A 72,089-nucleotide genomic window follows, 5' to 3' on the forward strand; every position below is an offset into this window, starting at 1 on the left:
CCACAAATGAACTTTAAAAATCTTGTAAATTTTACACATCAAATTGCACGTGTAGAGAAATAAGAATGCAAAAATTTAGCTCAAGAGTAGCTCTATGCATGAAGAAAAAAATTCACCAATTAAATATATAAAATTGACATAAGGTTTATTAACCGACTCTCAAAAACTAATGTCATCAACTAGGTAAATAATATATAAAAATCCTAAGAATTTTATGTCTCAAATAATAGTTAGAGAGTGTCATGGATACAAAATTTTAGATTAAAGTCATCTTTGTATGAACATATAAAATATATGAATCAAGCTGAAACAAAAATAGAGGAAAGCTTGTCATGACCAATTTACAACAACTAGCATATTTGACAGTGTAAATGAGCTCCAAAAATCATGAAAATTTGAGACAATAGACCAAACAGGAAGAGGAATATCTATACAAAATTTCATGTAAATATCACGTAAGTGCAGATAGAGAACAATCAACTAAGTTGTTAGGAAGACAAAGACAGCAATAAGATTAAAGTGAAGAATCTGAAGACATCATTTGATATCAACGCACATCTACACATTTTCAAACTTCCCTTGTTCACGTAAGACCTTAAGGTGATATATGAAGAGGTATACATACTTACTTGACTCTTCAGCAAACAAAAGGACGGAACAAGTGATATTCCAAAGTGCAATATTTCATTTCAAGGCTTAAAAGATGCAACTATTAACCCACTATCACTTCTTGACAAAACCGAGAGGATAAAATCAAATATTAGTGAAACTTCTCCTTATGGAACCAAAACAAGAGGCAATCAAGCACATTACCAATAAACCATAAGTCAAAACCCCATCCATCCATTCTACAGCCCACAACAATTTCTTAAATGTTTAAGAGAAAACCATGATGGGAATATGCCCAAAACCAAATTAAATTGATAAGGACAGAAAATAGAACTTTAATCCATTTTTTTTAGAAAATAAAAAGTCAAGAACATCTTCTAACATGGGAAAAATCATTTACAGCAATTTCGCCAAAGTTACTTTGAACATCTAGTCCAACACTTGGGCACAATTCACAATAATTTCTTCACTATTTTTAACCAAAACCATGATGGGAATAACAAGAAATTATGCTAAGCTCAATTAGGACAGCAAACATAAATTTTATTCAAAGTTTCCCCCCTTCTTTTTAACAACCATAATCACACATTCTTTTTAGTTTAAAGCCTAAACCATGACATGATTAATCAACCCTCAAGAACATTCAATATATATTAAAATTTTGATGAATGTGATTAATTATAGCAACTCTAATTTTGGAGAACAACCATCAATGATCAAACTTGTAACGAGAATAAGCCAAGACCAAACACAATCACTCAATTTCATTACTATTTTTTAGCTAAAGTAGTGATAGGAAAACATGAAAAATCGTATTGCCAATGAGCAACAATTTTCTCATAGGCAATTTGTCATAGGTGTGTTGAAAAATCTATTAAAAAAAATGCTATTCTTGAATCTTCAATGTCCAACTATCAAATATGAACCCCCCACAACCATTCAGATTAGTGTACACCCTCATCTAAAGAAATTTACATGTTGTGCTAATCATATAGAAATAAGTCTCAGTAGCAATATTTCAAGATTTAATTCCCAATCGTTCTTGATGTATTTAGATGAAGTGAGATGACATTATTATCTAAATGTTACCTAATTCAAAACATTGATTCGAACGTCCTCGTCATGCCTCTTCTTTAACCTGTTCCTCTACACCAAGCTTGAACTCCTCTGGACACTTTCTCTCTTAGAGTGCTCAATTGTTCTCTTATGGCCTTAGTTGTTCTCTTTAACTCTAGCTTTCTCCATCTCCAAATTTGAGTCCCTTTTAGATGCTTCTATCTCAAAATGTTGTCTCTACATTAAACTCTCTGTCTGTCCCTCATCTTATCTCTAAATTATATAACTCTGCCTCCAATTCGGATTACTTTGAATCTCTCTCTCTTCCCCCAAGCTCATATCACCCCCTTACTTTATATCAAAGATGACTACCATACTTGGATTACACACATCTGCAAAATCTGACCAAATTTGGCCTTCTCTTTGATCACATGGCATCAGACTTCATCCACCCATTGCATACTTCACATAAAAATTACCTCAGTTTAGATTAGAAAAAATCAAAAGCAAATCATTTGCTCCTCCACATCACTCATTGCATGCATTGTGTCAAAATAAACCTTAATTTAGATTGTGGTAGAAAAAGAATTGAAATTTAAAGAAATTCATGGGTAACCTTTCTAGTAATAGAAGGGTTAAGATAACCGAATAATTTACTTTATTTGATGAATTAGCTTAACTGTTTGCGAATATTGTTATTACTGCATATATGTGTTAGAAGTTGTGGCATGTTTGTGAAATGAGTGTATAATGCATGAAAATGATTTTAAAGAAATGAATTTATGAAAGTATATGTCTATATGTGTACATATGGGTTGGATACAAACATGTGGTTTGTATGTGAGAGTTGTGACATGATTATATTAGAGGGTGAAAGCTCACCTATAGGGAGGAGTAGTAAAAGACCATATGGCATATATTCTCTTGTGTACCCGATGGATTACGGTATTGGAGAATTTATCTCTTGAGTACCTAGTGAGGTATGGTGTTAGAGATTCTTTCTTGAGTAGCCATATGAGTATGATGTTGGAGATTTGAGCTCCTGAGTATCTGTGCAATGTGATGTTAGAGTAATGATGCCCCGATTGTATGTTAGGGGGAAACCATAGTCTGTAAGTGAGAAAGAACACTTTTGGCTAGGTGATTCTACCACTGAAGGTGTGCTTGGATCAATAAGTATATGATTGGTCGAATAAAGCTTATGATTTTAATTAGGGTATATAGAGGTTTAGATGATAGATGATTATGGTAGTGGAAATGGTATAATGTGAAAAGGTTTTTAAGAAAAGATATGCATTTATTTGGTTATTATATAGATGTACTTTTATAAATAAGCTTTACTTATTTACAATTACACAAGTTAATTAGTAGTTGTAAATTATTCTATTACTGAGATAATTATCTCACATCTTGGTTACATTTTTATAGGTCTTAATTGTGAGCAAGGTAAAGGAAAATATTCGGGACAAACATAATAGTGGTTATAGCTGTACCCTTAGAGTTTTGTGTTATGAATCTGTATTATGCATATTCAGTGTTATAAGTTGCCATAAAATACATTAGCATGTGATAATATAGTTGCAGGATGAATATGTAGATCTTAGCCTATGTGTGTGGTTATGTGTGCGATAGTGGTAAATATATGGAAAATTGGCTAGTTTTGTGCCTATGTATGAAATTGTGAAATGTAAGTGTCATTAAGTGAAAAAGGGAAATTTGATGGCTAAATGTGAATGTATGTGTGATTGTGATGATATGTCAGGTGTAATTGATCTGTTTCGACTTGTTTCAAGATCTAAAGTGATCTATTGAGGCAAAGTGTGGGGTTTGAACATTTGGGGTGCTTAGATTTTTTAAAAAAGTAACTTTTTGCACCCCAAGTATCTAAATTGAGATTGGACTATTAGATTATATTCAAACTTATCTTATTAGATAGCTTATTAAATAAGCTTTATTTAGGCACTTGAATCACTTTAATCAGACTTCATGTGTGGAAATAGCTCATGTTGAAAGTTCAATTTTGTGAACTATCATGACAGCATAAAATTGTCATGTCTATTGTGGTGCATGGTGACATGCAATAGTGCATGACATAGCATGGGAGCTCATGGCTCTGTACGACATGTCGTGGTGTATGGTTCTTTTTCTAAAGTGGGTTGTTTTACTTTTGGTTATCATACTGAGCGATGCTTATGTAGCTCATATATTATCATTGTGTAATAAATGATATATTTGGATAATTTTTAAAGGTTTTTGAAAATTTTTGGGATCTCAAACACTTAAAAGTATTTATTTTCTATATTTTAAATTTTTATCAATTTTGATAAAAGCAGAGGTTTGTGGGACCTTTGATTATGATTATGCAAGATAAGTTTGATAATTTGATAATACTAGGTGGACATTACAAATTGAACATTCATGGACAATGTGTTGAGATTTTATGAACATTGTATTATGCATGTATGGACGTTGTATTGTGAATGCAAGGATATTGTCGTCAAATACTTGGACACTCAATAATTTCATTTCATTTTCACTACAATATATACATGATTCCAACTACAAAAAACCAATTGCAAATTTAAAAAGCATCTTAAAATAATATATCATCTAACTATAAAAAACTAATTCCATAATTCTATGATTTTTGTTTTCCTTTGGTTGCTCCTGTAAGTGCAAGGGTGCATTTAGCTATGACATTATTAGGATGCTCCATTTGCTAGCCCAAAATGTCACACCTCATGCTTTATTGTTCTTGGGCTTTATATTTAAACATGGTAAATGGAGGATGGTTAATATTCACAAAATTGTTCCAAAATTTAAGCCATGTAATAAGATAAACTTTACAATAATCACGACATAGACCACATAATGAATCAACATTAATTTTCTTAAAACATTAATATGATATACCAACATAACTTGCATGTTGTCTTGCTTGAACATATGGATAAAGTATATTAGTTTTGCACTCTATCTTAGATATTTCTAGCTTCATCTTGAGCAACATTGACATCAAATGCCCATTTGCAAAGGAAATAGGTTAGGCAACATATACAAAAAGATTCACAAATTTACAAGTCAAAGTTCATTATTGATAGGTTAATGTTTTAGAGCCTACAATACCTACACCCATTATTTTGTTGCTCTTGTACCTAAGATTCTTGATGCGTTCTTTTTGCCAACTTCCCATTCCCCTTCTTTCTTTCTTTTCTCATCTCTTCCTCCTTAGTCATGAATTGCTCATGATTAGCAATAGAATTGTCGCACCTGAAAATGCAATACTGATGGTGCGTGGGAGTGGAGGTTCTAACCTCTAGAAAGAAGATCAAAGAAATGGTAGTCGCTACTAAAATTTTGAAAAAAATCTTGGGAAATCGTTTAAAGGAGGTAAGGATGGTCTGCGAAATTAAAAAATAAATTCAAGAATTGATTGAATGTGGGGAAGGTGTTAGACACTCCACAACACCCGTTTGTGAGAACGATTATTTAAAATTTGTTATGCTAAATTAATATAGTTTTAAAATTATTTTAATTATCCCTTTCTTATTCATGTATTTGATATAAAAATGATAATAATTAAGTAAAAAAATATTTATTTATTTATAAAGGAAGATTTGACTCTGAATCAAACTCTGAGGCCTACATACCCTGTGATAGGATTAAAGTCCACGTAGTTCGAGATTATAAGTTTGTTGGAGAAAATATTTTTTTGAAAAGAAATTAATTAAAAATAATTCACCACTTTTGCAAATAAAATAATTTTCTAAAATTTTAATATGTGTGTTTTAAATTGAAAAAAGTGATTTAATTTCAATTATCTATTTTTTAAATTTTTGGAATAAGAAAAAGGTAAAGGGTTTAAATTTTTTTTTTTATAGTCTATGATTGAAAATTTAACTGCTATATCTGCAAAACCTTATTAGCTCATACGATAATACAATTATTCTATATATTTGTGAAGATTCCAAACTCTCACATGATAAAGAGTTTAACAACTTAGTTTATTTACTTAAATTTTTAAATATTAATAATATCATTATTTTTTTAGTACGTTCATACATATATAACTTTTTTTTTGAAAAGACTCTTAATCATCATACCTGTAAAGCCTTATTGACTTTTACGATAATACAATTATCTTAAATATCTATGGAGATTCAAAATCCTTACACAATAAAGAATTAAATAATATATATTTTAAATATATTTTACTACGTAGTTATAAAATTTATATTTTTAAATATAAAAATTTTAATCGTTATACCTGTGAAGTCTTATTGACTTTCACGATTAAATGATTATTTTAGAGGTCTATAGATATTTAAAAATCTCATATGACCAAAAGATTTAATACATTAATTTAATTAATTTAATTTTATTATTAAAAAACATTTATAATTTTATTTATGAAATTTATTTACTTATTTATTATATAAGTTAATAACCACAACATTTGCGAGGACTCATTATCCTTCACAATGAGGCAACTAAGCTGAATATCTATAGAGATTCTTTAAATCTCTCATGATACCATTCAAATATTTTAATTGAATATAATTATATTTGGAAAATAATAAAAAAATTAAAATTGTATATTTAACTACACATTTAAAATCCCCATATGAAAATGATATTATTAAAATAAAAATTATTTTCAACAATTATTCAATTAATCTCAAATTGAAATTAAACGCAAGATAGTATAGGACTTTGAGAAACAAAGAAATAGAAATCATACTTAATTTGATCAATACTCCTTCATGTTTAAAGATAACTTAAATCTAACTTATCACTTAACCCGATAATCTCAACAATTTTTCAAATGTTAGAACCAAAAACCTTGTGGAAAAGTATCATAACTAAATCAATCTCATTTGTATAAGCAAATAAAGATCATGCCCCATTCCCTTATAAGTTTTAAATAGATTAATCACATTAAACAAACCTTTAAAACTGCTTAAAAATCAATATTTTTACCAATACTCATGGCAAAAATGAGATAGATGTGAATTCCCTTGGTACAATCTAGATCACGTCAACTTTTACTCTGGGATTCAAGATACAAGATTGACTATCAGCTATGAGTCAATCTTGCTCAAAAACTATTTTGCTCTCCCCCTAACAAACAATTTTCTGTCGGTTTAATTAGTTCCATTCGCAATACTCACATTCACAACTCTATCTGCAATTTTTACCCAAATCTATCTGCTACTTCAATTTCTATTCTCATAGATAAAAAGAAAAATAACAATTACTAATTATGCTAAATTATTGCACACATCTTCTTAACCATCCTCCATTCCCATAATTTTTGGATATGCCTTGGCAGACTCACTAATTATTATGCATGGTCCAACATATTTAGAGGAGCATTAGCGATCTGTTTCTCTGGTTCGTAGTGTCTTTATGTCATAATGAGCATATGATTGTTGTGTGGAAGGATTTAACTGGGAAGATACAAAATTTTGATATAGGATGTGGACTATTCCTGAACATAAAGGACTTGCTCAACTAACACCCATGGAAGCTCAAAAGTTAAACATAATTTCAGAGAGTTACAATTCAAGAATTTTCAAACTCAAAATCAGAAACCATAATTTACAGGGTAGTGCGAGAGGTTTAAACTTAAAATTAGAAACCCATAATTTAAAGCATGCAAATTGATCTCAAAATTTTTACTAAAATGGGTATCTCCTTCCCCTTCAAACTCTTGATTCGATCAGCTTGCCTCCTTTGCTTCAACCTAGATTACTCTCAAATCTCATAAGCAAATGATTTTCTTCAGATTCTCGGTCCTCTCTCAGAACCCATAGATGTTTCAGTCTCTTCTCGCTCGGTCCCTCTCTTCCCCAGAATCCTCAATCTCAGACTTTATATAGAGGGTAAACAATCATTTATTGTTACACGTTTCCCTCTTAAATCATCATCTCTGTGTTTTGCTTTTCCTTCCCTTTTGTCGAGTTTCCATCTTTGTCGTGTTCGCATGCGTCTGTCGTCTTCTTGCTTTTCTTCTGGTTCCTCTGCTTTTCTTCTACGTTTGGCTGAAAGTGCTTAGGGGTGGTTGAACTGCTCTGCATTCAGTTGCCTCTCTTCTAGTCTTTGCTTCTACTTTCCTCTTCCTTTCTCCGTGCATGACTGCCGTGTGTGTGCATTTTTTCTGTGCGTTGCTTGTTTTGCTCTGCTTTGGCTCTACATCCTGGGTTTCGCCTTCTGCTTTCGTCTATAGCTTGCTCTACTCTTCTCTTAGCCGAAAAGCTCGATCTAGGGCTGCTCTCTCTCCCTCTCCCTCTCATTTCTCTCTTCTCTTCATCTCCACCGACTGAAAGGCCTTTAGGGCCTGCTCCTGTCTTCGCTGCTCTGCCTCAGCCAAGCTGAACGCAGGGATAAAAAGGGGGCGAAATGCTACAGACTACAGCATTTTACTCCCCTTATTTTCTAATTTTTTTTATTTTTTTAATTAATTTCAAAATTTAGATTGAGAAAAGAAAAAAAAATTTAATTTTGAATTAAACAAGAACACCTCTTCTTCTTTTTAAGTTAACTCTTACAAATTGACTCCCAATATTTTGAATTATTGAGAGATTTTTTTAAAGATTTAAGCAAGGTTTATTTTCTTTTCTAAAGAAGTATAATCCTAAAAAAAAAAGAGGTCAAATTTCATTTTTGCATTTATATATATATATATATATAGTTATTTTAGTGAACTAAAAGAGATAAAGATTAAAGATTAAGTTCTATTAATAAAATTTTTTTATTTTGAAAATATAATCTTAAAAAAGATTTCATTTTTGTATATATATATATATTGGGTTAAATTTATTATTTTTTTATTAAATGTAAAATATGCCTGAACAAAATACAGTTTTCACAAGAATCAAGAACATAAAATTAGAACTAGTGGTTTCCAATGACTGTAGGCCCAAATAGAAAATCATAGTCTCTTAAATTATATCCCAAATGCTTTAGAATAATCTGCTTTGTGTTCTCATCAATAATATTGTAGCGTAATGGATTCTTTATTATCTTAGCCATGAATTCAACATAAAAAATGTGACGCGTGACTTGAGATGACTGCATCTTTTGTTCACCTACAAGCATTCTATTGACCATAGTAATTACCTGCATGGACATGAACTTTCATTGTTATATACGGACATTTTATTATTTATATATAGACTTTTATTGTTAAATATAGGACTTAATTTTTTTACATATACCTAATTACTGATCCACGATGCTAGTCCGAGAGAAGGCAACTCACTCCTCATCAGATTGTAGTTGTACGTTTGGATGAATATCCTGTGACATATGACAAAAAAAAAACCACTTTGCAATAAAGATTTTTTTTTTCAAATTTTTTATGACAAGGTTTTTCCACTTACTCTTCACTATCTTTTGTTGTATTCCAATTTGTGCAGAATGTATATAACCATTGCTTAACTCCGCCTATGTTTATAGTCGGTCCCAAGCCCGGGTAAAGGAGGAGGGTTGTGTTAGGCCATCAATAGTCAATGTAAAACTTTGTTGAATCTATCATGAATATGGACAATAGACGTTATAATGTTAATGCTAGGTCGTTGCTCGTAAGTAACGCGCTGCATGGCTCGAGTACAGTGATAAGTGAGTTAGAGCCATTGCATCGGCGCCCGGATGTAGTGTTAAATGAGCAAGGGCTACCGCGTCATTTTGGACGCGGTTAAAGAGGTTAGTCCATAAGAGCAAAATTAGATTTGGTACTTAGAATGTTGGGACATTGAATTGTAAATCTGTAGAGGTTGTAGGGGTTATGATTCAAAGGAAAATCAATATCCTTTGCCTGCAAGAAACAAAATGGCGTGGAAAAGAAGCTAAGGATATTCAAGGTTTCAAACTTTGGTATATGGAAAAAGTAAGCGCACGCAATGGAGTAGGCATCATTATGGATAAGGAGTAGAAAAAAAATGTTGTAGAAGTTAGCAGAATTAGAGACAGAATTATTTCCTTAAAAATGATAATTGGACGTGAGACTGTTAATATTGTTAGCACTTATGCACCGTAAGTCGGGATAAAAGCCAGTCTTAAGGAATTATTTTAGGAGGATCTAAAGGGGTTGATTCAACACATACCACAGAGTAAAAAGATTTTTATTGGAGGAGACTTTAATGGGCATGTTGGGAGGGAGGCTGCTCAGTATACGAGGGTGCATGGTGGTTTTGGTTTTAGAGAGCTAAACAGTGAAGGACAAACTCTTCTTGATTTCTCATTGACGTATGATTTTAAGATTGCCAACACTTGTTTCAAGAAGAGAGATGAGCATCTCATCACTTACAAAAGTGGAGCCTTAAGGTCACAGATTGATTTTCTTTTGTTAGGAACACAGATAGAAGACTTTGTAAAAATTACAAGGTGATTCCTGGAGATGCTGTAACGACACAACATAGGATCTTAGTCCTTGATGTGTGTATTATGAGTAAAATCCAAAAGCGTCGACAAGTAGTAGCACCAAGGATTAGGTGGTGGCAATTAAAAGGTGAGAAGCAAGATATTTTCAAGCAAAATCTTTTGGACAAAGGAATTTGGGAATCTCAAGGAAGTGCTAACATCATGTGGGAGGATATCGCTAAAAAGATACGGGAGGTTGCAAAAGTAGTTTTGGGAGAATCAAAAGGTTTTGGTTCGAGAGATAAGGAGTCTTGATGGTGAAATAATAGTGTACAAGACAAAATCAAGTATAAGAAGAACTGTTTTAAAGCCATACATTTGTGTAACAATGAGGAAAATTGGAAGAGGTACCATATGGCTAAGAAGAAAACTAAGAGAGTTGTGGGTAAAGCTCGTTCTAAAGCTTTTGAAGAATTTTATAAGAGCCTTGAGACGAAGGAAGGAGAACAAAACATTTATAAGATTTCCAAGAGTAGGGAAAGAAAATTAAGGGATCTAGAACAGGTAAGGTGTATTAAGGATGAAAAGGAAAGAATTTTAGTTACAGAAGATAAAATTAAAAATAGATGGGAGACTTACTTTTTCAAACTTTTCAATGATGGAGAGGGTTCATCTAGTAACTTGGAGGATTTAGTAACTGGTGAAGGAGAACAAAATTTGTCATTCTATCGAATAATACGTGATAAGGAGGTAAAGGAAGCTCTTAAGAAAATGGCAAATGGTAGAGCCAACGGACCTGATTGTATATCTATCGAAGCGTGGAAATGTTTAGGTGAAGAAGGGGTGAGATGGTTAACTAAGTTATTTAATGTGATTTTACGGTCTAAGAAAATGCCTGATGAGTGGAGGAGAAGTACATTAATTTCTATTTATAAAAATAAAGGAGATATTCAGAATTGTACTAACTATCGAGGGATTAAACTCATGAGCCACACAATAAAATTATGGGAGAAAGTAATTGAGCACAAGTTGAGATTGGAGATAAGTATTTTTGAGAATCAGTTTGGTTTTATGCCAGGTAGATCAACTACAGAGGCGATTTATCTACTAAGGAGATTAATGGAAAAGTATCTTTGTAAAGATAAAGATTTACACATGATTTTTATTGATTTGGAAAAAACTTATGACCGTATACCAAGAGAAGTGTTTTGGAAAGTATTGGAAAAAAAGAGAGTATGGATTGCTTATATTAAAGCCATACAAGATATGTATGAGGGGGTAAAAACTAGTATAAGAACGCCTAGTGGTCAAACGAAAGATTTTTCTATAAAGATTGGACTACATCAATGATCATCTCTGAGTCCTTATCTGTTCAACTTGATCCTAAATGTTTTGATGGAACATATTCAAGGGGAAATTTCCAAATGTATGCTCTTCGCGGATGATATAGTTCTTATAGCATAGACAAGAGAAGAGGTTAATTGCAAACTTGCGTTATGGAGGAGGACATTGGAGTCAAAAGATTTTCGTCTGAGTAAGAGTAAGACGGAATATTTATATTGTAAATTTGGTAAGAGACTATTCGACAATAATTTAGAAGTGAAATTGGGAGATCAAATTATACCTCAAGTGAAAAAGTTTAGATATTTGGGAGTCATTATTCAAAATGATGGCAAAATCAATGGAATATTTCACATAGGATTCAAGCTGGGTGGTTTAATTAGAGAAAAGCTAAAGGAGTTATTTACGACCGTAAGGTGCCTAATAAACTTAAAGGAAAGTTTTATCGCACTGTTATCAGACCGGTAATGTTATATAGTAGTGAATGCTGGGCTCTAATGGGACAGCAAGAGCATAAAGTTGGAGTAGCAGAGATGAGAATGTTACGATGAATGTGCGGACATACACGTAAAGATAAAATTCGAAATGAGCACGTACGCAAAAAAGTGAGGGTAGCACCTATTGAGAAAAAAATGATAGAAAATTGGTTAAGATAGTTTGGGCATGTACAAAAAAGACTAAGGGAGGCACCAGTAAGAAGAGTGGAACATATAACTTTGAGTCCGATTAAGAGGGGTAGAGGAAGGCCTAAGAGAACACTCTTGAAGTTATTGAACGCGATCTCTTAATTAATAATATTTCTAAAAGCTTGATAAATGATAGAGCACAATGACATCTTGCAATCCATGTAGCCGACCCCACCTAGTGGGATAAAGACTTGTTGTTGTTGTTGTATATAACCATTGCTTGTTAGTAAGATTCCTCTTCTTCAAGGTAACAAGTAGCATCTATAGAGATTTAATAACAGGCTTCTTCTTCCTCTTAGATCTCCTGATTGAAAGATTTTCCTTCTTTTCTCATCAACTACTTTTTCTTCATATGCATCCATATCTGATTTCTCCTTTTTTGATGTTTAGATGCATCTCTCTCATATTTCTGTTATTCTTTACCCTTTTCAATTGCATCTTTCTCTTTATCCTCCTCTTGTTATTCTTTTTTTTAATATGTTTTTATCCTCCTCCTCTTATTGTTCTTTTGTATCTGTTTTTGCATTATTCTCATCCTTGTCATCTTCCCCATCCTCATCCTCTTTATCATCTTTACTTTCTACATTATCCTCATCCTTGTCATCTTCCCTCTCATCCTCCTTATTGTCCTTATCTTTTACATCATCCTCATCCTTTTCATCTTCCCCATCCTCATCCTCCTTATCATTCTTATCTTCTATATCCGACATCCTTATCGTCTTCCTCTTCTTGTATGATAGCTCACTTTGATTGTAGCTATAGTAGCTTATTAGCTATATAAGACATGGCTCTCTTTTGTGCATATTTCATGTCTTACACAACATACAAGGTGTACTTATTCACAACAAAATTTTCATATTTCATAACAAAAGGTTCACAAATTAATATTGACAAAACACACCCTCTCTATATAAGCCTTCACTCTAACATACACATCCTTCATATCCTATACAACAAAAGGGTTCAATTATTCACAACAATGGGTTCACAACTATTGTTAACTTAAATTCACACACTCCTCATCAAGAAAGGTAGTAATTAGAGGTAGGTGGGTTGAGGCATTAAGGTTGCCATTACTATTGAATGGTCCTTTAGTATATAAAAGGCCATGGTAGTTTTGGTGCTGACCCTTGATCATTTCATTAACGCTTTCTTCAGTCTAGTGCCCCATTTCATCATTAGCCGGGGGTATAACTTTGTTCATAGAAAAATTTTAAAGATAGAAAATCTAAAATATCAATTTAATGTTAGAATAATTATAACAACCAAGGTTTATCACATTTTGAAAAAAAAATGTAGCTTATGAATAAGAAGTAAAGGTTTGGTGAAAAAAAAAAAGAATAAGAAGTAAAGGCCTCCTCCAATATATTTTGGTGCCTTTGACTTCCCCTTCTTCACATTCTCTTTATAGAGTCGTATCTCCCATTTCAATTCCTTTAACACAAAGCTTGCCCAATCAAATTTTGACTATGCATTGTTTGTACAAGCCAACATCTTTAATGCCTTATCGGTAATTCTAGGACTTTCACCAAGACATCATAGAGTTCCTAGTGTGAACAACAAAAAATGAAACTTAAACTTCTCATTTCCAGACCCTGAGGTTATCTTATTCTTCAAATTATTTAATGACATTGTTGTATAATTTTTTTTCAAATTTGCTACCAAGTCCTTATTATCATTCAAATCTACTGCCCATCTAGCATTAGGTAGCCCCATAATTTATTGAACATCTCTTGCTCTCACTAGTACTATTTTTCCCCTTATAATCATTTTCTTTGTTGAAGGATCATAAGATCACTTTATCTCCTGGCATAACTCTTGAGATTTTGGCATCTCTAACATCCAACAATTTAGCAAACCCAGCTGCTTCAACTTTCTCTTTTAAGTGTTGAAAGGAATTTGATAATTTTTTTGTGTGTTCTTACCTCTCTTTGTTTAATGGCCTTCATTCTATATGGCTCCTTTTCCTCTTAACTCTTTTTTTCCCTAGATTTCACCTAATGCTTCATTTGAGTCAGCTACTTTCTTGTATTTTTTTTATTATTCTCTAAGAATTCTCTCCTAAACTCATGCCATCCAGTAAAAGGATATGGCTTTTTTGGTTTGTTCAATGTCATTTTATGTTATGCACCTTCACAAATTAGCAATACCAAAGTTCAGAGTTAACAAGTTCAAGTATTGACAGAGTTAAAAAATTTATAACTTAAATTTTGAATATTCACAAGTTCATGTTCATCTTTTCAAAAGTAAAAGTCCACAATTTCTGACTTCACTTATGCAGAACTAAGGTTTAGTAACAGTAAGTGAACTTCCATTTTTTGCAATTAAAAGTTCATAATTTCTCATGTATAGGTTCATCAATTCACAAGTAAAAGTCCTGAAATAATGTTCAATGATAGCCAAGTACAAGTTTCAAATTTTACAATTAAAAGTTCACAGTTTCACAATGTGGGTTTACGAATATCTATTGGTAGCAAAATTCTTGTTCAAAGTTGACAAGTTGTTGGCCAACTTTACTAATTTACAAGTTAAAGTTCACATATTCATAATTACATGTTCATAGATTCATAAGTAAAGGTCTAGAATTTCTAACTTCATATAATCATAAAAATGTTTAGTGACACTAAGTATAAGTTTTTAATTTATAACAAGAAGTTCATAGTTTCACAACTTTGGCTTCATATATTAACAAGTAAATGTCTATTGGTAACAAAATTCTTGTTTAGAGGTGACAAGTTGTTAGCCAAGATTAGAAATTTACAACTTAAGGTTCACATATTCACAACCATATGTTCATAGATTCACAAGTAAAATTATAAAATTTCTAACTTTTGTAATCAGAAATGATGTTCAGTGACACCAAATTCAAGTTTCAAATTTTACAACTACAAGTCTAGAGTTTCACAACTTTAGATTAAGATATTAATAAGTTAAAGTCCACTTATGTTTAGAGTTAAAGTTAGTGCAAAATAAGTTCACAAATTTACAACTTTAGATTCGAATTTTCACAACCATAGGTTAATCTATTCACAAGTCAAACTCCATCAAATTTGAACAAAACAAGAAGAAAAGCACAAAATCTATAAAATCAAAACAAAATACTAGTGGCTGAAAAGCTGGAGCATTTACAACATTTCAAGCAAGGATGATAATATACCTTTCTAACAACAAGTCATTTAGCAGAAAGAAGAAATAGGTTAGCCTTGTTCACTATCAAGAATGCGCATAGGAGTACTTCAATATTTTGTCACTTGCTGCTTCTTTTCATAAGCCCCTAGTTGATTGCTAGACAATTCACCTTCCAAACATTGAAAATGAGTTTACCAAGATCAAGAATAGATCGACTGACCTTTAGGCTTTGTGGTGAGGATGAGAGAAATGGTCATTGCTTCATGGTTCAAGGTTTGCACACGATTCTATGTTTCCAAATGAAACAAGGGCAAATGTATCTTTTCATTTAGAACAAAATTAGCAAGATGGGCCCTTAGGCTTGCAATGTGTTTTCAGATTCCATTAGGTTTATATGCAAATTTTTATATCCTGGGGGCGCTAAGTGAGATTCTCCCTTTGTCATAAACAATGGAGTAAAAGAAAAATAAATAACTGTATTAATTTTTGAAAAGGGTAATGGATGAAAAGACACAAATTTACCCATGCACTATTTCATCCAATATCCTATACTATGAGATAATGTAAAATAATTCATCAACTATTTAAAAAGGAGTGCCCGGTACCTTATTTATTTTCCACGAAACGTGGGTTTATTTTCAAACTTTTGGGATCAACATTCATTTAATTTTCTCTCCCTCATGGACTCTTCTCACTTCTAGTTTATAACTCCTCATGTATCTCCTTCCCTCTCTTTATATCTCTGTCTCCCTCTCTCATTTTAGCAACATTATTGCACTTGCAAATGTAATGTGGATAGCGCACGAGAGTGAAAGTTTTGGCTTTTGGGGTGAAAATCGATTGAATAAGAGTCGCCACTAAAATTTTGAGGAAAATTTTAGGAAACCACTTAAAAAAGAGATAAGGATGGTTTGTGAAATCAAAAAATAGGTTCAAGAGTCGGTTAAGTGTGGGGAAGGTGTTAGGCACCTCACAACATCCGTTCATGAGAACAATTACTTAAAGTTTATTATGCTAAATTAATATGGCTTTAAAGTTATTTTAATTATTTTTTTTATTCACGTGTTTGATATAAAAATAATAATAATTAAGTGAGAAATATTTATTTATTTAAAAGGAAAAACTTGACTCAAAATCAGACTCTGAGGCCTATGTATCCTGGGATAAGGATCAAAATCTACATAGTATGAGATTATAAATTGTTGGTGAAAATATTTTTTAAAGAGAAATTAATTAGAAATAATTTTCATTTTGCAAATAAAAGAATGTTTTGAAATTTTGATATGTATGTTTTAAATTGTAAAAAGTAATTTAATTTTAATTATTTTATCAATTTTTTAAATTTTTGAGATAAGAATAAAGTAAAGAGTTTATTACATTTTTTATATTTTATTATTGTAAATTTAACTGCTATATTTGCAAAGCCTTATTGATTCATACGATAATACAATTATTTTAAATATTTGTGGAGATTCTAGAATCTCACACGATAAAAGATTGAGAAAATGACAATCAAGTCTCAAAGGATCAATTTTATACCAGTTAAGTCCCAACTAATTCTAAAAGGCCAATCAAGTCCCATGCTGTTTTTCCCCAATCAAATTACGAAAGAAATGATGAAAATACCCCTACGAGTAAATATAACATGTACACTCATCAGCTCCAACATTTTCCTTTCGATTTGTCTCTTTCTCGCCATTAATGAGAGCTACATGTGAGTGGTGGAGCTGTACGTTGAAAAATACCCATTCTTGAAATAGAGTTATGCTTGAAAGAGGTGAGTTGTCTTAATTATTGACTCAAGGAAGCTTAAGGAGTTGTGCTGATGCGTGTAGACAGGTATTTTTTTTTTGGCAAATCCTTGTATCTGAACAAAAAGATTTACTCCATGAAGGTCTGATTTCTTGCAAAATGGCTTTCGTAAGGAAAAAGATGGAACGGTTTTCTGCAACTGAACATGAAAGATTTTTTTTATTTCACGTTTCTAAATATTTGGCATAAAGATTCGACATTTTGCAACTGAAAGTGTAAGAAATTACTATCGAGTGTCCATATTTTAAGATGGAACGTTATCACTGTTTAATTGATGCGAAATCACTTATGTCAAAAGTAACTTATTTTTAAGTGATATATTATTACATTTTATTTTGTTTCTTGTAGGTTGATATTATTGGGTACGATGAAAAATAGTTGTTTAAAGAAAATTTTTTGTTATTTTCATTTTGGTGGAGATATTGTAAAAGATATGCATGGGACAATGCATTATGATGAGGGGAGTTGTAATGAAAGAATGATTAGAGAAGGAATGTCTCTTGAAGGACTTGTTAGATTGATTTCATCATGCTTGAATTGTGATTTAAATGGAATAGAGTTGAAGTACACAGTGAAGTTTGATTGCAATGCTCTTTTAGACCTTAAAGATGATGAAGGGATAAATTAATTAATGAAATTGAATGATAATTTTGCTCATGTGTATATCATTAGGAAGACATAGCAAAGTACAAAGGCAACAAGAGATTCAATTGATGGGTAAGTTTTTTTAATAGTTGCATAATTAATATTATGCTAATATGAATATGGATGGTAGTAGTAAATATGATTTGAATAAAAATGCAGAGTAGGATGTTCAGCTGAGAATTTACATGCTACACAAGATCTTGAAGTTTTACCATGTGCAATACAAAGTATCCCAACACCAATGCCTAAGCTAAATGCAACAAAGTGGAAGGATTTGCTAGTAGGACCTAGGTAGATTTTTGCAAGTGCTGATGATTGTAGACAAGCAAGCTACAAGTATAGTATTGCACTATGCATGTTATCTTCGTAGTTCATAGGAGAAAATATACAATGGCACTATGCATCATGTTGAGACCCATGAGATGTCAAAGCCAAATGCATTGACAGTATCTAAGCTCATAAGCCAAACCTTTTTGCTGCCTCCTAGAACATCTTGATCAGTTGGTAGACCTTGTCATGTGAGGATTGAGTCTCAATATCAGCAGGAGAAGGTTTATCATTGTTCTTATTGTCATGAAGTAAGTCGTACATGGAAGAGGTGTAGAAATCTAAATCCAAATTGATGTTATTATAAATGGGTTACCATATGAACTTGGATTTGGGTGATATACATATATGGGTAGTTTTAGATCAAGTTAGATTTAGTTAACATATATAAGTTTTTATACATATATATTGGTAGTATTGGGGGATTTTTTTGGTACATAACAACCCCTCTTTTATAAATCCAAGTTCATGCTTTTGTGTATGTGGACAACTGATATGTGCAGATGCATTAGATGAATTAATACATGCAACTTATATGTACAGTTCATATCTTCTGTAATCATAAAAGTATGTTGTCTTAAAATTTCGAACAGAGGTTGCAAATTATTTGTAAGGCAGTTGTAAAATTTGGTATGTCAATTAAAATTACTCGAGCCATGTCCTAAAATAATTTGGTAGTTTTGCAAGTTTAAGAATTCAAAAGTTATTCCACCCAAAATTTCGAGAATGAGTTGCAAATTATTCGTAAGGAAGTTGTAATATTTAGTATGTTAGTTGCAAATTACTGGAGTCATATCCTAAAATAATTTCATAGCTTTGCAAGTTCAACAATTTAAAAGGTATTCCACCCAAATTTTTGAGAATCAGTTGCAAATTATTCGTGAGGAAGTTGTAAAATTTAGTATGTTAGTTGCAAATTACTGGAGCCATGTCCTAAAATAATTTGGTAGCTTTGCAAGTTCAAGAATTCAAAGTTATTCCACTCAAAATTTCGAGAAGGATTTGCAAATTATTTGTAATAAAGTTGCAAAATTTGGTATGTTAGTTATAAATTACTGAAATGTTATCCTAAAATAATTTGATAGCTTTATAAGTTCAAGAATTTAAAAGTTATTCCACCTAAAATTTTGAGAAGGAGTTGCAATTTATTTGTAATGAAGTTGCAAAATCTGGATGTCAGTTGCAAATTACTAGAGCCATGTCTTTGGTAGCTTTGTAAGTTTAAGAATTCAATAGTTCTTCCACCCAAAATTTTGAGAAGGAGGTGCAAATTATTTGTAAGAAAGTTATAAAATCTGGTGTCTCAATTGCAAATTACTGGAGCATTATCTTACAATAATAACTTTTAAGAATTCAATAGTTCTTCCACCCAAAATTTTGAAAAGAAGTTGCAAATTATTCATAAAACAATTGCAAAATTTAGTGTCTGAATTACAAATTACTAGAGCATTGTCCTAGAATAATAACTTTTTTAAAAATTCAATGGTTCTTCCATCTAAAATTTTGACAATCAGTGGCAAATTTGTCTCGAGCTAGTTGCAAAACTGGGTACCTAAGTTGCTTGACAACTTGATTGATTGGGTATAATGTATAACTTGAACATTATAAATACGTTTCAATATTACAAGTTGGGAATAAAATTGTGAAAACAAATTACAAAGTTACAAAGTTGCAAACTTGATTAATTGGGTATAATGTATAACTTCAAACTTAAAATCCATTTAAGCATGTCATCACTTGTACAAACTACATAGTCCCCCTTCAGCTAAGACGCTCAGGGAAAAAAATTGAAAAAAAAGCAATTTCTGCATAATTGAAATGGTGAATGTTGATGAGGATCAGACTCTTCAGCTAGGCAAATGCATTACACCCATCAAAGATTAATGACCAAAACGGATTACAGATTAATGACATAAGCAATTGATCACTTAAAGCAGAGAAGAGATGTCAAACAGGACTAGAATAGAGATGACAGACAGCTTTATTAGATAGCTCAGGGAAGAGACGACAGAGAGCTTTACTCGCTTGCAATGAGACAGGGAAGAGATGATGAACAGGGCAGGGAAGGAAGAGACAACGAACAAGGCAGGGAAGGAAGGGACGACGAACAGGGTAGGAAAGAGTAGAGAAGGAGAAACCTCAAATTTTTATTAGCCAAATAAGGGTATTTCAGTCATTTTTCATTATATTAAAATACTACTCAAGGACCTAGGGACTTAACTAGCTTTTCAAAATGTCTTGGGACTTACGTTGAATAAAATTGGTCCTTTGGGACCTAATTGTCATTTTCCCTAAAAGATTTTAACAACTTAATTTACTTATTTGTATTAATAATTATATTGCAGAGTCTTATTAGCTCATACGGTAATATAATTATTCTAAATATTTGTGAAGATCTTAAAATCTCACATAATAAAAAAATTTAACAACTTAATTTATTTTAGTTAAATTTTTAAATAAATATAATATTATTAAGCATATTTTAACGATTCTTGATTGTTATACTCATATAGCTTTCCTGACTTATACGGTAATATGATTATCCCAAATATCTGCAAAGATTCAAAATCCTCACTTAATAAAGGATTAAATAATATATATTTTTAAATATATTTTAAATATATTTTAATGCGTAAATATAGAATTTTTATTTTTAAATATAGGAATTCTAATCGTTATACTTACAAAACCTTATTAATATACACGGTAAAATGATTATTCTAGAGGTCTATGAAGTTTCAAAAATCTCACGCGACCAACAAATTTAATCAATAAATGTGATTATAATTCAAATACATTAATTTAATTGATTAACTTTATTAAAAAAATATTTATTATTTTATTTATAAAATTTATTTATTTATTTCTATATAAATTGAGAATCACAATATTTGCGAAGATTTATTATCTCACACGATGAGGTAATTAATCTAGGTATCTATAGAGATTCTTTAAATCATATTAAATATTTTATTAATTTTTTTAAATTTAAAAAGAAAAAGAATTAATTAAATAATGGGCCATTGGAAATCTATTAATATATACGAGTTTGATTCTTATACTTATAAAATCTTATTAATTTACATGATATTAGATCGTTCAAAATACCTGTAGAGATTCTTAAAATCTCACATGATAAATAAATTTAAATATTATATGTTATTAAGAATTTTACAACCAACAAATAATTATGAAACTCACGTTCAGGAATAATTTCAATGATAGTATAAAACGTGCAAAAGGAAAAGGAGAATCCCAAAACACATAACTTGATATAATGCCACACAAAATAATTTATGTAATCTCTATATATTTTAAAATTCTCTTGTTACTCCATTAATCTTATAAAGGTGTGGTGGCAAATGAAAAGGACTCATTGTCCACTGATACAATTCTTAAAACAAACATAGTGAAGGGAATTGCAAGGATAATTTTTTTTTTAAGTGTAGTATTTTTACTTTAGAGTTTTAATCAATAAACTCATTTTAATAAAACTAAGAGAGTGAAATTAACTATTAAAGCAACATCACCTTAGACTTAGAGAACTGAAATAAAAGCAATCAAGAATATTGCTCTCAATCCTAGATTCCGTTCCCCTTCCACTCTCTTCCTCTCCCTTTTAGACTCTCGGACTCTCCTTCTCTCAAACCCAGCTCTCCATTCTCTCTCCCTTTTTCAAAAATTTTTCAATCTCCTCTCGAAAATCCTCTAGAAATCCCTCTGCTTTCTCCTCGCGCGCTTGTCCCTCTTTTATAGATGAAGAGTGCAATTCATAAATATAAAATCTTACCAGATTCAGCTTCAGAGGCTTGCGTGGGAGATGAAATACTGATTGCGTGCTTCACTCCTCTTTGATTACTGCATCCAGCGACGTTCTTGCGTCTGTGTTTCTCTGGTCTTTCGTCTCTGGAATGGCTGAAAGTGTTCGTGTTTGGCTTGTTCTGTGTGAGTCTGCCCTCTTTGTGTTTTTGTTTCTCTGCCCTTCTGTGTCCGGCCGAAAGCAGTTTAGAGTGTTGTGCCTTCGTCTCGTCTCTCTGCCTCTTCTTTCCTCTGTGTGTGCGTCTGCTCTGCGTTTTCATCTCTCTTGTGTTTCTTCTGCTCTCTGCTAGAACAAAGAAAAGGGATAAAAGGGGTGAGTGCTGCGTTTCCCTCTCCCTATTATTTATTTTTTTTAATGCTTTTGCTTTTTTTTATCAATTAATTTTAAAAATTAAATTAAAAAAATATAATTTAAATTGATCAAAAACATTTCTTTTTTTTAATGAAAAATAATAAGTTTAAAAAAAATAATTAACTTTTAAAAATTAATTCTCAATATTTTAAACTATTGAGATAATTTAAAAGATATTTTAAAAAATTTAAAAAATATTTTTTTTATTTTTAAAATTGATTCTAAAAGGAGATTAAATTTATTTATCTTTTTTTATTAAATTATTATTATATTTTTTTTGAAAATATAATCTTTAAAAAGATTAAATTTTATTTTTATTTTTTTATATTTTTTAATTATTTTAATGAATTAAAAAAGTAAAATTCTAATCAACAAAGATTATTTAAGTTAATATAAAATTAAATTTTATTAATTAAATTTTTTTATATTTTATCTATATTATTAAAATTTTATTTTTTAATTATTATTTTTATTAAATATAAAATATGTCCGGATAAAATATAGTGCTTACAAACAACATGAGCTTGATTTGTATGTGAGTAGCTAGAAGTTTGGAATTAGGGCCCACTCGTTCCTAAAGTTGTCGAGTTCTATGGCCGAGATTTGATTTTGGGATGTATTAAGGCTATTTCTGGACTGAACAATCTGAAATAGTCGCTGGATGAATTTGTAGGGATATGAAGGGTAGTTTTGATTGGCGCTATGAAGAAGGCCAAGCGATCACTTGAAGGAGAGAACCGTTAAAAGCCCCCACAAGGGAGAATTCAATGGTAAAGTCTGTGACTTTTTCAATGTCACTTTTGTAGAGATGGATTGGTGTTAAGTACACTGCTTGTTCAATGTTGTGTTGGTGCATCGTGAGGTTCATCCCTTACTTGATATCTCTCTTTGTGAGAAGGATAGCTCCTCCACATGAAATGGAATCGAGTCTATTCCTACTGCTAAAAACCAAGTGAAAAGTGCTATGTTCCTTCTGCCAGAACCAGAGCATGAAGCCCCTAGTTGTCTCCACCATCTTCTTCCTCATTTCGCTTCTCTCTCTTTTGCTGTGATTGTTTTCTTTAACAATACTAAGGAGGTTGTGGATTTTTCTTGCAGGCGCTGGTTCAATAGGAGTAAACGTCAAAATTTATAAAGGGAGAGTCAGAGAAGGGGGAGAGAGAGAGAGATAGAGATATATATATTTTTTGTGCCTTTTTCTTCTCATGCCTCTCCCTCTTCTTCCTCTCGTTGTTTTATTCTTTACTTTTTCTCCTACTGGTTGGGGTTTTGAGGGAGGAACTGTATCTTTGGAGAGCCCAAAAACAAGCCTTGACCATTACTTCTGCTAAGTTAGGGAATTAAAGTTCGTATCTGAGCAATGTTTTCAAACCATTGGATAGGGGAGAGGACTATACCATTTTGTAAGCTTTGCTCAATATTGACATGGTTGTTTTGTTTCCTGTCTTAACTTTCAAAATTGATGCATCCAATGGCCAAATGAAGGGAGTATTACTATGAAAATCAAGTGTCCAATAAGAGAAATAAACTTACGTCTCTTTAAATTTAATGGGAAGTGCTGAGCACTTTATTTTAAATAGTTGATGAATTATTTTGTATCACTCATAATATAGAGTGCTAGATGCTTCTAAAAAAAAGTTTATGGATAAATTTATTCCTTTATCCTTTTTTATTTTATTTTAGATAGATATAAAATTAAAAGTTTATTATATTTTTAGATAAAATTAATAACTTAATCAAATGTCCTTGATTTAGGTAATGTAGTTAGATGTGCCTTATAACATAGATTAGAAGAAATAGTTTGTATGCATTTTAAGGGGACGAAGCCTCATACAATAATTAAAATAACTGGTTTTAACGAGGGAGAATGATAATAAGATACCACAACTCTAAATTAATAACATGAATGTTTTTGATAAAACTTAAAAAAATGAGTTGTGAATATTAATTTAGACAGTTAATTAAGAACAAAATCTTAATGACTTTTAACTTATTTGAATTAATATGGGGTTAAAGGGCTTTTTTTTCTCAATATTTGTTCAGGAGCATTTAATATCCTAAACTTTCATGTGGTGCAATTTCTCTTTTTAAATTTTGAAAATGGTGCATTGAGTATCTTGCTATTAAAAAAGTTAACTTTAATTGTTAGTTGACAAAAAAATTAAGACCTAAAAATTACAAAAAAGGACCTATAAAATTACAAATAATTATCCTATAAGAAAATTAATATCGATTAAGTCCATAAAAAAATATTTGGTCAAAACTGTATTTTAGTCTTTTATATGAGTAAGAAATGACATTTATATCCTGTTATTATATATAATTTAGATGACTTAATTGATATTAATTCTCTTATAGGGAACTTGTGTATAATTTTATGGGTCATTTTTATAATTTGTGAGATCCTTTCTTGCAATTTTAAAGTCAACTACCGGTCAAAATTAACTTTTTAAATGGTAAGGTGTTCAATGCAACATTTTCAAAAGTTGAAAGGAGAAATTATATCATATAAAAATTTAGAATACCAAGTACTTCTAAGTGAATAGTTAAGGGTAAAAAAATACCCTTTAACCCATTAATATTTGCAACTTACTTTTAAAAAAAATTTGGTCAAAGACTTGTATGTTATTAATTCAATGTTTTGAGATTTAATTGTTATTCTTCCTTTAAATTGTCTATATATTATAATATTAAAGGACAAAAATGCTCATGAACTTTTCCTCCAAGAGCATCCAATTTAAATGAAGGATAGTGCAAAAGTGCCCATAACATTAATTAAGTTGGTGTAAAAGTACTCAAAGTATAAAATACCTTAGATGTGAACTATTTAATTGACATATAACCAAACTGTTGACTAATTTTGTTGACATGGAGTGATCCTTGTTAGCATTTATTTTGCTAAGTCACTTTCTCTTCGTCACTATCTACTGAGACACTTTCTCTCTTCATCACCTTTTTTGCCCTCCTCTTCCTCCTTAAAACCACCAAATTAGCCTTCGGTTGTCATGGGTTTGATCGGTGAGGCCCAAATCACCCCAACCCACATCAATGATGAGGAACACAAACTCTTCGCGATGTAATTGGCTAGTGCCTCCATGCTCCCTATGATTCTAAAATCAGCCTCGAGCACGTGGCTGGGCAGTGTTGCTTTGAAGGTATGGCTAGAACCTTGATATGATTTCTACAACGGAAGAAGATAATGAAAAAGACTTTGAAACCTCAAAGGAGGGCAATGCCATGAGAACAAGCAACGAAAGGTGAAGACACCAAAAGGATAAGAACAAGGCAGTTGTTCCTCACCCCAGTGACACGTGGTGATGAATGTGAAGGAATATTACAGAGTTTAGCTTCTTCAATGATTTGAGGACGGTTGCACTTATTAAATCAACATTGTAAATATTTTTGCACCCTTCTTTATTTAAGAATAATAAGTATTCTTGAAGGAAATTCATGAATATTTTTATGATTTAACCCTATAATATACTGATATTGATTAACATTGTTAAAAAGTAATTTAAAAAAGAAAATTAGAAAATAAAGGAGGGGATTGGATTCCATATTGTCTATGGTACTATTTTTTTTTATTTCATCACTCAGTATCTTAGAAAACTTGAGGATATCATTATCTTTAGCCTTCAATTCAAATCCTCATTGGCCGTATTTGGTATGAAGGAATGAGATAGTGAGATTGAGACTCATTAAATAATTTCACTTTTTTATGTTTGATATAAAATAACGTACATTCTAATTTTGGTATTAATCCCACCTTTCATGGGATTAACAATACCACCTCCCTATGGTATTGCAAAATCAATTTTGGATTGATTTTTTTAGGCAAAAATACTAGAGCCAGTAATTTGGGTCGAGCCCGACGGGCCAGCCCGAACCCGCCCGAAAAATTTAGGGCCAAGCCCGAAAAAAATATTATTATTTTATTGTTTGGGCCTATTCGGGCGGCCCGAATAGGCCCGAGGAAATTCGGGCCAAGCGAATACCCGAATAAAAAAATAAATTTTTTAAAAAATATATAAAATATAATAAATATTAATTAATTTTTCAAGTTTTATATCATTTTATACCAAAATACTATATATATATATATATAAAAGTGTTTTAATGTAGTTACTTTTTTAAAAAAATTAAAAATAGTTATATTTCATATTTTTATTATTTTTAATCAATAAAATATCTTAAAATAATATTTAAAATATATTTTAATATTGATTTTAATATTTTAAGACCCAATTTTTGTTAAAAAAATTTTTGAGTCCTATAAATCATTTGCATATAAAAAATAAATTTATATTTTTTATAAATTAAGATAATTAATTTTAAAATAAAAATAAAAATAAAATTTAGGCATGTACGAATTTCTGACTCTACTGCTACATAAACATAATAAATAGAATAATATTCTTAAATAATTACTTGGTTATTGTCTATGCTAGATTTGATTAAAAATTAAGGGTCAACTAGAGTAAGAATTCCTTTTATGTAAGAGTTAAACAATATAAAAAGTTAAAAAAAATAATTTCAAAAAAAATATTTTACTCATAATTAAATAATTTTTTTATATAATATAATGATGGCAATTTTTTTTATATTCATAAAAATGAAAAGTACAATTTACCTAAAAGTTATTAAAAACTTTGAACTAATTGAGATAATAATTTTAAGTTAGTAGTCTAATTGTGATTGAATTGAGATCAGCTTAATCATAATTAAAATAATATAATTTAATTAAAATATATAAAATATTTATATATGACTATGATAAGAGCAATATTTAAACAACTAAGACATTAATTTACAAGTAAAGAAAACATTCATGAATAAATTATACATAATACAACAAAATAATAACAGAGCTACTTAAATACAAAGTTGATCAGTTATTTTTTATTTTATTCTTTTAAAATTAAGATAATATTTTATGCTTAATAGAATTATTTAAAAATTAAAATTGGTTTAAAAAATAAAGAAAAAATATTTTTAACAAGTTTCGGGTATTCGGGCCAGCCCGAATAAGCCCGAAGCCCGAAGGTGTTAAGGCCGGGCTTGGCTATATGGGCTTTTTAGAAGGGGTATGATGCTTTAAGCCCTATCCGAATAAGCCCGGCCCGAATAAGCCCGACCCGCTCGAATTACCGGCTCTAAAAAATACCCTCCAACCTCACCAGTTATTCATTGGCCATCTCTCTCTTGATATGCTGCTCATCATTCCTGCTGTGCCATCATCTTTGCCATTCCTACTGTGCCCTCATCTTTGTCCAGATCCAGATCTAAATCCAGATCGCGTCTTTAGCCCTTGCTTGTGCACATATCTAAATTGCGTTTCTGTCCCTTCAAATCTAAATCTAGATTGAGTCTTCGACCCTACTCATGTATATATCTAGATCATGTGGTAAAAGGAAAGGCAGAGATAAAGTCATTCTCTATGGAGATAGAGATGGAGGGAGTTCGAGTATGATGTTGTAGACTTACTTGGATTTATTCTTCACATATGGTGTTAGCTTCCCTACAGAGACAGAGACACATGGTGTTTGTTCATGTTTTAGTTAATTAGCTTCTCAACAAAGATAGAGATGGAGCAATACTGGATGAGTTTATTCATGTGTAGTTGATGGGTAGTTGATCGTGTTTGCTGACGTGCTCAAGTTGATGAGTTTGAGTAGAGTGGAAGGAAGAGGATATTTGTGTCTATTTAGCAATTTTTTTTTTTGTTTAATCCCATAACATTTCAAATATCATTTTATTTATTCTCACTCTTAATTACACTTTTAATCCCATTCCCATTTCCTTAAATTGCAATACCTTATGTTGATCACACGGATATTGTGGAAATATTTTTAACATATTTATTTAATATATTTGCTTATGCTATGAATTGAAAATGAAATCACAAGATAAGTTGATTTTACTTTCTCAGACCCTCTAATCACCAGTTTTCGCTGGTCATGGCCCTATTTACTTTGAGAGCTACGTTGTGACAGAACCGTGGAGGTGCTTCAGTGCGGCTTGCGCGTCACAAACATCACTCTGAAATACATATTTGATACATAGGAGTTTTAATCTTTCAGAGCTCATGTCTTTAATTTCTCTGATCGCCGTTCGCCGGCAAGCAAGCTCAGGTTCTGACGAAGACGTTAATTGATTTGCATGAGCTACTCTAATCACATGCCTTGGCGTTTTCCAGAATCTAAACGTGTTCTAATGATTATTGTTTTTCTGGGTTTTGATCTCTCTGCTAACGTCTCCGTAACAGAAATCCAAAGACAGTTGAACTGAAGGCAAGAGGTCGTTGACGAACGAACACTGGCATTGGTGGTGGGGTCCACCAGTGGTTCAGCGATTTCTTTCCTGTGAATTTTGTTTTCTTCTCGCCCCTTCGATCTCATTTTGGACGTTGAGTCACTCGCTCCTTTTGCACATTTCAACAAGACCTGCGTCTTCCAATAAAATCAGATAACACATTTTAACGTCATTGTTTCTCCATTGCTCTCTTCGTTTTCTTCTTCAATCAATTTAACTTCATAATTGAAGGAGGCATGTTTTTCGTGTATATTTTCTCTTCCAGATACCTCTTCCACTCGCATTATCTGCGTTTCTCGTCCATTAAGAGATCAATTGGTTGTGGTCGACGGAGTGGCAAAGGGCAGCATCATGTCTATGTCGGATTCCGAATTCTCGTATTGTGGTCGCGAGTACAAAAATTTCAGACAAGCGACTCGAGAGCGTATGTCGTTTCCACATTTTTTGTCTTCATCTCATTCTAATTCTCATGATAATTTTTATTATTCGTACGTTCGACTCTGGTCAATTTGGAAGCACCACGATTTTGAATATATACAATGTGGCTGAGAATCAGTTATCTTTTCCCCCTTCTCTTTAACAGCAGTTACAAACAAATATGTATCGGGAAAATTTGAAATTCATTGATGAAAGATTCGAGAGTTATCGTGCCAGATATTCCGAACCATGCGATGCAGTCAGGGTGTCATCCAAGTAACCTTCAAAACGAAGAGGATAAAAAACAGATAACTTTAGGGAATATGACTCGCCAACCTAGGTTACAGCAAACACGGTCGAACCTTCCTAGAATAGAAAGTCAAGACTTGCAATTTGAACATGTAAACGTTGGACTTGCAGACCAGAACCCACGTTAATAAGGTTACAGAATTGTACTCATCAATCCCTGCTTAAAATTTTAGCTGGATAGTTCTCATTTGTGACTATTTGAAGCTTGCTGATCCCTTCCTCTTGGGTCTAACTCTCTAGTGCAAATGTTCGTTTGGGCTTTTAGAGTACACTACTCAAGCAAATAATCATTATGATTCCATTCCATGCATTCCAAAGTCTCTTTGTGCGTGTTTTTGTTTCTCTTGGATTTTCTTCTCTCATACTAATCTTTCCTTTACTCAAAAAACAAAAAAGATAAATACATAAAAATATGGAAAAGCATAAGACGAAAAAAAATGGTTCAAATTGTCTTCATATCTTGCTCTTTAGACCATTTAGAGGCATCTATTCCTGTTCTTGACATGTGTATTTCTTTACTATAAGCATCAACCCTCACCTCATTCAAATGATTATTGAATAGTTGAAGTGTTCACCCATGAAAAGATGTTATTATACTTGCTTTGCAAGTATGGCATCCTTTTGTGTTTCGCTACATTTAGAAAATATCAGGCCATGATCGTTTACTTTTTTTTAAAATAATTTTATTTGATTTCTCTTTAACCTTAAATTCTCTGCAGGATTGTTATTTGAAATGCTTAGGTCGTCTAAAACAGGGGATTCAAAATCAACCTGGAAGGTATTTGATGCCATTTGTTACTTTAATGAATTCAGCCCTGATGTTTCTTTATATTTTCTGGATATATGGCCACACACTTAATGTCTGTTTAGATTATGTCTAACTACTTCCAATCTAGGAAACGTTGCACATTATTCCAATTTTCATGGCAATACGTTCATGAACATACATGAGACATATTTGGTGATTTGTTAGCAGTTAATTTCTGTTTGAAGTGCTTATAAATAAAAAAAAAAGGAAAAGAAAAGAAAAGAAGAGAATAAGTGTCTTTTCTAATAATGGGATCTACCACTATCCTCTGCCTGTCATGGATAATTAGTTTTCTTTATGGATATGATTGTTATAGGATTTCTTGATTTGTCTCCAGTTGTTTATAAGATATTAAGGCAGAGAGTCCAAGCTCATTGAGTCTCGCAACTGGCATATTTTTATATTTGTATTCTCGGACAAGGATAATTGATGAAGGCTTGAGGAAACGAATAAAGTTGAAAGAAAACTAATGAGAAAAAACAGCTGGATATGGAAACACAATGGCAGATAGATCAGGAGATTTCTCATTAACCTTTGTGGAAGTTTTTTGAAAGTACACGGTCAGTGCTGTGTAGCTCATCCCACTCCTTGGTGTCATTTGATTGGAGGGAGATGCTAGGAATATATATATAGAATTTGCTTTGGAGAGATTACCTCTTTGGTAATCAAGATTCTTCACATTCGATCATCATGAGATTTATATATATGGTAATAAAAACTTCTTTTATAGAGAACTTGAAGGTCGTACCCTCCATAGCATTGACAATGAGGGATTTAAGAGCTTTATTTCTTTACGGGTCTTTTCTTATGTGCTTTGACTTAGGAGTATATCTTATATTACATAGCATTTGTACCTTGCCTCATATCTGATAAAAAGTTTCTAATACTTGTGGGTTGCACATGCACACTCTTAAACTACCAAAAATTTATTTCAATTATTTTTTGAAAGAGCACATTGACTTGAACCATGTACTAGTTTGTGTTCGGTATGTCTCATAATGCTCATTGTGGTATAGCTTAAGAATATTGCACGACAATGTTTAAAGAAAAGAGAATTAGCCTAGTTTGAATTAGCCCGCATGCAGCTGAGCATAAATATATTGTACATCGGTAACTAACACACTAGTAAGTGTAAAGTTGAAGTTTGTTGATTATTATCTAATATTGATATATTTCCAACGGTTGTTTGTTTGCAGGTATTAATCATGGACAAACTCACTGTAAGGATAACGTCTCACTCGTGCAAGATGTCTGATATCACGGACGAAGGTGTTTCATGTAAGAATCACCAAATTGATTTCTGAGGAGTTATCTTTCTATCCCAGGGAATCAAATTCATGCCATTGATTTTTCCCCCTGATTTTTTTTTTTATTTCTATGTCGTTGTGTTTGACTTTATTCTCTAGTATTCAAACAAAAAGGTGAAGTAATTTATACTTTTCAGACTTCACTTGGACATATACAATTTAAAACATAAAATGTCGGTTAAGTGTTAACCATAGATGATAACACATTTACGTGCACAAATAATTTTGTTTCCACTATATTACAATATATAGTTTTGCTGTTCTTCTGTAGTGGTTGAAGATTTGTACAGGCGAAGGCAGTCATTCCCTACCATGGATGCAATTTACTTCATACAGCCAACCAAAGAGAAGTAATATATATCCTTCCTCTTCTTCTCTTGGTTATATGTTGGTATGTGGCATGTTCCATACACACAAAGACAGGAACTATCAATTATGGTTAACTTAACCAAGTTGTACTGTAATTTCAGTTCTCGTAAGTTTAGGCTCTGATTTTCTGGCAGTCTTTCATGGTTGTTTTTGCATGCTTTATTTATTTCTGCTGGAACAATTAAAATTGTTGTTGCCACCAGACATGGCTTGACGATTGGTAAAATTTATTGTCACTCATGCATGGATGTCTCTATAAACACGAAATTTACAAATCAATCTGAGAATATGTTGTCTTACCGTAAAGTTTAATCATGAAATTACTCATGGGGTTTTCTTATTTTATTTTGAGCATTATGATTTGTTCAAAGTTTTATGATCTCTTACTAAGCTTATTTCCGAATTAATTTCCTTATCATTTTATTTTTATGAACATTTTTCTAAAGAAAAAACCCTCATGTTTCTACTAAATAGGTTATTGTGAATAACACAGTTACCATTTAATGCTTTGTTTTGTTTTTGTTTTTTTGTTTTTGTATATTCTATGCATATGTTATGACCAATTGCCTGTCTTATAATTCTTTAACGCATTGTCCACCTGTCTCTCTTTATATATTTTTAAACTCTTGAATTGTCGAAAATGAAAAAGATGCTGAATTCTTATGGCTTAGTTTCATTTAGTTTTGGAGTAATTCAGTAATCGCCTATAGTTGTCATTTTGATAGAATTGATGCATAAAATATTGATTTTATCTCTTCTTTTTCTGTTCGCAGTGTTATTATATTTTTGTCAGATATGTCTGGAAAGGCACCCTTATACAGGAAGTATGTGACGATATTTTTATCTTCTTCAATCTTCAATTTCATCTTGTCTTAATTTATTGATTCCAAGCTGTGTTTTATGCTGCATTCTTGTAGGGCATTTGTATTCTTCAGTTCACCTGTTTCCAAAGATTTCATTATGAACATTAAGAAAGATACAATGGTGTTGCCTCGCATTGGTGCCCTGAGAGAGGTCAAGATTACTTGTTTAGAAGCTCAATTTTACTTGAGTTGATAATATTTTTTCCAAAACAATTCCATATTTTGCTTATTGTGAAAATTTTCTGATTTGGTCGACACTAATTAAAGCAGATGAACTTGGAGTATTTTGTCATAGACAGCCAGGTATATGAGTGTTCTTTATTTTTCTTTTTCTCTGTCATGCATGTCACGTTTATATAATGTCAATATAAATGTTTTTGCTAGGTATACGAGTGTTCTTTATTTGTCTTTTTCGCTGTCATGCATGTCACGTTTGTATAATATGAATATAAATGTTTTTGCTCCCCATTTTGTTACCATTTCTCTGTTGTCCTCACTTTGAGAGATGTGTGATTTTGTTATGTTAATGCAGGGTTTTAGCACAAACAACGATAGAGCTTTAGAGGATCTGTTTCGGAACGAGGAGAATAATTATAGAGGTGTTGCATGTCTGAACGAGATGGCTACTCGAATTGCTACAGTTTTTGCTTCATTAAGAGTACGTAGTAATTATGCTCTTTGTGAAAACAAAAGCAAAAGTAGCCAATGTTAAAGGTTGAAGCAGATGATAAAGAATATTTCTGAAGCACGTAAATATTTTTCTAGGAATTCCCTTTTGTTCGCTACCGTGCTGCCAAGTCCCTAGATGCAACCACAATGACAACTTTCCGTGATTTAATTCCCACAAAGCTTGCTGCTGGTGTTTGGGACTGCCTTGTGAAATATAAAAAAACTATACCTAACTTTCCTCAGACAGAGACATGCCAATTGCTCATCCTTGACAGATCCATTGATCAGGTTTGTTACCCCCCAAATTGGCGGAAGACTTGCAATATTCTTCCAACATTGTATGATATTGATTATAATGACTACTATAATCTTGACTTGTAGATTGCTCCTGTAATACATGAATGGACTTATGATGCCATTTGCCATGATTTACTGAATTTGGAGGGAAATAAATATGTTCATGAGGTAGTATTTAGCTCATTCTATTTCATTTTTTTCTCAGAATTTTTGTGCATGTTTTCTTTTGGACATAAATATGAATGTACTTTATTTATAAGGTTCCTAGCAAGAATGGTGGTGAACCTGAGAAAAAAGAGGTTCTTTTGGAAGACCATGATCCCATATGGCTTGAGCTTCGCCATGCACATATTGCAGATGTATGTAAAGTTCCTGTTTCTGACTTAACCATCATGAATAGCTTTTGATATTGATGGCTTTATCAGGCTAGTGAACGTTTGCATGAGAAAATGACCAACTTCGTTTCAAAGAATAAAGCTGCACAAATCCAACATGGTTCCAGGTAAGTTATAATTTTCTACGAATAGGTTATCTTTGACATCATTGAGGATAATGATGTTGAGCATTGATAATGGTTTTGGTCAATATCAGAAAGAAAACCCTTTTCAATTTTCATAAATATTTTAGAGCTTTATGACTTAAGAAATGGGGCATTTTGAAAAGATAGATAGCACTTAGTTGTCACTCTTTAGTAACCATGAAATATTTCATCACAGCTCCGCGGATCACCACCATCCACTTTAATATGCACTATGAATGCAGTCACCTGTACTGCTGTATGTAATATCGATTTGCAAAGGCGTGCATGTTTTCTTGTTTAGATGTCATGATTTGATATTTTCTCAATTATTAAAGCCTAGATTTGGAAATGATGCAAACGTTGATTTATTTGTTTAATTAATATCATGAGAAATTAACCTAAATTGCATTTCATTTACAGAGATGCTGGTGATATGTCACTGTATGACTTGCAAAAGATGGTTGAAGCACTTCCGAAATACAGCGAACAAATGGACAAACTCTCTCTCCACGTAGAAGTTAGTGGGTTTATATAATTTTTTTTTTAAATTATGATTGTATGATACGGTTTGCACAAATATACATGCTATATTTACTGGTTACATAAGTTGAACATTCTCTGAGTACAGTAAGACAAAAAGGACATAAAACTTTGATTTCATAATGTAAATTTCAAGCTGCCTTAATTTGAAATGGAGTGGAAATGTCAAATTTAAAGTATTATTTCAGAATATTGGTGTCTCAGTCTATCCAAAATTTAAGTTTCTAATAAAGAAATAACAGATGTTATCTGTCTTTGTCTATGCAAAATTTGAGTTTCCACTTTTTATTGTTCCAGTTATAATACTTGCTGATTCGCGACCGAATAAATAGAGAATTTGTGCTAAAAATTAAGTTCTGCTGGCTAGTTATTTCTCTTATAAGGAACTGATCTTCCACATGGTTTAATAGTATGTCGAAGACTATTAAGAATGACTGTGAAGCAGAGTATAATGGCACCATAGGTTTATAAACTTTTTTTTTTTCTTGGTTGGGTACAGATCGCGGGAAAAATTAACAGAATTATTAGGGAATTGGGACTTCGGGAGCTCGGGCAGCTGGAGCAAGATCTAGTTTTTGGCGATGCAGGAATGAAAGATGTGATTAAATTTTTAACTACAAACGAGGCAAGAAAAGATGTACCTCATACCTGTCATTTAATATACAACTTTTGCATATCATTTATATGAAATGCAAGTACCATCTTTATGCAGGATACGACTTGCGAAAATAAGTTGCGCTTGTTAATGATTCTTGCAGTCATTTATCCTGAGAAATTTGAGGGAGAAAAGGCTCTCAATCTGATGAAGGTGTGACTTCTCTGCTACTGTCTGGTGTCTTCAAACTAATGCTGTGGTTTGCAGCAGTGTAAATGCGTGGGTGAAAAACGAGAAAGTGAAAGTTGAAACTGTAATAGCATGCAACTGCGTGTGTGAAGCAACTAAACGGGTGTTTAGATAATTTTTAAGAAAATCATGGTTTTGGGTTTATAATTAATTTTGATGTGTAATAGGGATGTTTGGATATATTTTTCACAAAACTATAGTTTTGGTTTCTAAAATTGATTACCTCGTGTATCCAAATATGCACTAAGTCGTGCTTGAACGTGGCTGGGACGGAAGCAGCCCAAGGTGGTGTGTGCTCCCAAACATGCACTAAATCCAGCTACATGCCTTTTTCACTCCAATCAAGCACTGTTCATTTATGATGTCAAGGAATGAATTTGCCGTTACTGATGTGATTCTGAACACCCTTGTTTATATTTTATTATTATGCAATGTCAACCCTTTCAAATGCGTTTCATTTTAGGTCGCAAGGTTGACAAGTGAGGATATGACTGCAGCGTATAATTTGAAATTGCTAGGGACACAACCAGAAGCGACAAAAAGTTCAACTGGTTCTTTCTCTCTCAAGTTTGATATCCATAACGCAAAGGTACTTTCTAGTTTATGCATGTGATTTTCCCAATAATATGACGTTATCTCTGAAAATTATCCATTTAAGTTGTCAGAAGAAGAAGAAGCGTGCAGCAAGGATAGACCGACCTGGTGAAACAGAAATATGGCAGCTATCACGGTTTTACCCTATAATAGAGGTAAAAATTAAGTTGATTTACTATCATATAACATCATTATATATAATTCTGTGTTACAAATATGATTTCTGTTTCATCTTGAGTAATAATGTCATCGCTCAGGAGCTTATAGAAAAACTAAGCAAAAATGAGTTGTCAAAGGAAGACTACTCGTGTTTGAATGACCCTAGTCCAATATTCCATAACACACCTTTTGCCGGGTCTGTGAACCAAGATCAACCTGCACACTCTATGAGATCAAGACGCACACCATCTTGGGCTCGATCTCGAAGCTCTGATGATGGATATTCAAGGTTCTATTCCATTGTTTCTTCTTACAACACCAGCTCTCTTGGCTTCTTGCTTGCCACCTTCTGTTAACAGAGTTGTGTAGACTTACATGAGCTTGCTATCGTGGCACACTTCTTACTCGTTTAATTCTTATTTGCGGCCAGCGATTCAATACTTAGACGTTCTTCCAGCGATTTCGGGAAAATGGGGCAACGTATTTTTGTATTTATTGTTGGTGGGGCTGCAAGATCTGAGGTTTGACATGTGATTTTATTTACCAGTTTACAATCTCTACCTTCTTTCAGCTTGTCTGGTCTTCTGAGCCATTGTTGTTTTAATCTCCAGCTTAGGGCTTGCCATAAGCTTACTGGCAAGCTGAAGCGGGAAGTTATTCTGGGCTCAGTATTGATGATCCTGCACAGTTCATTACGGTATAAAAAATTTCAACTATTTTTCCCTCAAGGCGAACTTTATCAAGTTTTGCTGAACAAGGAAATTTACAATGTGTCTTAGTCATCTGTAAATGCAAATTTTCCTTTGTAGAAATTGAAGACGCTACAGGAGCTCTCGGTAGATGATCTTGAGATATGATGTTACAGATTTGGGAATTGGAAGATGAGCTTGTGCTTTCATGTTATTAGGTAGTTCAATCATATCTAATCATGGACCTATGGATTAGCCAAATCACTGAATCACAATCCAGCAATTATAGGCATTTTGATTCAAATCCAGGATAGTTGCATGCTAAGATCTAATTTTGTAATTTGTACAGCTGAAATATTTCTTGAGATCTGAATTTCATTATCTTTAATCTTTTTCATTGAAATTCCATCGTAATCAGTACATCAATATATCTATAAATTACTGAGCCATTCTGTTCATAAAGCCATGAACAGTGTGATTCTGAGATCTAGTTGTTTTTAACATGAGTAGTTATTACTAATTAAAACATTATTTCTTCATGTTGACATTATTCTGATCTGGCTAGGATAATTGATGCTTGTCTCACCAAGCCATTGTTAAGCGAGAGACAAAACCGTCAAAAGTTAACTGACTTCACACACACACACACACACACACACACACAAAGCTAGTGTTGTTCAGTAGTCAATGACCGAAACACTCTGCTTAACACAACAAATCATTTTTAGACATGAAAATAAACTTTAATGTGTGTGTGTGTGTGTGTGTGTGTGTGTGTGTGTGTGGACATATATATATATATATAGTCAATCAAAGATTACAGAGACTGTTAATGAAAACGTTACAGGCTTAATTGAAAAGATAATGATTAAAACTTGAATCCCCACTTTAAGGAGTCATCATAAATCAATTGATCTCATGCCCCCCCCCCTTTTTAAAACTGTTGTGACAACTTTCTCCGTATGCAACAGTGTCCTTCATTCAGTTCCATTTCTTGCCATTCGTGTGGCACCCCCTCCATTGATGAAATTTAGAAATACCCAGAAAGAAGAATCTTCAATTTCTAACTTGGAAGCATTCCAAATTAGCTCATGAATTGGAACTTCAACAAAATAACAGTCAAAAGTTGTTTTGTTTTTTGTCTGTAGTAGTGGTTTCTGTACCTGGACACAGCTTCAATAATAGATATATAGAATGCCAAGGTTTCTAAGTTTTGTTTACAAACACTGTCAGTGGCACAATTAGTGCCTTAACTACTGGAGATGCTCACATATTTAAGTTAAACCACAAATTTTAACACCTACCTAGCCAATAAAACCAGAATGATCTGTCAATAAGAAATTTATAATATATCATAAACTTATTTAATAAATTCCATGGTTGATTTTCTCACACTCTGCATAAAACACTCAAGTTCTGCTCATAACTCTGTCAACTTCTGGCAGGTAATAATATAAAGAAAAGAAGAAAGTGGTTGATGAATAATGTTATATTTGCCCCCACAAAACCACCAAAAGCAAAACGCAGAACACAATCCACTGCATCCCATTACAAAAATGTGAAGCCCCACAATGATTCTGTACAGGATCGGAAGTCCTTTTCTCAGAGCCTTTTTAATCATTATGAGCAATGAATTCCAGATGAAAGGATCTCTCTAGCTAGCTACCATTAATCGGATCTGAATAAGAAAATATATTCTTAAAACTCTTACACATCTTTTTTCTTTGCCAGAATTAGCCTACATTATACATGAAATATGATATACGAGATCACTTGATATCATTGCAAATTCAAGAAATGTGCTTCACTTTATATCAGTAATTTAGTAGGATGATCTTCATTCCTCAGCAACATGTAACTGCCCATTGAAAAGCAAGAAAAATATGAGATTAAAAATGTGGCATACTCACCGATAAGGTTAAGTCTAGTAAAAGGAATTAGTTCTTTAAAATGTAATGAATCAAGATGTCGAATCCTCATCATGAGAAGTGTTCACATTTAATGCTTGATACTGCCTTGAATAAGATTGTCTACGATAGAAGGATGCTTGTGGGTAACCAAAAAAAAAATGTGGGATACTCAAGTTTTTAATTTTAAACTAAGAGATAAATCATTTCATTTATGATTTGTGAATAATATCACTTATTATAAATTTTATTTTATGTTAATATTGATATTAATATATTTGTTATGGTCTCCAAGACAGTTTCGTTCACAACATAAAATCATGTGATCTAATACCTTCCGTTGACTCTTTTTCCCATTTTTGTTGTTTAGCATTGACTAATCTTTGTCATTAGTAGCCTCCAAATTTTAATAATTACACTCAAGTTAAGTGAAGGATCACGAACTTTATTGAACTACGAAGCAACGGAGTTTTTAAAAATTGCTTAACTTTTCAAACTATTAAAAATAATTAAAATTAATAAAGTTAGAAACCGATTTTAAATGGAAAAAAAAATTTAATTTAATTCAAAAAGCTGACAAGATATCTATGACTTAAAAACTCAAAAAATCATGTTTCGTTGATTTATTCATAATAAATTGTTATAAATTTCCAAGTCTTCCTTCTCACTCTATAAAGCAATAGTTGTAAGAGAAGGAGTCCATTCTGACAGTCAACATCAGCATCGACGTGATTAATTCATTCAGAAGAAGAGGATCACATTAATAGTGATAGAATATGTATATTGCAGTAGTAGCTTTCAATTTCATTTCATTTCATAGTAGCTTAAATTGAAATCAAGAATGATTCCACTAATAAACTTTGAAAACTTGCATATCCGAAGCTCATTTGTCCTTTTATGATTTTATTTTATTTTTTTGTCCCTTTCCATCCTCAATCAATTGCATATATATACATCCATATGTAAAGACGGGAAGCGTCAACAAGGAGAGAAGCCTAAAAATGGCGGAAGGAGATAACAAATAGGTGTAAAAAAAATAAAATAAAATTAGCCTCACATCTATTATTAAGGCCAATTTTAACTATAGTGGGACTTCTTATATTAATTTAATTCCATACTTAGATGTCCTAACTGCCTTTTTAGATTTATGAGTCAATTAACTCCCATATTAAAAACACCACAAATACTAAATCCTTGCTGTCACAATCACAACCAACCAAATTTTGGGGGCTAAATAGAGTGGTACACATAAGTCCTAGAAATTAGGCCAATCTTATTTTAAGCTTCAAATGTTTGCACAATTGTTGTTAAAATTTATGGGTGAATGTGTCAAAACAAAGTCCCACATTGCTCAAATGAATTGAGACCTCGATGTGTAACATCTCAAGTTTTAAATCCAATTTCTAATTTCTAATTAAAGACTAAATTAGTGCATTAATTAAGTTAATTATGTTTTCAGCTTGTTAATTCACATTTTGGATTATTAGACAATTTCAAGATCAAGCTAGGGTAAAAGTTGGATCGGATCAGGTCCAACTAAGTGAGTCAAGTGAGTTTTAGCTCATTGTACCACACTCTATAGCATGGCACAATGCACTGCAGCACATAGTGCAAAAATTTGATAGATAAGTAAGTCATGAATTATCTGAAAATCAAAAGTTTGAGAAAAACAAAGTGCTCGAAGAGAAGGAGATTTAGTTGTGCTTGCGTTTGAAGGTTTGAGTATTGGGAACTTATTTGGTCACTTGGATATGTTGAACCAAATGTTTTGATAATAACAAAATCAAGAGAAAGCTATTTGTTATGCATATTGAATATCATAAATCAAGTGACAAAATGTTAAGAAGATAGAGTGAGCATGAAGAAGAAGATCAAAATCATATCATGCAAGCTACACTTAAGAGATGGAAGAATCAAGAGAAGGAAGAAAGTTTTTATAGATTATATTTATTTTTCTCTTAGATAAATTTGTGAAAACTAATTGAGAGCAAAACATGATTTGAAGTAAGATTGCATTATATAAGATGTCATAAGCTCATAAGTCCTTTAAGGTTAAAAAATCATATCTATGCAAGGATAAGAAATGTCCACGCATGTTTGACACATATTTGTATGCACTCATGATTCACATTATTTCGTTCATGTTTGGACTGTAAGTGTCCCACACATTTTTGATCATTTTGTGTGCATATAGGACTTAGAGGATATCATTCAAGCTTGAATCATAATTGGACCTTGTTTGAATTAGAGCATAAGAAGTGAGGACATGGCAATGTATGCTGGTTTAGGCTTGGACATCTTTGTGTCCATGCTTGATTAGTAGGTCAGTGTGGAGAAATGTCTTAGATAATTTTTTATAATCTAATTCATACTTGGATGTTATTTTTATTCATGATTGATTAATTCTATGTGTCAGTTTGAAGTGTTCTTAAGAAGCAATCCACATAGTTGAGTCCATGCATAAATGGATAAAACACTTATTAATCCTCAAGTTTGACTTAACGTGAGCCTTATTACTGAACATGTTATTGAACCTTGATTTAAAAGTTTCCCAAGCGTGATTCACATCATAGTGAGTGGTATCTCTATATTATTCATTAATGCTTGGTACATAAGTTGCCCACACGTGTTTAGGCTTACAGTAAAGCCTTGTGCTTCAACCTTCATCATACATGCTTGAATCTAAAATGGTCTATGCTTGGATCAAGTGAAGTAGTAAGTAAGCTAAAAGTGAAGTTAACTCATCCATGCTTGGATCATGCTTATTCATACATGAATGAGAGTTCCTATAGCATTTAATGTGCTTCATTGGAAAAGTTTTTTTATCTATCTTAGACTACTTCCATATGTGCATAATAGCTATATTTTGCACCCTGTAGGTTCTAATAGTCCTAAACCATGAAAAATCTATAAATAAGACCTCATTTGAGTTAGTAGGTAATGCTTAGATAGATTGAATAAATAGAATTTGCATCAATCTTTCATCTTACATTGTGTTCATGTAAAAAGCTCTCAAGTTAGTTATTAGGTTTACATTGTAATATCTACTCTTTGAGAGAGTTTATGAGTGTACCTAAGAGTTTCCTAATTATCTCTTTGCAAGAGAACTTGTGAGGAAAAGAAAATCTTTGTTATTAAAGAGAGTCAGGGAAAGATTTCCTTGGTATATTGAAAGAGCTCACTATCTTAAAATTAAAAATTAAGAAGACTCACTGGTGCAATTAAAGATCTTGTAATCATCTCACAAGTACTTATGAAAGTTTGTGGATTGTACTAAGGTGGTAAGCACCTATTGAAACTTGTATCATAATGAAAAATCTTAAGTATGAGCTTGGGGATTGAATGTTGGCCGAACCACCTGACTGTGTAGTACCTCTCTTCTTAAATTTAGTTTAATCATACTTTTCATTCTCTCTTGATGCTTACATTAAAGGATTTATACTTCGCAAGAATTTCAAAATCTATCCAAATTTATCAAAGCTATTCTAGTTAGTTTAAAATAGCGTTTGTTCATCTACATTAGATTTATCATTTGCATTCATGGACCATTTTCTTAATCAAGTATTCTTATCAATCTTCAACTAAAGTATTTGAGTTTCATTTTAATTTTTTGTATTGCAATTTCAAGTTACATCTTAAATAGTGATTAATGTTGTGAAAATTTTAAGAAAATAAAAAAATTTTCAAAACCCCAATTCATCCCCATCTTGGATGTTATTGCTTAAACTTACATATTGGTATTAAAGCTCAGTCACTTGTTAAAAAGACTTAATAATCTCAAGTGAAAAAGACAAGAATAGAAAATTATAGATTTCATGATTGATATGGCATTCTATGACCTCCAATTTTAGAAAATATAGGTTTTGACTTTTGAAAGTTTAGAATGAAAATTTTCATTGAAGCCACTAATTTATATGTGTGGGATATGTTTGAAAATGATTTCAAAATCAAACCTAAGAGAGATTTACTTGAGTATGAAAAGAAATTTTATGAGCTAAATATTAGAACTATTTCTTTGCTGTATAGAGTATTGACAAGAGATGATTATGCATAAATTAAAAATTGTATCAATGATAAAGAGATTTGGGATACACTTGAAAGAATGTATCACCAAAAGGAAAATAATAATGCTGAATGCTATGAAAGTACTCCTGAAATCAACACTAGTAAAGAAGTTGATCTCATCAACTCATTTGATCAAGGAGTTACTGAAGAAAATGAAGAATACAATGCTGATATTTCAAATCTCCATAAGCATAAAGAAAGTGCTAGAAGTTCCTCACATGTAGTGACAATTATTGAAAAAGATGAGGAGGAGTCTTTTGAAGCATAATCAGTCTCAAATGTGGAAACAATTGTCAGATCAAGACGTTAAGATGATTATGAGGTTTGCATACCTTCTAGCTTTCATAATCATATTCATTTACATGAAGTTGCCTTTGACTATTTATCAGATTCTAATACTATAGGGTAAGACAACTTACAAGCAAAACATTTTTGTAATAAAGCTAGAAGAGTAGAAAAGAAAGAATTCAAACAGAAATAAAAAATCAATGCATCTAATGTTCCTAAAGCAAACACAAGGAAATATTATAATAATAGGTACTATCATTTAAAAAGTAACAAACTTACATATCATGCATATCATTATATTGTTTGTTATTTTTGTAGAAAATATGGATACATTTCTAAAAATTGCTTTCAAAGAAAGAATTTATATGATAGAAATACCACAAGAAGGATTCCTAAGGCAAATGGGAGGTCTAGAGCTATTATACAGGACCCAAAAAGAAATGGGTACCTATATTTAACTTGAATATGTAGGAAATGGGCACACAAGCAGTGGCATCGGTACAGTAATGGGCTAAAATGACTTTTATGTTCCTATTTTCTTAAATGATGTGATTTTATATGCTTTTGTGCTTTCAATGCCTTTAAAACTTATTAGTTTGAGCTAAAAGTATCAATTTGAAAGGTTTTGGGGATCCCAATTGATTTGGAAGTTTTATAAATTTAGGAAAAAATAATCCTTAATCTTTATAGTTTCATTAGACTTTGCTTTTAATCCTTGTAGTTTTTTTTAGTGTTTTTAATCCCTATAGTTTTAGAAAAATTAGGTGACACTTATTTTTTAGGTCCCTATAGTTTTATTTTTTTTAGTGTTTTTAATCCATATAAAACTAGAGACTAAAAACGCTGAAAAAAAGTATAAAGATAGAGAAAAATTCAATGAAACTATATGGACCAAAAATTATATTTTCCCATAAATTTAATTTAAACCCTTCTTTAAGGTAAACTCAAGGGTTTTACAACTCCTAATTACTATTTATGTAGTGTACATGTAGTTGTGTGCTAGTAATGTCGAGGTGGACATTACACAGGGCATAAATAAAAATGTGTGATCTTGGGCCAATAGATGGGTTTAGAGAAAATGTGGGCTCACATGCACAAAATTAGGCTATCTTAATCGTGTTTGAAGGGTGAGCCCCACTGTTAGAAACTATAATGTTAAGTTGTCATTAACTTGCATTTAATCATTATTATGATGCCTAGCTCTCATATTTGACTGGTATGGTGAAATAGCTTTTAAAGACAACATGTTTGGATTCAACTTTGATTAAATTATGCAATGTTGTTGCCAATAATTAGAAGCTTCAAATGTGTCTTCTAATACTACTTGTAAGGAATGAAAATGTAAACAAGAGCATAGCCTAACATGGAAGGAATAAACAAACAAGCAATTATTGGTGGAATCGGGACTATATCTATTACTACGCTCAACTTTATTCAAAGTAAAATTTTCACATCAACTTAAGTCTACACTTCACATCCTTACCGTCTATTCTCTAAAGATTAATAGATTTCATACATAATATAAAAACTATTTTAGGTTAAAGTTCATTTTTCTTGAATTATACCCTCAAGTGTCTTAAACTTTCAAATATGAAACACCCATTTTCCTCTCATTAAAATCAAGATGATGGTGTTAAGTGATGCAAATAGGCCCTATAGGTTTGCCCAGGTGTCATTTAAGGGGTGTGTGTGTGTGTGTTTTTTTTTTTGCTTATATGGCATTTTTTTTTCTTAAAAAGATATGGAGAGTGATCACCTCATCATGCACTAACCAATACAAACATCCCAACTCAAATAAAAAGGGTCCCATAAATTAATTATTTTCTTGTGTCCTTTTATTTCCTCTTCTTCATCGAACTTCTAGTTCTTTCTTTAGAAGCTTCAATATAGATGTTCATCATCTCATCCCCCTTCTCTCTATGTCTCATGATCTCCTCTCTACCTTTTTACTCCTAACATCCAACGAAAGAGTAGAGGACAAGTGCACGATAGTGGAGAACCTGGAGACTTGAATGAACACAAAAGCAATGATGAAAATATTGGTAAGGTTGGCCTTCAATCATAGTGGCATGATAAGGATGAATAGAGGATAAGCTTCAATCTGAGGTGGATTTGTGAAGCTTTTAGGATCTGGATACATAACAAAGGTGTCATCTTTATCATCTCTATGGAACAGAGGTGGGTGGAGGAGTAAAACTTGTAGAGGCACATGGAGTTTCTAGATTTATTATGGCTTTTTGGTTCTTCATTTTTTGCTAAATGCTTTGTCAATTTTTTCTAATTTTTTCCTTTTGATTTTTGAATTGGATGTTTTTTTGCCTTCAATCTCATGTTTACTAATTTTTAGGATTGAATAGTGCTGGTTTGATTATAATGTTCTAGCCTTCTGGGTTGTTGGCTTTAATTTGATCTCAACCATATTTTTAACACTCAAATATTCAAGTTAGCCTCCTTAGGTCTCTAATTTTGGTTGACCTAAGATATTTTTCTTTAATAGCAAAATAATGGCAATAAAAATATATGAAAAAATTTCCTTTTGTGTATTATTAGAGAGATTAAATTAGAACAAGGATATCTTTCAATTTATCAATCTAAGCTGTTTGGTGCTTCTTTTTTCATATTCTAGGTTACCAAACAGGAATGATTTCAAGAAGTTTTTTCCATGATCATTTTTATGGGCTAAGTTTTTTTAAGAATGATTCTAGTTTCATTTTTATGAACCATTAAAAAGAAAAAAATGAGAAATTCTTTAGTTCTATCATTACCAAGGATTAAGTTTACCGTGAATTTGGTTGGAGAACGGAGACTATCTTCTAATCTTTGAGAGAGTCTTATTGCTAAACTAAACATGTTTGGGGAGGAAGATGGAAGAGAGTACGAATTGGCAAGAGGGAGGATGAGGAAGAAAAGTGTACTCATGGGCTTAGAGGTGAAGTGGAATATCTAATGAACGTGGAATACTAAGGATCAATTTAATGAACCTAAGACTACTAATACAACTCACCACAGCACTCGTATATCACTTCATTTACATTTTCAACTCTCAACCCCTTAATAATAAAAATAATAATAAGGAGGAGGTCAACATTACATATAATCAAAATATTCAATCATTTGATGTGCCATAAATTTTTCTCTATACTTATAGTATTTGATCCTATTAGAAATAATTAAATTTACAAATAATAAATCTAGGGCCCAAAATACAACAATCAAATTATGACATTCCCTATATTGCAAGTATATAATCAGATGCATCCTTAGTTGGAAATAATCTTAGTAATTACACATAAATCAAAACAAGACAAGAGCCTTTACAGTAGGAATTCTAAATCCCTGAGCCTTTAATGCTTTTCTTTTCTTGCAATAAAGGTAGAGCTTATAAAATATTAAGAGAGAGGGTGAGTACAACCTCCTAGTAACTAAGATACGTCTATCCTGTGCAATTGTATATTAATTTACATTTAGGACATTTAATGAATTCATGAATATAATATCATATATTAAACATGAGAAATTCATTAACAAGCACCATCAATTCACCATCTCATATCACAATGGACATTGCCACAATAATAACAACCATGTAATAATGACATATTCCAATATCACAGCTTGCCACATATTTAACAACCATATAACACGTCGGATAAAAAGTATGATCAAACCATACTTATATGGTGTGAATGAACTATCTAAGCTCACGAATCATGATGAGTGACCCAGCTAAAGATTAGCACACTCACTCTTGGACTATGGCTTTCTCTATTCTCGAAGCCCTAAGGTGTCGTAAAACCTTAAGCAAGTCTCTTTGACAAACTATAAAGTTAACTAGGTTTGAGTCCCTTGAAAAACAATAAGTCAGTCCCTTGACAAACAGTAGGATAAGGCTACCTCTCAATTCCAACAATTGGCAATTGATACCACATGAATTTTATCTACTCCTCTTAGCAAAACTCTCATGTAGGTTCATCCCATCAATAGATAATGTGAGGTATAAGTTCCTATCTTTTTTTCTAAAATTAGGGTACTTTTGATCAAACTTTATCCATTCAGGAGAATAAGTTGAATACTAAATCTTGTCATCTTTAACCCTTCCATCTACATGCCATGTTAAATTCTTTACCTCTTGGCATATGCTATACAAATGTCTGAATCTTGTAATAATAGAAAAATACAACATTGCCTTCTTTGGTCTCTTCCCATTCTGCTTTTAGCATGATGTCTCACTCTTAGAATAGAGGATTAGCTCTTTATATTCATTCTTAAACAAAATGTAATCGTTGGAGCAAGCATGCATCTTTTTATAACTCAGGCCAAGTACACATAACACCTTCTTTATATCATATAGCTAACCTGAAAGCTTGCTATTCTTCAATAGGATTAATCTAATTAGAGAGAGCAAGCTTGAGAAGCTCATACACTCCACCCACTTATTTTCAAGTTGTACAATTCTAACACAACAAATAATAGAGTAAACTTAGTACAACCCTCATATAAAGGTGTCTCTACATCAATTTTCAACCTTTTCAACTTCTCTGAAAAATTCTTGAGTTGCTCTTCCATTGCATTGACTAATTCTTTAAGACAATCAACCTCATATGCACTTGTATTGAAATATAGTGATGATGAACAACTTTCTATATACCCTCGACTATTATTCACATCTTTAGATGTCTCCCCATGCTTTGCCCTAGACTTATAACTCTGATCAATTTCATACTCAAACAAGTAGAGTTCACATGTCTCAGGAGAAGCTGACTTCACATTGTCATAACTTACATAAGGACAAACAATTCACTCATGATTTTTTGCATTACTTACTGCAAACTAAACAAAGTTTGCCACCTCATCCCAATATTCTTTAGATATGTGGCTGGCAAACATCCATTCCTTATCCATAATGCCCTTATTTAAGAAAGATGGTAAAAATAGGAAAGCATTTAATGAGTCACAAGTTTAACAACTTCAACTATGCTCATATGTGTTCTTTTTAAGGCAAAATTAAAATTAAAAAATTGGCAACATAATGGCTTCAAATGGGAATTCCCAAGTATCATGCCCTTTCTTTATACTATTGTAATCTAACAAAGTATTAAGCTACTTCAAGAAATAAAATAGAAGTATAACAAATCTAATATTCCTCAAAATTAGAAATTACGATCAAGATAGCTAACTTCATTGGATCAAGTTAGTTCCAAAATCTCCAACTCATAAAATTGATGAAAATAACACATGCAAGCTTTTCAAATGCAAAAAACTCAAGTTAGAAAATAAAATAGGCTTTCATTATAAATCATCTATAAGCCTCAATTGCATCTTAATTTAAGGCATCATTTCACCAACCATAATTGAAAATAAAAGGTTAGAATTACATATCATACTAAAAAATAATTAAACTCCCTCCAGACCATAAAACAACTTTAACAAAGGTCATATTTTTTTAGGGTAAAACTAAAATTGTAAAAAAAAAAATTCACCAGCATAACACTATAAAATTAAGCATTTTCTATGCTTACTACCCTCTTTTAACAAATTGAATATTAAAATAACAACAAATTCATACTACAAATCACTCAGTCAATCACATTTAACAACTTCACAATTGACATTACAAAATAGGCAACACAAAGTCATACAAAGCATTTTCACTCAACCAAACTTTAAGCACATTATTTATAAAATCATCCTTAATTTAAATAATCAAAACCTATTCAATCTATACTCAAAGAAACGTCTCAAATTTATGTAATTTTGTTAAAAAACCTAAATTTTTTTGTGTTAGCCGACAATCCATAGCTAAAGGGAGATGATCCACAAACCTAGCTATTAGAATGGAAGAAGAAGAAGAAGTTAGGAGAGAGAGAGAGAGAGAGAGAGAGGAAGAGGAAGAGAGGACTTATGTTTGAATATCATAGTGACAGAAGGACAAAAACAATGACAGAGGCAAATGATAACATTCCAACGATAGAAGAAGGATAGGTTTGGCTAGAAATGTCTCCTTAGTGCTTGGGGATGGATTTCAACACTTGGTATTTAGTTTTTTAGAGAGAAAATGAAGTTTTGAGAGTTTAAAGAGTAATAGCTTCACGCAGATACAAACAAACATTTAAATGTCCTTATTCAACAACTTTGTTAAAGAGCCATTGAATATATGTTTATTCAATGATTCTTTAATAGAAACCATTAAATATACTTAAAGTTTATTCAATGGTATGGAACTATTGAATAAACTTGTGACGTCAGTACTTGCTTAACTAAAGGATTTACCCAATGGTTACTTTATTTAATTGTTAAGTGTATTATTATTTATTCAACAGTTATATTTTTAACCGCTAAATAGTTGTTTTTTGAAATCTCACCTTATTTTATTCAACATTTTTTCATATAACCATTAAATATAAGGCATTATATATACCTTATTTTTTAGTAGTGATATCATTAATGAAGACTGCCATAAACTTCTCTAAGTAGGGTTTGAAAATCTTATTCATATAATCCATGAGTATTGCTAGTGCATTTGTCAACTCAAAGGGCATTACTAAGAATTCATAATACCCATACTTTGTCTTGAAAGCAATCTTAAGAAGGTCATCTACCTTCACCCTTAATTGATAATAGTTGGACCTAAGATCAATCTTAAAAAATACTATAGCTTTAACAAGTTATAATAAATCATAAATCCATGGCAATAGATACTTGTTCTTTATAGTTGCCTTGTTCAGTTGTCTATAATCAATACACAGCCTCATGCTCTTATCTTTCTTTTTCACAAGCAAGATCGGTATTAATACACTAGGCTAGATGAATCCCTTTTCTAATAGCTCTTCTAACTGCTTTTTCAACTTTGCAAGTTTCAAAGGAGTCATACAGTACAGAGCCTTGGAGATGGCTTAATACTAGGTACTAAGTTGATGAAGAACTCAACTTCTCTTTCTAGTGGTAACCCTGACATCTCATTAGCAAAAACCTATAAAACTTTATTTACAACCCTAATTTGATTTATCCTATCGTCATACACCTCATGAGTAGAAAAGTAGACCATCAAGGCTTGGCAATCCTCTTGAACAAATTTTTCTACTTGTATTGCTAACAAAAACATGGGAGTTTCTAAATTAACTATAGATAATGCCTAAGCAGATTGATGGGTAACTCTAGCCATTATGTATACTGGTAATGAAACTTTTTCCTTGTCACAATCTAAAGTTGCTCCATTAGTGAATAACTAATCCATACCCAAACATAAATACCACTCATAAGTAAGCAAATCAAATCTATATTTGTGACTCTTCAAAATTTAACTCTAAACAAAAACAAGCTCAACTAGTTCTTAGTAATTCCCTAGCCAATATGGATACATTTATAGGAAATGACATTTCAAGCACAAGTAGATTTAATATTTTTGCACACTCATCAAAAATAAAAGAGTGTGTGACATCAAAATTAAATAAAGCATCTATCTAGTTACCACTAGGTGAGATTTCACCTCTAACAAGCTTAAAGGATGCCTCACCTTCTTCCTTAGACATGGACAAGACTCGTCTTGGGATAACATATCCTTGGTCTAGAGCAAGGATGTCTCAATACATACATTATTTACACACTTTATCTATACATTTAAGACCTATTTTGCATGATATATTCCTTAACTACATTCATTATTGGTGTTAAAAGTGATAAAATACCTAAAGGGTGAATTTGCATGATAGGGGTATTTTGGTCCAAATTTGCACCTTTTATGAAAAATTGGGTTTTTGTTGGATTAAATTTTGTATTTTCCAAGATTTATAATGGTCTAATTAATTTTAAAAATTCACTTTGGTTTGGGAGATATTGCATAAAAGTCACACTTTAAGGTTGTTGACTTGGTTAACCTAGTTTGGACTTTGCATGTGCACGTATTTACATTATACTTCTCACATAGAATTGCTCTTGAATTTCATTTATAAATATTCTCCCATTTAAATAATTAATTTCTTGTATAAAAATATAATTTATTTTGTCACACATATATTATTAGATTAAATCAAATGTGATTTTGTGACTTAGGTGAACAAGTGTACTTAGAATTGTGTCAATTGGGCTAAAGGCAAGTAAGGAAGGCTTTTGGGCTTGAGTTATGCATGCAAGGCCTTGTAAGAAGAGGAGAGGGAGCTGCAAAATTCAAAATGACAAGCATATGGCACCTAATTAGGAAAGTCTTATTATCTCTTTAATCCTTATTTTGACTTTGTGATTTGAAAAATTAGATTTGTAGCCAACAAAATCACATTGAAACCAGCTCCTATGCCTCTATTCTAATTTGAACCTAATCCTTTTTGTGTCCAAGTTCATTCTAGGCTTGATACACACACATAATTTAAGCCAACTCAAATGCACATCACTCATCACTCACACAATCATCCATACTAATTCAACGGTAGAGCAATTTCATCCAAGACTCATTCTATTCACTCATCCACTCATTTTCTCTCATTCTCTCATCTCTTCCCTTCCATCTCTCTTCACAAATTTCATCCATCACCTACATTACACCAAAAACACACACAAACCTTAGTCTTCATCCATTCATCCATCCAAGGTTTTCATCTCTAATGGTAGGTAAGTTTCACTTCAGCCAAGGCATGAAGAAGAGGTCTTCCATTAAGTTTTAAGGCTAAGGGGCTTATGGATCTTAAAGGAAGAGGAAGATGATGAGGCCAAAAACTTAGCATCTCTTTAGTTTTTAATTACTCTACCCTAATTTTCCTAAATGTCTTGATGTTGTAAGGCTATAATTTTAGATTATTTTGTCATGTATTTGAGCCATAATCTTGGTTCATTTATATGTATTGTTCAGAACTTGGTGATTTGATTATGTTTTTGTATTTGATGCTTCCTTACGTTAGTAGATATTATCATAATTTTGATATTTCCATTAGTGTCTTATCTTGTATTTTCTACATCATAATCTTGAGCAGTTGCTGTTTGATTTCTTGTTTTCTCACCATAATCTTGGGAGTTTACATGCCTTTTGAGAAGATCTGAATCACTTATGAAAAATTCATATCGCACTTGGTCAATGCTTAAACTTAACCTAAATAATTGAACTAATGATCTTAATTTAGTACTTCAGAAGTTTGTCGGGAAGGTTAAGAGGCTAGAGATAATTTTTCTATTTTTCGTCATTTTAGGCCAACAAGATAAAGTAATCTAAAGCCAACTTAATTAATTTTTAAGCCAATGGCTCACTCACTACTCCAACTTTAAGATCCTATTATTCCATAAGAAACTACCAAGAACACGTTAATCTAATTTTATAGCTTTCTTTTTAACTTTTAGAAAATCAAATCAAAATCAATCAACTCTTTGAGTAGTTTAATTCATATTGGTTAATTTTAATTAATGAAAGTAAGCCTCCTCAAAATAATCAACCTAGGTTGACCATTATCTACATAGTGTAAAACTTAGTATTATTTTAAGAGTTGATGGAAAACTCTTTCAATGTTGTCTAGGCATTACTTGGCAATATGTCCAACCTTATGGCACCTGAAGCAAGTCTAGCACTGGCCCTTAAGATGACTCTATACTTGTTGCTTTATAAGGCTCTCACCAATCTAGTCACAAAAGAAGCTGTGAATCCTACTAGGATATCTAATTCCAAACTCTACCTATGCTCCTCGAGGCATTGTTCCTCTAGTTAAATCCCTTTAACTAGGACTCCTTATAAAAACCCTTCCTTTTGCTTCCACCAGCACTATACCCTCTAAATGCACTGGGGGTAAAACTCAACTTCTTATTCACTTTGCTTATAGGGCCTATAAATGTCAAAAATTGGTCCTACCTATCCCTTCTCTTCTCCTCTACAAATTGGCCCTGTCTAGCTATAGCTTTAAATTTGTTGCACATAACCTCAAAGGAGGTGATGTCAAATGTAGCTAACTGCTAACTATACTCAGCCTCATCTTATCTAGAAATTGCTCGACCTTCTAGTACTTATTATCATAGTGTCTCAAGTATGTGGTGTACTTGGACAATTCATTGAACTTAGCTATAAATTATTCCTCATTCATATTTCCCTGTTAGAGCCTATAAAACTTAGACTCCTTCTCAATTTTAAAGGAAGCAAGGAAGTAGTAAACAAAGAACCACCTCTTGAACTCCTTCTAGGTTAGAAGTGAGTTTGCTAATGTCATACTTTCTCACTAGTTCTTAGCAGCATCCTTAAGCATAAAAGTGGCGAGAAGTATTCTCTGCTCACTGAGAAGATAGGCTCAAGCTTGTCTATCGATTTATCTTCAGCTCAGTCTTCTATGGAACCTTGAAGTAGAGGATTCAACCTTATAAACCTCTTTAATGCAAGGTATATGGATTTATCAAACTCACTCTTTTTAGGCTAAATAGGTTATACAAACCTCCTTGGCAAACTCTCCTCTAAATACTCCTCATCTTCATGCCCATGCACATCCCCATGCATATCACTCCGCATCTCCTCATAGTCCTCTTGGTGTAACTCATCATAGTTCCCGCCAATCTTATCTACCATTTTGCTACTCTCCCTGGCTCTCTTCTTGAGGATCTCATTGTATTCCTTAATTTTTCTTTAGATTCCTATCATCATTTGGCTTAATGCTTTTAGGATATTATTATCACCCTATTGAGGCCCTTGTTGCTCCCATTATTGCTCTTGATCTACTATTCTTTGCTCTTTCTCAATTGATAATACTTGTCGTCCCACCAAGCCTACTTTCCCTAGCCTTTATATATTTTCCATAATGTTGCTAGTATTGGTTGCTTTAGTTTTTCCCACATTGTTCCATCTTAACAATGAAAGTAATCCGAAAAAGAAAAGGAAGTTAGCACTTGCTTGATAAAGACAATAATATATATAATAAGATAATTGCCAAATACACGCAATGCATAATTACAAGTCACTCACAATTCAACTCAACTAACTACAAACCAATTCTCAAAACTTGAAAAACTAATACCAAGTTATAAGGTTGCCCTTACTAAACTAACACTTAACCTAATCCATTTTGATGATCTAGAGATTAACTTAAATGAGTTACCCATTTTAAAAACTCATTAATGTCACAAGCAATGAAGGTAATAAAAGTGGGATCCTAAATTTTCATAATTATAACATACATCAAATTTAGTTATAATAATTATAGTAGAAGCACATATGGAAGCATGGATTCCATTTGGTAGCCCAAAGCCTTAAAAAATAATTAAAAATATCCAAGTGGGCCAACACAAAGGGATTCATCATGGCATGCCCCTCTTTGGGCTTCATGCTACAACTCAAGTACCATGCACTGTAGCACACTACATAGTTTGACAACAATTGTGCTGTGCTATCATTTTAACAATATAAGGGCAAATTTCCAACGCATTCAATTCTCCGTTCGACATCCAATTGAGATGATTTAGGTGCCTACAGAAATATCTTTATATAATCTAGCTAATGGCATGGGTTTTACTCCATACAAAGGATTTCAACACCTAAACATAATTTTCATACTTTTACATAGAGCTGGTAATTCAGGCGGGCAAGCTTATTCAAGCTAGGCTCAATTCAAGCTGAACTTATTTAGATCATGTTTAAAATATCCTACCTTCTTAAAAAAGCTTATATAACCAAGCTCAACCCTAACTTTTTTTTTTTTGAGGTTAGGCTAACTCGTTGGGCTTGGCCAAAATTACTAACTCCATATAATTTTCCAAAAAAAAGGTGTCTAAAACCTAACACATGTGCCAAAATTCAAAACTAACACCTAAGCCATACTCAATGGACTTAGGATTATCTGTGCTATACACCAGGACATTCGTATATCACTTAGTTCACATTTTCAACCCTCAATGCCTCAATAATCAAAAACAATAAGGGGCAGGTCCATATTGCATATAATCAAAATATTCAATCATTTGAAGCACCACAATTTTCTCCTTATACTTGCATTAATATTTTGTCTATATTAAAAATAATTAAATTTACATACAATAACTCTAAGGCCTAAAAGATAACAATCAAATCATGACATTCCTTATAGTGTAAGAACATAATCAAATGCATCCCTAGTTGGAGATAATTTTAGTAATTACACATAAATCAAAATAAAACAGGAGCCTTTATAGTGGAAATTCTAAATCCCTAAGCCTTTAGTACTTTTCCTTTTTCTACACCTAAGCTAAAGCTTATAAAATGTTAAGAGAGTGGGGTGAGTACAATCACTCAGTAACCAAGGTGCATCTATCGTATGCAATTGTATATTAATTTACATTTAGGATATTTAATGAATACATGAACATAATATCAAATATTAAACATGAGTAATTCATTATATGAACAAGTACCATCAATGCACCATCTTATATCACAATGTACATTGTCACAATAATAACAACTATGTGATAATGGCACATTCCAATATCATGGCTTACCACAAACTTAACAACTATATGACACGTTAAATAAAAAGAATGATTGAATCATACTTATATCCTCATTATACCTTTTGACTAAAACTATGGGTTATAATTCAAATAGGGCTCTATTCATATGAATAAACTACCTAAGCTCCCAAATTGTGAGGACCCGGATAAAGATCACTACATTCACTCTTGAACCATGGCTTCCTCCATTCTCAAATCCTTGGGGTGTCATAAAACCCTAAGCTAGTCTCCTTAATAAATAGGTAAAGTTAGATAGGTTCAAGTTCTTGACAAATTAAGGATAATCCCTTGATAAATAGTACATAAGGCTATCCCTTAATTTCAACGATGAGAATCCCTAGATAAAACTCCTACCAAAACGATCATGCAATATCTTATGCTCATATATATATATATATATATGTATATATGTATATACATACATGCTTGTAACTCACAATAACAAGCTTATTATTTTAAATCATATGATAGTGACAGAACACATTTGTTACACAATTATCTATGTCAATTAGGACCATTTATTAAGGTTTTATTAGCCAAAATTCACACATATTGCATTAGAATTGGAAAATTACCTAAGTGTCTATATTTAGTGTATTAGGGATATTTTGGTTCAAAAATAAACTTTTGAGAAAACGTACAAGAAAAATTGACAAAGTACATTTTATGTCTAGAAGATGAGTGGTAACATAATATTTTAAAAATTTATTTAGCTAAACTTGTGGATGACACATGGGATTAATTTGACACGCATTGAAATCATCTACAAGCTAACAGAAGGGTGCCACCTTACAAGTATGACAAGGCTCCCAATTTCATTTTATTTTCTTTTTTTATTTTTTAATTGAGCTTCAGCTAATGGGGAAACATATTGAGCATGTCATTTAGCCCCCAAGATCAGATCATTCACCACATTTACTCATAATTTTAGATTTCAAACTTTAAATTCATCAAATCCTCTCACTTCTCTCTCTACACTTTTACTCTCTCTCCTCTTTATCTCTTAATTTAACTATCCAAATTTTACCAAACCACTACCATTCTCTTCCTCTTTTCTTCCTCTACATAACCTAATAGCTTTCTCAAGAATCAATACTTGTTTACTTGGGGAAAAATTGAGGTAAAGAATGGCCAAGATATTGGAGCTTTATTTTATTTATCACTTAAAGATGCAAGGTTAAGTTCTTGAAGGAGTTACTATGAGGAGAAGAAAACCTTGAGTTTGTATTATTTTCTAGTTGAATTTGAATTTTTTTCTCTAATTTTCTCTCTCTCTAATTACAAATTTGTATGACTCTTTGATCTTGTAATTTCAAGTGATGATTCATGTGATTAAGAGATGCTTGTTTCAACTTGAGTTTTATTGCTTTGAGCTCTAGATTTTGGCCTCTTCAAGTTGATTCATAATCTTAGTTAGCTTGATGAGTTTAACATGTTTTCTTTCTTTTCATAATCTTCCAAACTTGAATGCATGTGAATATCTTCATGAATTATAATCTTGAGTATGTTGATTCCTTCATATATTCTTGACCTAATTGAATCATGTTTGTAATACTTTGGTTAGGCTTAATGCTAGCTTTGCTTTGGTTCATTCTAAGACCATAATCTTAGATTGGGGTTGGTCAAGGTATTAGCTAAGTCTTAATTAATATAACTAAGTCACTAAAACCAAAGAGAAGAGAGAAGAAACCAAACTAGCTAGGTTGTAATCAAACAAGGATAGGTGACCAATTTCACATAGGAGTTCCTACTTTTAATAAGTTTACACATACCCACTTCATTCACCTTAGAATTAGATTAATTAGATCATTTAGTTTTGAGGTTAAATCTATCCTAAATCATCCCTAACTTGTAGCACACTTCAAACCTAAATTTTCAACTAAGCCTCCTCATAAAGATCAACGTAGGTTCACACTAATACTACATTAGTGTAGCTTAGTATTATTTTGCTAGTGTAGCGACAACCTTAGTTCAAATAGGCTATAGCATATGAGCATCACAAATAATTCTTCTTATCAACATATATCACATACTTAATCATAAATATTCACAATGCATGTCATCAATTTTTTTTGTGTACTTGACATCTTGCTAGTGCACAACACAATCATCTCATACTTAATCACGTCATATTAATAACCTAGTTGGTTAACAAAATCTTGTATTAAATTTGCATATATTTAAAATCATGAAATTCAATCATTCATGTCAAATAATTCATTTTTTAAAATAAATCAATTAGCAAACAACTATATAAAAAATATTTCCCCTAATTACTTAAAACATTTGAGTGGTCAAAGGTTCTACCCCTTTACTAATGCTTTCAAAGCTTGATCTCAAGTTCAAATTGGTGTATAGATGATTAATCTATAATTAGTCATGTCCAAAACCATTAACATCATCACTCACATAACTTGTACTCTTTATTCCATCACTTTAAATATCCCAAAGTTCTTATCTCTAACATTTAAGCTTACCTATTTAAACTCACCTTCACTCACATTAACTCTATTATACACTTAGATCACAATTAATGGCATTCAAACCTTTCCAACCACATCATTAAATGTCAAAATTTAGCCATAAATGCTTTCCAACCACCAAGGATGAGCATGGCCTTCAATATGAGATTTAGCTAACTCAAATAACTCACATTTATTCTATTTAAGTCAATAAAATTGGACCCATATCCTTAAAGGTTCAAAAATCACTTCTATCAACAAGCCCTAAATTTAAAACTTCTAAAAAATAAGAGAAGAAGGAAGAAGGAAGCTTATGAGACTTACCTTGGGTGTTTACAAGCACAAGATACTCCCAATCCTTCAAAAATGTTAGCCTTAACATAGCTCCTTAAGTGGTTTTTGTTTTCTCCTCTTTTCCTCTTCTATTTTTGAGTGTTAAGACACTGGTTGCTCACCATAAGTTCACAGATCATAGCAAATAATATAATGAAAGTAAAGTATCGTTCCCTTAAGGATTTATTTAAAAACAATGATCAAACAAAAGACTAAGTGAGTTCAATTGAGTTAAGCCAAACAAAATTAGGTGAAAATAATTTTGAAACTAAATTAACACTAGAAATAAAGAAAACAAATTGATTCACAGACTTCAAGCACAAATTTGGAGCTAGGATTATTTATTCCCGTTTGTGTCTCATAACACCAAAATCGTGTCCTCTCCTAAATGTTTTCAATAAAAATAAGTGCTAACCTAAAGTTCTAAAAATATTTAGACAAGCTCTCTTAAGTCATGAACAAATATTTAGTTAAATTAATTACCCAATCTTTTGTTGCAATTGATAAAACTCAATTTTTAGCTCCAACCCTAATGTAGTTATGCAAGGCTAGCAAGTATATCTCTATCTTACTAGTAAAACCATCCATTCAACATGCAAATATCAATTTCTTACACTATTTTACCCAAGTTCTACACTTGACCCAACCTCTCAAGCATCAATCAAGTGAACCTAACATCTAAATAATATCTAATCACTTAGAAGTATTAAGAAAAGAGTAAAATAAACACACACACACACACACACATCATTAATCACAAAAAAAGAGGAGGAACATAGTGTTAATCCATAGAAGGGTTCCAAATAACCCTGTAACAAAGTGTTTAGCTACCCATAATCATCCAAAAAATACAAAAACAAAATATTTGGACCCATATTAGAATATAAGAGAGGAAAGGGAAGAGGAATAGAAAAACCAAAGAAAACAAGCTTTAAATGTCTTCAAAACTCCATTCTCTTGGACCCAACTTTTTCAATGCCTAAACCCTAGCACGCAAAGCTCCAAATGGTTGTTCAAAGTTTAAAGAATGCATTCTGGGTCAAGCTCTTAGATATATATGTCCTAGCCAACCAATTTTTGATAAATAAAATGAAGTGTTTTTTTGAAGCGGCGAAAGTCACAACTTTCTAATGACTTTGGCATTTTTGAACTGTTTTCGCAATTAATAAAATTTATCCATTTTGCACTTAATTTCTTCATCCAAAAACATCAATAAAGCTCAAAAAATGTATCTAATCCAATCTTAAATCAAAATAACATGAAATTAGGCCAAAAATATTGAATTAAAGCTAAGAATGCAAACCCAAAACAAAATGCACATTTTCCTAATTTAGGCAATAAAAATATATACAAATGAGGCAAAATGGATTAAAATCTAAGAAAAATGTGATGAAATAACATAAAATATTAGAGGTTAACAACACTCTAATTTACTAGAATTTTGAGTTATGCGCCGTGGCACATGTCACACGTGCCACTGAATGTAGCACAGAGAGATCCCCTTCATATTTTTAGGCCTATTACGCCACAGTGCATGCTGCACACACTACAACATATGGCATAGAGCCTCCCTTCTTTGAATTTTCTCCCCTTTTTAAGGTTCAAGTGATCCAACTTAGTTCTAGACTCAATTAAAGGCTAAACCACAACCCAATACCTCTATCAGCCCTCTCTGACCATACACCACATTAATTTATTAATTTATTCTCATTTAGCTTAATTAATCAAAATGAAATTTTTGGGATGTTATAGTCTTGGGTTCATGGGCGTTCTTTAAAGGAAAATATGAAGATGAAATATGAAAGAATAAGAAGAATTAGGCCAAGAGGCATGTGTGATTTATGCTGAAAGAAATTATGATGTTTCAAGGGTGTTTGAAGCTCCAAATGATTGATCCAAGAGCTAGGATTCATGCCCACTAAGTTCCCTGAAGTGATGTAACACTTGTTTGCACTTAGAGGTTCTTTCACATGGGATTTCATGTATGGCCATGAATTTTGAGAATGAATTATTTAAATAATAATAAATAGAAATGAAAGACATTTAATAATATGAAAATGGATGGAGAAATTAAAAAATAACATGATGGAGATGATGGAAAAAATTCATAACAAGAATAAGAAAAAAGGGAATTGAAATTGGAAGCTGAAATTATCATAACTATCATTGTGCTTTCTTGAGATTTCATCAACTATTTGTAATATTATGATCATCAAAGTAGCTCATCCAATGGCTCAAAATTCATGCAAGGGGCTGCCATCATCATTCAAGAACTTCCCATGGGCTAAAACACACAATGGGCTCATTAAATACGAAGTTGTGCACAAATAATTTCATGAGTCTTATGAATTTATCCAATTCAGGTATAAATTATGAAAATATGGTGAAGTGAATGAAATTTATAAAATGGAAGATTAAGAGATGAATTTATTTATAAGAAGTTTTCTAAAAGTTCTTGCTTACAAAAACCAAATCTAATACACTTCTAAAGTTCATAGAAAGTACAATTAAAGTACAAAAAAGTGTATACTTTAAAGAATATTTTAATAAATAACTCACAATATAAGTTAAATGAACTTAAATTAAATTTATGGGATTAATGAAAAACTAAAAATTATCAAATGATGAATTTTTTACTTTTCAGAAATTATTTTGAAAATTACAGTTGCCCCTAAACTTTCAGAAGTTGCACTTTTGCCCCAAAAGTTCTAAAACTTATAAAATTTTCTCAAATAATCTAAAATGCTTCTGTCATGCACAAAATATCTCTAAAAAGTGTTAAAATCTAAAAAAAATAATATGAAAATGATATGAACATATGACAGTTATCGCCATAGTAGATTTTTAACCTAGGTCTTTATTTTCTACTATGATTACTTCTTCTTCTTCTTCTTTTTTTACCAACACTTTGATTAGTTCTTTTTAATTGCAATTACCTTCCCTTTACTATGGTAAGGTGGTTAGGGTGGTTTATTCCAAGTTACCATGGTAATATGTGGATTACTAGTTAGGCAAAGTGGAGAAAACGTAGTAATTTTACACTATCCTCCTCTAATGGCGGAGCACCGCCCTTCTCAATGAGAGAGTTTTTGACTTCCATTCCTATTAAACTGATTGATTAAAGTTTGATTGACTTCATTGGTATTAAACATGAGAAAAAACTCTTAAAACCATTCATCATAGAGGTTATGTAATGTAGAATATGAAAAGCCAAGATTTGGGAGAATTTATAAACATCCATATATTATAATACTTCTTATACTTCTATTTATAAATCATTTCTAGTATATTTTATCAAAACCAATTAAAATTTTAAATTTTATTAACTTTGTCTTAAAATTTATTAAGTTTCCATCTGCCCCTAATAAAAACAAAAAGAATTATTTTTAATATTTTTCTTGACATTTAATAAAGGTAAAAAAGTAAAGATGAATATAGAAAATAGTGAAATACTCTATAAATAGAATCAAAAAAAATTTCTCTCTTTGCCTCATAAATAAAATCAGGTAAATATTTATACCAATTGTTTAATTTTCATATGAAATTGTTATGCCTTGTCATACAACCTTTACGTGGGTTTCATTTCAGTCAAATCAAAACGAAGTGTTTCGCTAAATTTATTAGGTAGACTGCTTATAATTACCAATTTCTTATGCATGCAGTTGTTGCCAATATATACTTATCCAACTCATTCATACAGTTAAAAATTTTAACAAAGCAGATATTTAATTACTTATTATATATACACCCAGCACTTGAGAGGGACGGGAAATATTTTCTTTTAAACGGTCAAGTCAAGACCCTCCTTCAAAGTTACTCAACTAGAACTTAAAAAATTCCCCAACTAAGACATTAAGAAAAGGGTACACGGATTATAATACAAGTTTAATGACCATACTATATTGACCAACTTTCAGGAACCACACAATGTGAGCCTTGAAATAATTAAATAAACATACATCTGTATGTACACGTTTTCTCCTGTGAACTTGAATTTCTCTAAAAAGCGTTAACAAAAGGAATGATTCTTACGATAGAAGTGGCAACTATACCATTATAATAATATCATATATATATATATATATATATAGAGGGTGTACATATAATGGAGCAATGGAGAAAAGGACCACAAGATCAAATAATAAATATCTACATGGACAAATTATAGTGGCAAAGTACTATTAAAATCAAGTTGAGGTAGTGAAAATTACATAAAGATAGAAGACTTTTTTGTCTTCATGTTTTGGAAGTAGCTGTTAAATTTCTCAGCAAAAAAGGCATAAAAAATTGGTGACAACATACTTGTGAAACCACAAGAAAAGCAAGTTTAGTTGTATCTTTGATCTTTCCTTTCAGATATCCATAAAAAAAATTAATTATGAAAAAATTGATTAATATGATAGATTTTGAATATAATCATATTAAGTGGTACAATTGATTTATAAATTGATCTCAAGAAGAATTAAAATTCAGGTAAAATCATGGTTTTGTGAAATATTCAAACACCCTATTATAATATATTTGGATATTTTTAAGAAAGTTATGATTTCAAATTCATAATTAATTTTGTCATATAATAAATGTGTTTTGATATATTTTCACAAAATTATAATTTTAGTCTTTAAAATTGATTAAGTTTAGTATCCAAACATGCACTTGCAATAAAACCTGTCTTGTTGTACAAGATGTATGTGGGAAATCTTGAGATCCTCAGACCATATCACTCAAACATTAATTGTCATAATTCAGCAATGCAATTAGGGGCGAAGCCAGAAATTTTTATTAAGGGAGGCCAAGATGATAATATATATATATATATATATGATACTTAAAAAGAATTTATTTATAGATATATTTTTCACCGACATAATATAAATATTTCAATATATATTTATATTTAATTTTACACATGTATATAATATATATATATATATATTAAAACTCATCTATTTTTCATGGTATAGAAATCATTAGTCATTATGTTTGTGATAAATGTTTTTGTAATTTTTTTTCTCAATATGAATTATTATTAAATTGGTAAAAATTTTATCATCCCTATGAGCATTAAATGATTTAAATGTATCATTAGAATCTAAAGTTTCGTTTAATGTAACAAGCTATATTACTTGCTTATTAAATTTACTATTTAATTTTTTAATTGATAATTGTAACAAATAAATATCTCAACACATTGATAATGCTCAATTATCATAAAAGTTTTATGTCCATAAGATGAAATTATATCAGAGTAAAATCATTCATCATAAATTTCAATAGCTTGATTATTTTTAAAAAAATAGAAGAACATCTTCACCAAACCTCTTAACTTTTGGTTAAGTGATTTTATTATATATATCAAGTACATAGCATTTAATATATCTTAAAATTTTTATTGCAATGCTTAACAAAGTTTGTTAATAATAATTTATGTAATTTCTTTCATTAAATATAAAATGAAAGCAAATAAAATGACATCAATATTTTAAAAACATGTATAGCATTATCTTGTTGAAAATGAATAGATCCTATGATAATCATATCTTTAAATTACTAAAATAGTTACTCTATGCATATGTAAAACACTACATATAAAACTAAAAATAAAAATTTCATTTAGTATTTCATAATTTTCATAATGTGCCAACTTAGGAGAGTTAAATATATATAACTCGTATATTTTACTAAGAAAAAAATAAAAAGTTAGGCCTAGATGCACTAGTGGCTCAAGAACCCTATAAAAGTTCCTAATAATTCAATCTCATAACATCAAAAGCCAACATCCCAAAGTTATCAAAAGTATATCACCATATGTTTGGTCAACTAATTAAGTAAGGGAGTTATACTATATTAACTAGAGGTCTCAATTTTAAACACTAGAAATGTATGATATAACTTTCACTCAAAAAGATCTCATCTCGATTCAATCGGGATTAGCTTGACTCCTATTAAATCTCCTCCGCACAATGCAGGTCAAATCCAAAATCCTAGATGTTCTATGCACTTTTTACTTAGCCAATTGTATCAAGCACTTTTTACTTTCATTTTGTTACTCAATATTCTAAGAGTATGTGATGCATTGTACTTGGCCAATTTTATTAATTCAATTCCTATTCAATGTATTGTTGGCATTGTTTCCGTTCTCGTTAATTAGTATTATAAGAAAATTGTGGCAAAGGAACTCATCATAGTCTCACCTTTGCTTAAGGCTTTTTTTGTTTTCAAATAGTTGAGATCTTTTGCTCTGTAACATGCCTATAGGGCGTGATTCTATTCATATGCAGACTGTAATTAACCAACAACTATGGCTATCATTTATAGACTATATGGATTTTATTTGAATGACATAACTTATTTCAAAAATTCAAAATTTTATTTTATTAATTAAAATATCAGTATTTTTTAAATTAATAGTTAGGAAATTCTTTTAATATTTCACTATGTGTTCTAAAAAAAAGTAAATAAATGAAAATTAAAAACCTGTATGATTAGGACCGTCTAATTATAATTTACAATGTTTATCACAAGCTAGCACCAAATAGAAGAGCACCAAATTCGGGGTGAGGATTCTCTCATCTTCCCTTTCCATCATTTTCCCCTCCTCTTCCTAATTTCTAAGCATTAGACCAAGATTATGATGATCCAATTTTTATTTCCTATATAATATGCTTTTTATTTTGTTTTTAATGTAATTTTTTAATTGTTCATTTTAAATTTTAGCAATATGAACTTTAATATTTTGTATTTTCTTATGATTTAACATTTTAGTAATAATTTTATAGGAAATCAAATCTAAACCATTCAAATCTTAATCTAATTGTTAAAAAAGAAAAAAAGAAGAGGAGAGAATCATTGCTCACTAAATCCAGACTTGGATTCTCTTCATTTACTTATCCCTCATCTTTCTCTTCACTACACATCTTAACCATTAGATTAATTTTTTGAATGGCATAGATTTAATACATACTTTCTTCGAACCACAATAAAAGATATTTTTCAAAAACCTTACCTAGTCCAAAATATAGAATATTAAATAATTTTTATATTTATTTTTTAACTATATCCCAACTTCATTTATTATTCTTTTTAAAAAAATATGCATTAAATTTTAATTATTATTATATCAAGGCTCATATATATGGTATTCAATGAGTATATAAATGAAAAGATATGTATATTTTTAAGAAGTTAAGGTTTTAACTAACATTATTTGTAAACTATAAATTAGTTAACTATGAGTTATATTGTGATTCGAAGGGAGTACAATATATATATATATATATATATAGTAATATTTTATTTAACATAGTTTTAAATTATTGTGTCAAGCTTTTCTTTAATAATTTTACATTTTACTAATATTTTTTAAAATATTAAATATGGATCATTTAAAATTTAGGAAAAATGACAATAGGGACCCTATAAGAATATTAATAATAATTACAAACTTTTTTATTGAAATCCTAATAAGAGACCGTGTTCTTGCTTGTAATAAATTATTTTTTGTTCATTGACTTGAGATGCATAATGGACTTTTGTAAATTCTCAACTAATGCTACAAAGGCTCTTAAGCATCTTTTTTTTTATTTCTCAAGGGTTAGCAAAAATAACAAATGATTGGCTTGTAGTACACAACTGACTCTTATAAATTCACAACTAACATTACAAATAATTTCAAGTGTATTTTATAAATTTTTAAACAATTTATCTATATATTAATAGAAAAAAAATCACATATGATTGGCTTATGATTTACAATTGACTCTTGTAAATTCTCAACTAATATTATAAATAATTTTAAATGTATTTTCTTAATTTCTCAAGTAGTTTATTTATATATTGATAACAAAAAATTAAGATTCACAACTGACTCTTGTAAATCCCAACAGACGTTACAAATAATTTTAAATGTATTTCTTAACTGACTATTCACATTTTTTTAGTTGCAAGTAAAGACCATGGTTTGTTATTAAGATTTCAATAGTTCATGATTTATAGTTGTCATTTATATTTTTACGGGTGCCTAATTGTCATTTTTCCTAATATTTAATCTAATAGTAGTTAAGTTGTGTAGTGAAGAGAAAGTGAAAGAAATAGTAAATGGAGAGAAGCTAAATGTCTACAAAATCGAATCTCATATAATATATATATATATATATATATTTAAGGGAGAATTTAAATTAAGAAATAGGAAAGAGATTTAACTTCTAGTGGATTTAAAAAATTTTTAAAATTTCAGTTCAATTAAAGGGAGAAAAGTAAAAAAAATTTTGATGGTGAAAAGATTGAAATACCCTTTACGTGTCATGCATAATTATTAGTTATTAATTTTTTTATTGCACTTGTTAATTTATCAATATCACTTATGAATTATATTCATTTGTCAGACAATCAATAATATTAGTTATTAATTTGCTAACTTTATTTGTTAATTTACTAACATCAATTATAAATTATAAGACTTGTCAATAATTTACAATTGATATTAGTAATTTACAACTGATGTTAGCAAATTAACAAGTAAAGTTCACAATATAACAACTAACATTGTTGCTTATAATTGAAAAATGAATGTTAAATCTTATATAATTATTGACATATCAACTCATGTAATTTACAACTCATATTTGTAAATTAACAAATAGAGTTAGAAAATTAACAAATAGCGATTCTGCATAATAAGTAAAGGGCAATTTGATCTTTTCACCGTCAAAATTCTTTTAACTTTTCTCTCCTGAATTAAACTAAAATTTCAGAATATTTTTGAACTCACTTTAAATTAATTTTCTTCCATAGCCCTTAGTTGAAATTCTCCTTATTTTTAATGTTTAAATTAAAGTATACATGATGCTTTCAAAATTCAAAAATTTTGCGAAAATTGTGGTAAAGGTGAAACTTCCCTAAGTTGTTGTTCTGCATATCTAATCAAAAGGTCAGTGAGCAGTGATTCCCAACCAACACCATTCATGTACTTGTATCATTACATTGCAAATCACTATTCCCTTAATAAAAAGTTAAAACTTGAAGAAACACTTGAATTACAAGGGTAAGAGAAACAGTAAACCAACAACAAATTATATTAAAATTTTAATTATTATCATCAAAGCATTTATATAAAAAGATTACATTAAAATTTTAATTATTATCATCAAAACATTTATATAAGGTATTCAATGAGAATAAAATTAAAATTTTAAAAAAATTTAAATTTTTTTAAAAAAATTTTAAATTTTTTTAAAATTTAAAAAATTTAAATTAAAATTAATATTTTAATTAATATTTTTTAAAATTTATAAATTAATTATTAATGTTTTATATTTTAGTCAAGAAGAAAAGAGTATATAATACTAGTAGCATTAATTAAAGTACGGAAGTGGTTGAAGAGTTAATTTAATTAATTATTAATGAAAAAAATAAAAAGAACTGACAAGCCCTTGCCTTGGTAATGGACATAATTAATGTTAACAGTTAATTAAATTAAGGAAAGGCACATGGTGGTTGCTTGATATGAGCAACATTCCAAAGCCTGAAGTCAGCAATAAACAGGGAAGACATAATTTGAATGTAGAGAAAAAGGAAAAAGGAGGGGACAGACACAGTCTGAGAATCGAGAGAATGTCATTAAATTTTGTGAAAACAACAACAGAGCATGGGATGGAATGAATGATGATGATGATTACGTACTCAAACTGCTTGCGCTTTGATTTTTGAAGGAACCATTATTCTTGTTTGTGTGAAGCATCAAATCACTCAATGTGCTAGCCTGCGACCTCCTTGAGGTAGAAAACGACATTCAAATTCAAATTGAAACTAACAAACAATTTCATCGTTGTGGTACTAAAATAAAAGGGAAAATAATCAATAAATCTTATCAAAATAAACAAATAACAAATAAATATTACAAAATACTATAATTACTTTAAAGTTTTTAGAAATTTAATTGATATAATTTTTTTTACAAAATTATATTTCTGACTCTACACAAAATATAAAAAGCATATAATAACAACTATGATTCATATATTAATATTTAATAATTTTAATTTAAGTTTCAAATAACTATGCTTTTTTATTATTTTGTAGGGTTCAGAAATGTAATTTTAAAAAAATTATAACAGATAAGTTTCTCGGCACTTCAAAACAATTATACCATTTTGTGATATTATTTTATCACTTGTCTATTTCTATGAAAAAATGATTGGTATATGGGTAAATTTATTTATTTTTAAAATTATCACACGGAATATGAATTGGGGAGAATAACAAATAAATCCCATATTAATAGATAAATGATAAAAGAGCACCACAAAATGGAGTAACCACTTTAAAATTTTTAAGGACTTATCTGACATTATTTTTATAAAATTACATTTCTGATCCTCTACAAAATAATAAAAAATATAGTTGTTAAAATCTAAACTAAAGTTATTAACAATAAAGATAAAGTTATTAACATATGAAATGTATAGTTATTATTACATTACTAAACTGAAATTATAACTAGCTATGTTATTAACACCTAAACTAAACAACAAGTTGAAATTGTTAAGAATGGACGTATAAATTTGTTATTATGTAACAAAACTAACAATCGCGCTCTCCACAGGAACAAATTTACCTTCCTATATCAAAATTCAATGAAAGTATTTGCACACACATATATATATAGTACATAATAAAACAAAAATATTGGTTAATTATCATTATTATTTCTCAACTATCCATTTTTACTTTTTAATTTTATTTGTATCATTTTAATTTTCTCTTTACTTCTATTATTTTATAGACACGAGACGCACACACTGACACACAAAAGTTGTATATTAATTTTAAAAAATAGATAAGAGTAATGTATAAATTTCATAAAATTAACTCAACATGTATGGCTTACAATAAATAAAAATATGGGTTTAATTATCATTTTTTATTTTTCAATTAAACTATCATTTTTACAATAATACAAAAATATTGGTTCGATGAACACTATAATTTTAATATTTTTTAAATTATTTTTGATATTTTTAACCGTACAAAAATTCAAAAAAAATCACGAAGAATCAAATTAGCCAAAGAATTTAACTTGATCAACAAACAAGTAAAAAAAAAAAAAGGTTTAGGGATGAAGAAGAATAATAAAAATATCAAGAACAGAGCATAGGAAGAGGCGAAGATTCTCGTTCTTTGTTGTATAAAGAAGAAAAGTGTCATCCTATACTAATCATTATAATTGCCTTCGCCTTTTTTGGCCTTTAGCCCTATCAACGTGTAGAGGTGGACTGCATACCATACTCTTGCGTGTGTGGGGGTAGAGAGAGAGAGAGAGAGAGAGAGAGAGAGAGAGAGACAAACACAAGGAGATACAGAGAAAGTGAGAGTGAGAGAGAAGATGATGGGGTCATTAGTTGGTGAGCAGTCAGCTTTGTTAAACCCTCACCGACAGTGATTTTACTGTCTCTTAATATCCGTTGTAGCGTAAAAATCCGGTTCAACTCGCTCGGTTAAATTAATAAACCATTAAATCAGTATATATCTTAATTGATTTGATTTTTTTTTCTTTTGGATAAATGAAGATAGTAAAGACAATGATCTACAAATTAAAGATGAAGCAAGCTAAGTTCTTTCAATAAAGTAGAGTTTGGGGGGAAACTTAAGAGCCCATTTGGCCAAATGAGCCTTCATCGATTTAATAAAATACTTTATTTATGATTGATTTGATAATGATTTGATTATAATTTTAGTCATTGATTCTTAAATCAGTGTCTCAATTAGTTTAATGAGCGATCTGATTTTCAATACTTTGATTATTACCAAAGCAAAAATAATAAAACTAGACTAGTTATCAAACTTTTTTAAACAGTAAATCAAGAGCTAACAATCTTTGTCAAGGTTAAATCAGAGATCAACCTAATCATAATTTTTTTAACTCAAAATGATTTTGTTTTAGACTCAACAAAGTGAATATATATATATATATATAATCTAACATATTAATTCATTCAAAAACTCTTAACCCAAATGATTAGGAGATTGGTTTATCGGTTTACTAATTTGACTAGCCAATTCAAGTTTGATTTGAATACTAAGAATATCATAATAATAATAATAATAATAATATTACTACTCTCTCTCTCTCTACTTTTCTACCCAAAAAGCCAAAACACTCCTCCACTTAATTTAATCTTTAACTTTTTTACTGTTTGCAAAATGCAATTTGGTGGGTCTGTGGGAATTTGAAACCTATCTTCATCATCAGAAGCATATATTCTTGTTTCAATTTCAAACACCTTCCTGGATATGTAATTATGTATCTCATATTAGTTTTACATATCTGTGTCACAATGGCTGTCCTGTTTATTTTATATATTTTTAAATTTAAACTTTAAATAGTCAATTCTGAAGAAAATCAATGTTGGATTTTCCAAGGAAATTATTAATGATGAGGGAAATAAAAGAAACAGAGAGTTTTCCATAATTGGCAACCTCTGCTTTTTTTTTTTTTTAACTTGAAGGCTGAAGCATCTTTATATATATATATATATATATATTAGAAAACCAAGAGGGTCCATCTTAATACCGTCATATAATTGCCTCGTGAGGATAATAAGTACCCTATCAATTCGACTATATTTTCTATTGTCATTTAAAAAAAATGAATTTTCAAGCTTATCATAATTAAAGAATCACAAAAGTGATTACTTTGCTTTACATTTTGTTTTGTGGGATTATAAGGAGTCACTGCGCTGATCATTATCCAAGCTCAGAGATTTATTAGTAGCAGATTAAGTCATAGATATTGCACTTTTTTTAATATAAAAAAATCATAGTAATATATAAAAAGTTATATACCAACCTATAGTTAGTTTGAGTCAACTCAAGTAAGACCATAAGTTAGCAATATTTTTTTTGATGATATTATATGTATATATATATAAGTGAATTGGATTTTAAAAGTTTATCAGGTCAAGGCATGCCTTCAGATTCAAAGAATGCTTATAAAAATATTTACAAATTAATCACCAACAAAACACTTTACATCGCCAATGAAATTCAATTCCACGACTTTATAAGTTATGAAATAAATCTTTACCAAGTAAAATAATCTTTGTCGATTATATATAGTTGTATATCAAATTTGAACTTGATATCACCGATAAGGTTAACACAACTTCTTACCAATTGATTTATGCATTTGTTTACATGATCTCTATTCATATAACAAACTAAACTAATGCATGGAAAAAGATTTTCACTTTATTTCGCAGTGGGGTTCAAGTTCTAATCATCAATTCAACATGGTGTGTAATAAACTGAACTATGTTTTGAAATCTGTAAGTTGATAAACAAGAAACATGATAGCTCAAGTTCAACAAGATGTTAGGATATATATATATATATATATATATAATATTTGGTCGGAAGACCGCAATGACATTGACATGAAACAGAAAGCTGATTGCCTTTGGAGAGGAGAAAGAAAGAAGACTTGGTCAACCTTACGTTGAATCATGTGAGGACAGTTTCACAGAGACATATTTCAAACATTCTAAAACAAGGTAGGTAGGTATATATCTGCATCCCACTATGGACCCAAATTTTCTCATACCCAAAGCAAAGCTTTCCCATGTCTGAAATTTGCACACATAAAGATTAACCGCAGCTTTAGCCATTCAACAAGTCAATTCACAAGTACCTTTCTAACTTTAAACACATATATAGATAGATATGGATATAGATATACCCGTTAAACTTTAAAACCGTTTCA

The 72,089-nt window shown here is 31.0% G+C and overlaps 2 protein-coding genes across 3 annotated transcripts; one reads left to right on the forward strand and one right to left on the reverse strand.

Annotated features, from left to right (window-relative positions):
* Window positions 1-8,682: 8,682 nt before the first annotated feature.
* Window positions 8,683-22,080, reverse strand: LOC129310383 (uncharacterized). The gene is made up of 2 exons (XM_054952204.1): window positions 21,760-22,080; window positions 8,683-8,787 (listed from the first exon to the last, which is right to left on the reverse strand). Exons 1-2 carry the CDS (start codon window positions 22,046-22,048, stop codon window positions 8,768-8,770), a joined length of 309 nt encoding a protein of 102 aa, XP_054808179.1. The 5' UTR covers window positions 22,049-22,080; the 3' UTR covers window positions 8,683-8,767.
* Window positions 22,081-28,092: 6,012 nt separating this feature from the next.
* Window positions 28,093-37,234, forward strand: LOC129311707 (SNARE-interacting protein KEULE-like). 2 transcript variants are annotated; one of them, XM_054954126.1, is made up of 23 exons: window positions 28,094-28,271; window positions 28,406-28,620; window positions 28,718-28,876; window positions 29,898-29,956; window positions 31,183-31,264; window positions 31,565-31,643; window positions 32,436-32,486; window positions 32,580-32,676; window positions 32,796-32,828; window positions 33,058-33,183; window positions 33,291-33,482; window positions 33,576-33,659; window positions 33,752-33,850; window positions 33,917-33,993; window positions 34,432-34,528; window positions 35,051-35,176; window positions 35,264-35,359; window positions 35,859-35,984; window positions 36,061-36,144; window positions 36,247-36,437; window positions 36,579-36,669; window positions 36,760-36,845; window positions 36,958-37,234. In XM_054954126.1, exons 3-23 carry the CDS (start codon window positions 28,804-28,806, stop codon window positions 36,962-36,964), a joined length of 1,956 nt encoding a protein of 651 aa, XP_054810101.1. In that variant the 5' UTR covers window positions 28,094-28,271; window positions 28,406-28,620; window positions 28,718-28,803; the 3' UTR covers window positions 36,965-37,234. The 2 variants fall into 2 exon arrangements, with proteins under 2 accessions (XP_054810102.1, XP_054810101.1); XM_054954127.1 differs by lacking the exons at window positions 36,579-36,669; window positions 36,760-36,845; window positions 36,958-37,234 and having other exon boundaries at window positions 28,093-28,271; window positions 36,054-36,144; window positions 36,247-36,386.
* Window positions 37,235-72,089: the final 34,855 nt, after the last annotated feature.

This window comes from Prosopis cineraria, unplaced genomic scaffold (genome assembly GCF_029017545.1).
Source record: "Prosopis cineraria cultivar Desert tree isolate PC_DT_omini unplaced genomic scaffold, ASM2901754v1 PC5, whole genome shotgun sequence".
NCBI lineage: Eukaryota > Viridiplantae > Streptophyta > Magnoliopsida > Fabales > Fabaceae > Prosopis > Prosopis cineraria.

Excerpts from the sequence above, each read along its gene's own strand:
- LOC129310383 (XM_054952204.1), bottom strand. The coding sequence starts at position 22,048 with ATGAAAACGCAGAGCAGACGCACACACAGAGGAAAGAAGAGGCAGAGA. Across the intron at positions 8,788-21,759 it reads AGCCTCTGAAGCTGAATCTG|GTAATTACTATGGTCAATAG; the intron begins GTAAGATTTTAT and ends ATGTCCATGCAG.
- LOC129311707 (XM_054954126.1), top strand. The coding sequence starts at position 28,804 with ATGTCTATGTCGGATTCCGAATTCTCGTATTGTGGTCGCGAGTACAAA. Across the intron at positions 32,677-32,795 it reads GCATTGGTGCCCTGAGAGAG|ATGAACTTGGAGTATTTTGT; the intron begins GTCAAGATTACT and ends TAATTAAAGCAG. Across the intron at positions 33,660-33,751 it reads GAAATAAATATGTTCATGAG|GTTCCTAGCAAGAATGGTGG; the intron begins GTAGTATTTAGC and ends TTTATTTATAAG.